General features: G+C 31.5%; 1 protein-coding gene across 4 annotated transcripts; it reads left to right on the top strand.

The window, feature by feature from the left end:
- Positions 1-533: 533 nt before the first annotated feature.
- LOC143085426 (uncharacterized) lies at positions 534-51,106 on the top strand. Of its 4 annotated transcripts, XM_076261759.1 has the most exons (16): positions 534-550; positions 2,037-2,086; positions 20,539-20,621; positions 22,011-22,394; positions 22,905-23,113; positions 24,722-24,829; positions 31,916-32,009; positions 33,031-33,080; positions 33,670-33,751; positions 34,489-34,574; positions 35,149-35,343; positions 35,669-35,764; positions 36,258-36,527; positions 37,655-37,740; positions 38,864-39,017; positions 50,674-51,106. In XM_076261759.1, the coding sequence occupies exons 3-16, from the start codon at positions 20,594-20,596 to the stop codon at positions 51,019-51,021; spliced, it is 2,190 nt and encodes a 729-aa protein (XP_076117874.1). In that variant the 5' UTR covers positions 534-550; positions 2,037-2,086; positions 20,539-20,593; the 3' UTR covers positions 51,022-51,106. The 4 variants fall into 4 exon arrangements, with proteins under 4 accessions (XP_076117874.1, XP_076117875.1, XP_076117873.1 ...); XM_076261760.1 differs by lacking the exons at positions 534-550; positions 2,037-2,086 and adding an exon at positions 8,817-8,836; XM_076261758.1 differs by lacking the exons at positions 534-550; positions 2,037-2,086 and adding an exon at positions 17,875-18,008.
- Positions 51,107-53,915: the final 2,809 nt, after the last annotated feature.

Below are 53,915 nucleotides of genomic sequence, written 5' to 3'. Positions count from 1 at the left end.
CTGTTGTATCAGCTGTAATGAAAAGCAGTAATAGTGTGTTTTCTACTATTTGTTTTTTCTATCTCTCGTTATCGTAACATGAATAAATCAACCATTATGGAGGAAAGACCTAGGAATCCCGGTGCTGGTGCCAAGTGCTCCGGTCGATGATTAAACCATTATTAATGTCCGTCTTCAGTTGTATCGCAATTAGAATACAATAGCCTGACAGTCATTTGACACTTACATTTAAGCTATTACAATGAATGACAAATAAGTCTTTTATACGATAATAGTTTAATGATCTTAATATTAACTAACATTAAAGTATAATCCCGATTAGATTATCAATATGGCGGGAATACACGGTTGTATCGTAGCTATAGTTAATTCGGATTTGATTGATTGCTTTGTATTTATCTTAGTTTTAAAGTGATTGGTCATGGCATAACATTAAATAATCTCACATGATTGTATGCGGCTGTAAACTCAAGCTGTTTTATCATTTTTACAAAATACATACAAATTATATCTTTTGGGGATAATATGAAAGAAAAAACATGATGGAGTTGTAAGTATTGGTTTTTTTTACATTTTAAATTATTATTGTTGATATTATCATTATAAATTTTAAAATAAGATGATCTTAAAAATGTTTTTTAATTTCTATCTTAACTTTGATTTTGTTTAGGCTAGATGTGTAATTTGTATAGTCGAGTTGATGCCATTGTGATTGCAAATGATCAGATTCAGATTCTTTATTTCTTATCACAATTATCGCAATAGAACTAATTAGTGGACAGGGGACGGGCAGTAGGATAGTGTATAGTATCTAACTCAAGGACTGGTGGAGATTTTTTTGCAATCTATAGATCTAAGATTGTCCGGAAAATATGTGTCCTTATTTTTGAAAATACTTAATCAACAATTTTACAAACGATTGTATGAAAGACGAATTCTATAACAAAAATAACAATCATTTTTTTATTCATACATGGACATGTAAAGTTAAATGCAACATTTTTATTGACAGTTAAGAAGAGTTAAATTGCACTGAATGAAAAAGGAACTATCATATAAAAAGAAGATGGGATATGATTGCCAATGAGACAACTCTCCACAAGAGGTAAAATGACAGAGAAATTAACAACTTTAGGTCACCGTACGGCCTCCAACAATGAACAAAGCTCATACCACATAGTTAGCTATAAAAATCCCCGAAATGACAAATGTAAAACCATTCAAACGAGAAATCTAACGGCCTGATTTATGTTTAAACAAGAATGTGTCAATAGTACACGGATGCCCCACTGGCACTTTCATTTTGCAGGTTCATAGGAAACAGGTGTACTAATTTTCAAGTTGATTAGACTTCAACTTCATGAAAAACTACCATGACCAAAAACTTTAACCTGAAGCAGGACAGACGGACGGACGGACGGACAAAAGAACGAACAGACCAATAAAAAACTATAGGACATAATTAGTCATTCAATTACCAGATTGTCAATAGTTTCAAAATTATTATTCTGTTTACATTATATAATGGTATTTTAGTATTTTCGTTTTCTTTTTTTGTTGGGGAGAAGATTTTCAGGAATGGATTGCCCCTTCGCTCTATAGTTACATTGTAGCTATGGAATCGAAATATCTTTATTTTAAACTAGATAAACTTAACGTCAAATGTAAAGCTGGAGTGATCCTTAGTTGATATTTAATGTTGATGTTTATGTGAAAAAAATAGTATTCCTTGACATTATTTCCATCATTATACTTCCACTTGCCAGTTATTCCGACAGTACACTTTAGTGCATTTAATTGTTTTCATTCAAACCTCGAATACAAATGCACGTTTTACGTTCATATGATAGTTCTGCACCCTGTTCCAATATTTAATTGTTTACTCAGTACTTGGCGGGTGTTCATTACAGTATAATTTGTAAATACTTGACGACCGTAAAAATGACAAAGATTTGCTTAATGTATAAATATGGATGATTTAATGAATATTTAAAATGAATTATAATTCTGTTTATTTTAGTATTGTTATTTTATAGCTAGTGATTACTATTCTTGTCAGTTTCAATAGGAATACAAACACGTGGCGGTGAGTTTATATATTTTTTTTCTTAAAATGTAAAGTCAAATTATGTGGTGGTGTAATATTTGTACATGTATATTGAAAGAGGTTCACCCATTTTTATTTTTATTTGATTGAATACGAAATTGAAATAAATTGATGGAACTGTATGATAATAGATTGTTCATATGTGACAACAGTGACAAGATAAAAGAGATAATTTCAATATAACTTTTAATAAGTTCCATATCAGGAAAGTCGCCTCCCAAAACATCAATATAATAATAATAATAACTTTTAATAATGGTACAGCTACATTTCCAGGTTTCTGTATTTTAAATTAAATAAATTCCATCGTTTTATATGTCAATTCACTTCTTTATGTACAGAATTGTCAGAACATCAGAGAACAAGTTTAATATTAGTAGATATACATGAAATTTACGTACGAAGTGCTTTTATGGATAAAATCCACTATAACTTCTTTCTCTCAACCCAATTCCATATTGAAAAAAACAAAGCACATCATTTGGGCTTTTAAGTCTTAATTCTAGATTCTTTTGTAAACGACGGTCCAAATGTACAGCTGGCAACAATCTCATGGCTTTCCAAAGTCATGTTTTTGGGCGGGCTATACGTATATAAGTCAGGAGACTGTAACTTATTGGTTATCGTTGCTGTATATCATATTTTATATCATTGTTTATTTTCACATAACTCAGGCATTAGTTTTCTGGTTTAAATTGTTTTACATTTGTTATTTTGAGGCCTTTTAAAGCTGACTATGCGGTATGTGTTTTGCTCATTGCTGAAGGTCATACGGTGACGTATAGTTGTTAACTTCATTTGGTCTCTGGTGCAGAGTTTTCTCATTGGCAATTATACCAGATCTTATTTTCACATTTGGTAATTTTGAAGTTCTATGTTGATTTCTTTTCTCAGAACAAACCACATACATGCATCACGATGACATTATTTTTAAACTTAAAACATAGAATAAAATGACTCTAAAAGTTAACTAATAGTCATGTTTTATGATTGGTCATAATGTTGATACAAACAACATTATAACATGACGTACAACTAATGAAGTAGAAATGTAAAATCAAGTCATCCTCAGCAACTAATAGGTTCTACTTTTTTCTGGTTGTATATATATACACCATAAAACTTTCACATCATTGAACGAACAAACCGAAAAAGAGCGATTTCCAATCCGCGGTCCCCCCATGAGGATCCCCCGATGAACATTTACTTTTTATTCTGGAAAACATTTAAAGTATATTGCTGGGTCTTCCAAGTGCTCCACGAAACCTCTTTCTAAATTATTAACATCTATTTTATCAGCAATCAAAGACGGGCTTCAAAGTTATTGTGAAACTGCCTATTCTAGAGGTGGCGTGAATCAGATGTGGATACTTAAAAATTCCAAAGATCTTTTAGAGTACATACAATCTAACTCTCTTTCATCTTGGAACAGTATTAAAACATTTGACTTTTCTACTCTTTACACAAGTATTCCACATTCCAAACTAAAAGACAAATTGAAAGAGTTGGTATTACCTTGCTTCATAAAAAAGAATGGCCAAATTAGATACAAGTATCTTGTCTTAGGGAAGGATAAATCAGACTTTGTAAAGAATCACTCTGATTCAAACAAAAAATTCTCTGAAACCGATATTATCAAGATGCTTGATTTCTTGATTGACAACATATTTGTAACGTTCGGAGGACGTGTTTTTCAACAGACTGTCGGCATCCCAATGGGAACAAACTGTGCCCCTCTACTTGCCGACTTGTTTCTTTATTATTATGAGGCTGACTTCATGCAGGAACTTCTTAGGAAGAAAGATAAGAAGTTAGCAATATCCTTTTACTCTACTTTCCGCTATATAGATGACGTTCTTTCACTAAACAATTCAAAATTTGGTGACTATGTGGAACGCATCTATCCCATCGAATTGGAGATAAAGGATACTACAGATACAGTTAAGTCGGCTTCATATCTTGACTTACATCTAGAAATTGACAATGAGGGTCGGTTGAAAACAAAACTTTACGACAAAAGAGATGATTTCAGCTTTCCAATTGTGAACTTTCCATTTCTAAGTAGCAACATTCCAGCAGCACCTGCATACGGGGTATATATCTCCCAATTGATACGATATTCCCGTGCTTGCATTTCCTATCATGATTTTCTTGATAGAGGGTTACTGCTCACACGGAAGCTATTAAACCAAGAGTTCCAAATGGTGAAGTTGAAATCATCCCTTCGTAAATTTTACGGACGCCATCACGAGTTGGTTGACCGTTATGGAATAACCGTTTCACAAATGATATCGGATATGTTCCTTACGTCGTAACTACAATCCCCTTCCCTTTCATGAATGTGACCTACCGACTTAGACTATTTACCGGATTTGTAATCACATAAGCAACACGACGGGTGCCACATGTGGAGCAGGATCTGCTTACCCTTCCGGAGCACCTGAGATCACCCCTAGTTTTTGGCGGGGTTCGTGTTGTTTATTCTTTAGTTTTCTATGTTGTGTCATGTGTACTATTGTTTTTCTGTTTGTCTTTTTCATTTTTAGCCATGGCGTTGTCAGTTTGTTTTAGATTTATGAGTTTGACTGTCCCTTTGGTATCTTTCGTCCCTCTTTTAAAGCTGTTTTGTCTGATCTAAATTTGAACGATAATAACCATTTTCCCCCTTTCCGTTTCGGTCGATGCCACTGCTGGTGGACTTTTCGTAACCGAGGGTATCACCAGCCCAGTAGTCAGCACTTCGGTGTTGACATGAATATCCTTAAATTCTAATTCGTAAACTCAAACGAATGTAAAATATTTATCAAATAACCACAAACTCTCACATGGGAGACGCCACTTGCAGAGACAAGTGCACATTTTCGAACCATAATATATGGTCATTTTCATATATTTCCTGTTTACAAAATTTAGAATTTTTCGAAAAACTTTGGGATTATCTATTTCCAGGCATAGATAACCTTAGCCGTATTTGGCACAACTTTTTGGAATTTTGGGTCCTCGAGGCTTTTAAACTTTGTGCTTGTTTGGCTTTATAACTATTTTGATTTGAGCGTCACTAATGAGTCTTATGTATATGTAGACGAAACGCGCGTCTGGCTTATTAAATTATAATCCTTGTACCTTTGATATCCATACTTGGTCTTACGTTTAAAAGACAATAGTGGGACAATGTTTGGTTCTTCTGTTTTGTTTTTCTACATGTATCATACATTATCAGTGGCCTATATCGACTATTTATAGACTTTTTATTTAATAATGGTTTACTTATCTATTTCAAATTTATGTATTTTGTTTTGATGTTATATTTGTTATTCTCATAGGATTTTGTCTAAATAAATGCTTAGTCCGTTTCTGTGTGTGTTACATTTTAATGTTGTGTCGTTGTTATCCTCTTATATTTAATGCGTTTCCCTCAGTTTTAGTTTGTTACACCGATTTCGTTTTTTGACTATGGATTTATGAGTTTGAACAGCGGTATACTACTGTTGCCTTTATTTTCTTAGTATCGAAATATTAAAGTATGGAATAAAGCATCAAACGAAAGATTTAATTCTAACAACTAATATAATTTATTTTTTATTAATTTCCATACATGGAATCACGGATTGAAACATTTATTATATGGAATTAATTTGGTTATTATAAGTAATAACACATATAAACAGTGCCACTTATATTGCAACGGATGCGCATTTGGTCAATTCATGTCTCTTCTGTGATAATCGATACCAAAATATTTTGATATCAAAAATCTTGAAAGACTAAATGTAAAACCAAATCCGGATAAGGAATTATAGTCTTGTAAAATCCTAATTACTTCCTGGGCTTTATTTTGGAATTCATTAGACCGAATTTCTACAATTCTCAATAACGAAATCACAACTAAATTATAACCACGGTATTCCATTCCAAACAATATTATAATGAATAAAACAAATTACTGATGTTGCATGTATTTGATTTATAATTTCAAATTTGATTCGACCGATGAAACGAATTTATTGAAATTTGTTTCACTACAAGTAAGTACAATTATGCAAGGATGTAATTTTTTTTAGAATCTATATCCTTGTTCATATCGAATAAATAAGATTTGTTAAAAGATAAAAAAAAAAAAAAGAAAAATCCTCTTTATTACATTGACCTGAGAAAAGGGTAAAAGGTCAAAACTGTTACGAAAAATCCTTAATATTATTGAAAATGCATATGACAGTTATAATGAGGCTTTATATGAATGATTTAAAGTATATAAATAATCATAAAAAATGTGATAGAGATAAGCTACGTTATTTTTTGAATTTATTTTAATCGGAAATATTCATTCGATCATTATATTCGTGATCACAGGGAGATAACCCTGAAAAATGAGATTTGAACTCTGATTACGTAGTCGCAGTCATAGTAAGTTCATCCATTGACTTGTATAGTAACACAAAGGATTACTATACAAATCCTTGGACCTTCTAAACAAATCAAATAGCTCTTTTTGATTCACAGTTACTTGTACCACCACCCAACATAAGATTGTTAGTGTAAATATAACATGAAAAAGGCTTCACTCTCTAAGAACACCTAGCACGAAGGGCAAGTCATCCTCCAAATTATTAAGTTGTTTGGACACAATTATTTGGCGATAACAAAGTGTTATTAAACGCCTCTTCTTTTCAACATGTAAAGGTGTTTAACTTGTTAATAATCAATTTTAGACAGTAATATCAAAGTAAACAAGATATTGTATTTCATATTGGTTTCTGTGTTGAAAGTGACAATGGTCTCCAGTGGTCCTTAAGTGATTGTAAACAAACAAACTTAGAACTCTAGTACGGGTAATTCTATTTAATTGAATTTTCGGTAGTATTATAATTTTGACGCTGTTGTACAATAATATCATTATACGTATTAAGCTTATTAGATTTATTTCAAGTGGCATGTTCTAAATTTAACCTCGGTTTTAATATCTGACATTGTCTTAAATATTTTCGAAAAGAATGGGGGAATTTCTTCAGAAAAGAAACCGTTCATTTATCTAACACGTTTTTTAGCACTGCTTTTCGCTATACTGTTATAGTAAATTAAACTTTAAAAAGGTGCGGTAAAATTTCCAATGACTTTAGTAAATTTTATTCATTGGTTAAATATCTGTACGTTGATTAAACCTAGTAGAATTACACCACAACCAACAAGCTAAAACGACACTATTTTTCCTATATGTATTTCCATTCATCAAATGTATGTATAGTCAGCGTTGTACATTGCCATTGTGTATAATTCGGAGTTTAGTATGACGTCAATTATCACTGTACTAGTATATATACATATTTTTAGGGGCCAGCTGAAGGACATCTACGGGTGCGGGAATTCTCGCTACATTGAAGACCCATTGGTGACATTCGGCTGTTGTCTGCTCTATGGTCGGGTTGTTGTCGCTTTGACACATTCCCCATTTCCTTTCTCAATTTTATTGAAGACAATCTTGACACATTTTTATCAAATTTTACATTTTTTTTAAATTGATCTGTCTTCTAACAAAATGAATTAATTGGAATCCGCCGATAAAAAATGACCGCCACGAGATAACACAATAGTGCTGTAGTGGCGTTAAACACCAGTCAATCAATCAATCAATCAAATCAACCTAAATTCAATCTTAAACAGGAATAAAGACATATGTCAAGTTATAAATGTCAAGTGACAGTAAATCGACAATACGATAAAATTTAATAACAAACGACACCGAGGGGACAGTTCACAGTTTGGATTACAGGGTAATGTAATCTATGATGTCTTATGTTTAACTGAAGTTCTATGTCAAATCTTGAAGGTCATATAGTCCTTTCTTATTGTGGATACTGTGTGGTCAACCATTGTTCAACATTGTGTTCCTTGGTATTCTTTTAGTCATGGAACCTGTCTAATTATTGTATGATTGGTTGTATTGTTTATGGTAAGTTATCTTGTCATTATTTTGTAAAAAAAAAAAAACACTATAAGAATAGAAATCTGAATCCACTGTCATCACAAATGAACCCTTATGAATTCCAACTGTGATGAAAAAGAAGCAAACCAAATTTGGTCGTTATTTCTCACAATTAAATTCTTTTACATTTGTCATTTCGAAGTCTTTTTATTTGACTATATGCGGTATGTGCTATGCTCATTGTTGAAGGCCGTAGGGTGACCTAGAGTTGTTAATTTCCGTTTCATTTGGTATCTTGTGAAGAGTTGTCATACCACATCTTCTTTATTTTTTTGCTAACTTTTACTGATTATTATCATCATTTATTCTATATTATATATTTTGCTGATTGATAAAATCTACATCAGGTACAGATAGATAAATCTAAGAATTATTATAAGTATTTTTATTAATACACAATGATACTTCTATAATAGAATCACGCTTAGTTGTGCGTGTAATCGTGGAAAGCTTATAGGATACCTAAATTCTTCATTTGACGACAAATTTCAGTCATTTATTTCAAATTTAAAATTTAAAAACGCATTAATAAATTCAACATGACAAGAAATCTATTAATAAATCGCACTTGACATTTTTCTCATAAAGGGATGATATGTTCTATAACAACACAGATCTTTATGATGTTCACTTAGAAAGTTTGTGGAGAGATTGACATATTTTTTATGTTAAGAACATTTATATACCAACATAATGCATTCAATACGTGAGTCCTGGATTAAAACAGATACACTATGCTAACTTATAAGGTATTGTAATTTTTATTTGATACGGTATTTCCTTTTGTAAGACATTTGAAAGCTTTGTTGATATTGGTTGCAGCATTAATTGCATTTATTCCACTTTTTAAGAATCTGCTTTCCTCTGTACACTCATGAATGATCTGTGGTTCGTTTGTTTTAAATATCGGAGGCTTTTTAAACTCTGAATGACTTTGCACATTTTTTTCTCTCGATAATATCGAAGGAAGTAAGAAATAGACAAAATAGTCAAAAGAAACCAAGCGGACATTCAAAGTAAAATATACTTAAAAATAATACTTCAACAATAATTATTTGTCTTATTAGATATAGGAAGATGTGGTATGAGTGCCAATGAGACAACTCTCCATCCAAATAAAAATTAATAAAAGTAAACCATTATATGTCTTTATCATATGTCTTTATTAGCCTCCCTAAGGAGAGATAGTGATACCAATACAATAGTATTGCATAAAACAATATGTACAAATTTGAATACAAAAAACAAAACGAAAAAAGTTTTTTTTTTTTTTTTTTTTTTTTTTTTTTTAAATAATAATTATAGTTGAAAGTACTTTCGACTTAATTCACATGTTAATTCGGATTGAGAAAAAACTTTGAACTTAAGGGGGTTCGCGGGTCTAAATCATTTATATAGGATTTCTCTATATTTTTCTATAAATGAACTTTATCTTATAGTTAATAGAAAAATAAAATAAAAAAATTGGGTCACCGTTCATTTGCGCTCACAATCTGCCTTCGAAAGAAGCATGCATATTTGTAAAAGTGTTTTTTTTCTGTTGAACTAATAGGAGAAATAAATGTAATATCGAAATAAAAAAAGAAATTTATTACAGAAATCGCTCAAATTTTACAATAATTTAGTTTAAGTTCAGCATTTATCGAAATTATATTAAAAAATATAGGTCACCGATGAGTTAAAAGAGATATTTCAATTTTAAAGCCAAAAAATGGCATTTTTCCACCAAAGGGAGATAATTTGGAACTTTTTCAATGATGTTTACATTTCAAAAGTGATCTGAAGCCAACACTGAACACGAACTAATTGCTTTGAATGTTTTTTGTACCATATGATAAAGTAACAACTACAAAAGGTAATAAATAAAATGTGTGATGAAAAACAAATGTTTAATTTTTTTCTGAAATTTTATACCCTCGAGCCTCCTTAATTCATATTGTCAATTAGGAATGAGAAAATGTTTTGCATAATCTGTAAACATATTTGACGCATAAAAATTGAAAACGTTTTTTCTGCATTTTTTGGTATCTACGAATGAATGAAACGGTGAATACAAGATTTATTTTTAACATATTCATCATTAAATTGGACAATTTGGGAAATCTACTCCGCTAAACAAATAAAATGTTTACCCCATTTCTACACCAACCGAACTGAAATGTAGTAAAAATATACCCCTGACTTAATATCACAACAGTCCAATTGAAATTATGTTTAAAAATATTGGCGGATGAAACAATGGATTCATGAGGCTTAAAAATAATCACTAGAAATTGGAATTAATTTGTATAGAATTTGAGTTAATAAATAGGAAATTCTTGGGCGATGAGTTTAATAATTGAAAAAAGCAATGAAAATATATCATCATGACGAAAACTCAGATCTGTTGGATAACATCTGTCTTGAATGGTCAGTGAACACTTCCAGGTTACAAGATGGTACTCAGAATAGAATCCTTTGCGGCTTCTGATTGGTTGATACAGGATTGGAATTACATTTAATCGAAAGCTTATCCAATTAGGTTTAAAAATTGCCGAAAATCATATTAGCATTTTACGAAGTATAGAAAATATCTTCGATTTCTGCACGTCGGACCCATTAAAAATATGCCTTTTTCATTATGCGAAAAAAAGTAGACGATCTTTTTCAACTGCATTTTAAGTCAATTTGAGCCGCATGACCCTATATATTTTTTTAGTTGTAATGCAACACTGGCATTTCTAGTAACATGAACTGCTACCCGTTTTTCCCTAATTTGTGTAGTCTTTGAGAAAAAAAATACGGAACACTAGTGGTACCCTATGGAAAATGCATTACGAATAATTGCGCTCTTGTAACCTCCAATGTTGCACTAGTTAGTCATATTGCATTAGTTAGATATAATGGAATATGATACGATAGCTATTTGAATACTTTATATAAGAATTTCTGTAAACCGGACAAGTATTTGAGCAACAAGGTGTATTATAACAGTTGGAAAAATGTGAATTGTACGGAATCATGACAGAAGCTAGTCATTTTCAAGATATAGAAACTAAAGCATCGAAATTATTTTTTTTGGGTATTCTACTTCTGGATGTTCTTTATTTTGAAAAAAGCTATTTATAGATCGGTGTCGTTTTGTCTTTCATTAATACACGCATCATTTGGTATCTAGTATAAATAAAGGCAACAGTAGTATACCGCTGTTCAAAACTCATAAATCTATGGACAAAAAACAAAATCGAGGTAACAAACTAAAATCGAGGGAAACGCATTAAATATAAGAGGAGAACAACGACATAAAAGTTTGTTTCATTAAGCCCTGGTCACAACGAACCCACGACACATCTATGCAGCTCCACGACATGAAATTTGGTCAAATCGTGGGTCATCTGTTATCGTCGTACGACAATCGCACGACAGTTGCACGATATTTTGAGCATCGTGGCGCTGTCGTGTGTCGTGTGACGAAAATTGGACATGCACCTTTTTTGCTCTACGATTTTTTGTGGTATCCCTGTCTTGTGGCTGTCTTGCCACAGTCGTGCGACTGTTGTACGATAAACACATTGTCGTGGGTACCAACATAAACCATTTTAATAAAACAATCGTCGCAGGACTGTCGCAAGACACTCGTGATACAGTCGCACGATTGTCTCACGAATACCAAATTCGTACGATGCTCGCACAGCATTGATTGTCTGTCGTTCGACAGTGGTATGTTCGTCGTGCAGCATATTTACGTTTATTTTGAAGAATACAATTCGGCGGGAATGAATGCTTGGAAAACAACCGTCTATTGTTTAAAGAGGATGGCTTTCCCGCCAGAACGATTATGTTCGGCCCTGTTGAATAGGCGACTTGCCAGACTCCAACAAGAGCAAAATATAGTCCTGTTAGCGTTGATTCGAGCCCGTGAACAGTAAGCATCAACAAATGGAAGTTTTAAACAACATTGACTGACTATACAGCCCTTGCAAGGTCAGCTTTCATTAGCAATCATACCACATTTCCTTTTTATTGTGTACAATTTCTTTGACATGTGAACATTGTAAATTCAAATTAACATTTTGACATTACTGAATAGGTTTTTTTTTCTAAGAGTTAAATTCAGTGACACGCTAAACATTCAAATATTAAAAATGTCAAAGCAGAAACATCAAGCATATATATAAAACATTACGATTTACTTGCATTATATGATAATAAACCATAACAAAATTCACATGAACTATTTTGTAAGCTGTTTATGATCCATAAACTTTAATATCTATCTTTATTATTAATATATTTTTTTTTAATTAAATCGAAATTTTCTCTTACTTAATTTAACTTTAAATTACTTTCATCATGTAACCGCTATAGATGGATGATTATATTTATAATTTCCCACACATGAAATTTCCAAAAAAATCTGGTAATGACCAAATGAGTACAGTTACACGTAATACATTATAGTAATTTACTAGATCATTTTTGTCGTAAAATATGAATTAGAATTTTTATAGTATTTAATGTAAAAATGATTGCCTATCGTCTTCTTAAAAGTAAAAAAAAATCCGTAGACAATAATTTCCATATTGCGTAATTTAAAATAGAAATAGTGTTTTATAATGGATACATCTGTTCTTGTATCGGAGTAAACTAAATTTCGGTTTACATGTTGAATAGGACACGATCACCTCTTTTCAAAGCACATGCAATACTTTAGGTACTTTGATACTACGATTCGTGTTCCCAAAAATGAGATACATGTATGTCGTGTCGTACTGCTGGTAATCTTACTTTTTCCTTAAACAATCTGGCTATACACATGTTCATAAAAAAATATTTGGCACTATTTGGTTTCGTAAAGTTTGTCGGCTTTTATGATATTTATGACAATAATTATTCTTAAATACATAGAAAAAAAGGGATTTTTTTTTAGAGCGACTGTTACCTTTTGTTAATTGGTTAATAAATCATTTTCAAATCCTATCGTTGGTATAAAACTGCAGTAATTATGACCTGCATTGGATGAAAAAAATCAGACTTTTATTTATGGGTGTATTCCTATCGCCAGACAGATGCAAGATATTAAACAGAAAGCAATGCCATAAGCTTACGTGATATTTCAGGTCACACTGTTTAGGGTGCAGGGTTCTGTTTTATGTTTTGTGTTCTATTTTGTATTGTTTGTATCCTTTTATCGAACTCCTCTTTATTGTGGAGTTTTATCCATCAGTGCTACGGAGGTAAAACAGTTTGTATCATTCATGATCGATAACTGATCGCTATACAAATATGTCAAATCTATGAAATATTTACAAAATATTTTCTACATACCACTATGATATTAACTTTAAATATAATTCAAGGAAGATTAATTTCAATGACATCGCATATTACTATACATTAATTTTAAATTCAAAATGTAATATATTTAATTTCTACTTTATAAAGCATCAAACTGTTTTACTTTTAAATATATTAAGAATTTCATTTAAAATGCCATACAATTACATCAGGTCTTAATTACTTTATGTAATCACTGTCTAGTCGATAATTTTCGTGGAGGTTGGGGAAATACCAAAAAAATATATTTTTGGCATTGTGATATGATAAAGGCTTTTACAACCCTATAAAACTACAAATAAAAAGAAACGTTAATATCTTATAATTACTAGACAAGAATATCTTATAATTACCAGACAAGACAAACACTTTATTAAAGTATCACCACTTGTTACATATAAATTATACACCATAGTAAAACCCAACTTTACAACCAGAGTCACTCTTTAAAGATCACTCTTTAAAGATCTTTAAAGAGTTATGAGAGACTATAAAACAATTATATCTATACTACTAGTTAAAGGAAGAGACCGATTTCATTTAGCCGCAACTCCTCTGAAACCATTCAAAGTCTGAAATATTTGTTATATGACGTAGTGTTTTGTACTTCCTTAATATGTCATTGAAACAATCTTTTTTTTCCACAAAATACGCCATTTTTGTTTTAGAAAATATCGAAATTCAGAGACCGTTTTTGATCTGAGTCTTATGTAAACGCTTTTCAGCGCAGATTCTCAGTCGACGTAATGCCCGCGAAATAAAACTCTTTGTCTCAACACTTGCCCAATTGTACCGCGCTTTTACGGGAATAATAAATTATCGCTTTAATAAAATTTCGTTGTAGATTTTTTGAAGTATTATAAACTATAATAATTATTATATCATTTATAAATAGAAAAATCATTTTGTCATTATCAGACTTGTGCCTATGATTCTCAGCAACAATAATAGCATATACTTATACATTAATTTAAAATCAAAATATAATAAATTTAATTTCTACTTTATAAAGAATCAAACTGTTCTACTTTTAAATATATTAAGAACTTTATTTAAAATCCAATACATCTACATCAGGTCTTAATTAAGTCTAGTCTTATTGGATGATTTTCGTGGAGGTTGGGTAAATACAAAAAATTATAATTTACAATGAAAATCAAAAATGTTTACAAAATGCGACAATTCTTAAAAGGCATTGTGATAAAGGTGATATATGGATGACACGTCGGAGATAATTGTGTATAAGATAATATCAGATTATTACATGGCGTTTTTCATATCGCATGTATTATCAACCCTAGGTTCAATATCAGCCAAGAGCCGCATGGCTCGAGAGATGCTATTGACCGAGGGCTGATAATACATGCGATATGAAAAATGACATGTTATGATTTTTTTATCATATGCTTCAATAATGGAGAAAAATAACAGATACATATATTGATCCTTTTACGTGGTTCCCAAATAGAAGTTCAAAGAGTGAAACGTTCACGGACGTCGGACCCCAAATTTAGTACATTCGATATGAAATCTTTCTATCATATCCATCAACAGAGAAGAAACATATTTTAATATGGACGAATCGACAAAAATATACATAATGAACACTGTTTTTTTAAATAACTTTCTAAATTATGTTTGAAACTTTTAAAAATGCATTTATTTAATAATTTGTTCGATAGATTTTTTTTCTTTTTTTTTTTATTATTATTTTACACAATATACTTTCCAGTATCCAAATAATTGTTTTGTACACTACTTTGTAATGTTTTTCATAGAAAACGTAGCATTGAGGTGTATTTTCCGGAATTTGCCGAGTATCACCGGAATGCCATGCGATAACGTTACGGAAAGGCATGTGATAACAATCGAAGCCCGTTACGCACCAATTCGAAAAAATATGGAATTAACGTTAATTTAATGCTATTATCATACAGTAAAAATCACATGTTATTTAGTCTAAGTATATGATAATCGCTTTTACAACCCTATAAAACTTCAAATAAAAAGAAACGTTAAAATCTTATAATTACAAGACAAGACAAACACTTTATTAAAATATCACCACTTGTTACATATAAAATATAAAACACAACTTTACAACAAGAGTCACTCTTTAAAGAGTTATGAGAGACAATAAAACAATTATATCTATACTACTTGTAAAAGGAAGAGACAGATTTCATTTCATTTGATAGTTTAATATTGTATAAGTATTTTTAGTATTGAGTTTATGCCATATTTGCTGTTTTTATTACGTTTTAGGACATTGTAACCTTTAGGACTATCCTAAGACACATATTTGTATGTCTTAACTTTAGGACCAAATTTAGGACATCTTATTTTAGGAGACTTTCGTTAACCTGACTTAGGACTAAGACGTGTCCTAAGACCATCCTAAGACATGTCCTAGTCCTAGGACAGCTTCGTTGACACGGCCCCTGATTTATTTCGATGGGCGCTACACCAAAATTGTATTTTACTTAAACGCTTGTTGTATTTACCATGTATATTTGAAATCAATTTAATTCTAAAACCATATAATTACGGTAATATCAAGCTTTTCGTTTACCGACCGTGCGAGGGATGTAAGTCCAGTAGAGTTTGTTTAACACTTCCATCCTTACCTTTTCGTTTCCATTTCTTGACATGGTTCATGATGTGACGCGTTGTCTTAGAACGCCTGTGCAGTCATGAATTCTACCTTTACTTGGGAAATAAAATATGGAGAAAGCCTTCCGAGTGTTGTCTGTCAATTAAATTTACGGATTCTCATGAAACGAACGGTTATGTAATTGTTCAGATATAGTAACGTTGCAATGACAATTATATATTTTATTCCTGAAGTGTTTGAAGAAATAATAATTTAGAATTAGGTTGTTTTCTATATTTACGAACTTTAATACAACAATAATATTTTGTCCGATTCGTAATGTACGATACATCTAGATATATGATAATAAAAAATATATCTTTGTCATTTTTCATCTAATATGGGTAAGAAATACTTTTTGAACTTACACCATTTTTAAACTTACACTTTTAAACTGTGTAAACTTATATTCAAATGAATGACAAAATTGTCTTTTATCTAATTTAAAGTCAATTACAGATAAACTTTAAATCTAAACCATTAAGATGAGATCTTTGGAAATTGACAAATTAAACTCTGAAATATATCCTAAATTTAGAAATACTGAAGTCATACTTAATAATCTTCTTTTGTTATCAAAAGAAAAAAGGCCAGTTAAAAAAGCATATTTCGAATTAATTACTACTTTGTGGAAAGTATTATTATGATGTAAACATTAATACATTGATTATTAAAGACATATCTTTAACTTCGTGCATCTTGCCAATGGCACTAATTGTCAAGGCGTGTCTCCATTCTTCATGTGGCATCGCGTTGTCAAATTTACACTATTTTTTTTTTTAGTATTGCCAAACATCGTCAAAAACATATTAACCGTGATTATTGTAAAGTGTGTACTTGTCAGAACTAAATACGAATCTAGCTTAACTGATATACTTGTTATGTAATCTACTAAGATATTATTAATTGAAATTATTAAAATGGGGGTGGGGCAGCAACAAAAGACCATGAGTGATTTTTTGTGGGCGAGTAAATACCATAAAAATTGTATTTTCTACATTTTAATCATTTCTTTTCGCCGTATGATTTTTTATTGGCCATTATTATCGTCTGTCTCATTTGTAACTACAACAAAAATAGTGACCCCTTCCGGATTTGCTTCCACCCTTTTCCCACCAGATTCTCTTCAATTTTTAACACGTTTCATAACGATCTTGGAACGATTTTTGAAAGTTTGTAGCAAAGCGTCAAAAAGAAAAAGAGTCATTTGTTCAAAACAAATCTGTGACCGATGTCGGAAGCTCAGATATCCGTTGTAATAAATTGTCTGAAAGTTTCAATAATAAATCCAGTAACTTGTATTGTGCCGACCGTGCGAGGGCTAAAAAGCCAGTCAATGTCGTTAAATACTTCCATCGTCGTTGTTGGAGGAGTTATGGAAACCAGATTTCACGGACGAAAAAAATATGCTCCTTAAAGTCTAAGGAACAGTAAGTTACCATTTGATATATAATTTATACGGGTAGTGCTTATTTTTAATAATATCAAATAACGTCAAGAGACATGTATACATGCAAACTAAAAGGTTTGTCCATTGGCCGACTTTGTGTAATTTTATGTAGGAAAAAGGCAGGGATAAAACTTTTGAATAAGCTTATACTGAAATATTTGTTTGATAGATGGCCAGATTGGACACCCGTATGATTAAATCAACTAAGTTAAAATCATAAATTGAATTTATACCTATTTAAGGAATCTGATTTTCAGTACACAGTGAAAATCAATTTAATTAATCATGGTAATTTAAAGATCGATCTTTACAAATACATTAAGTACGAATCCACCCACCCTTGACTTCTAATACACAAATATAACTTTTTATTTGTCAGAACTGGAAGGAAATTAACATGTCAATTTATCTGAGATAAATCAAAGAAAACATAGTTTTGATAGCATGTTTTATCGTTAAAATCGTTAAAATATTTACCACTGGGAGTAGCTTCTTAAAAAAAGTAAGTGTTTCATTTAAAATTAATAGATTCGTTACCTTTTTTTTAATTTAAAACATGGCTTTTATTATTTAAGTAACAAGAAATTTGATATTTCTTACTTTTTACCCAGTGAAAGTATACTATATATTTATAAAATGTAATGTAAATATTTTTTTTAACTCTATAAACACTTTATTTAATCGTGATTACGGGTTTTATCACCCTTCAACGAGTATGTAATTTATTGTGCATACATGTATAGAGTAAAATATAACTCTCGTACAAGTTTTATGGATTTTTCAAATTAAGATTGAATAAAATAGATGCGAAGATAAAAATGATTTTATAAAACGAAACTGAACTAATATTGAACTTGCTCTTAATATTTAAATGTTTCTACGTATTTGTCTATCCAAAAAATCATTGCCATTGTCAAACAACAACTACAAATGTCTATAAAATGTGTTAATTTCACAGTACAATAGAATTTTCCTGGTTCGATTTTGACATTCAATCTGGATCAACTATTTTGTTTCAAATGTCGGGAACTATTGTTTTAAAGCCATTTCAGTATGCTTGAGTTTTTTTAACAGGAGAGACGTGCAATAATTAACAGTATCATGTTTAAATAAATAATCGGACAATTTATCTAATATCTTACATGTTATAATAAACAGACTGTGATTGGTACATTTTCTTTTATTATTTGACTGACTTTACAGAGACTGTGAAATACCGTCTACGAGACAGCAACTCAATAATTTACGATTCAGACTTCTATATCTTGTAACTGTTCACCAGTAATGAACAAAATAATAGTATACAATGACGGGTATTTGAAAATATACACAATCGGGAATATCCATTTCCTGATATTATTTCTACTATTGTGAATAACTCGATTAAAACAGTTAAAACGTATATGCGAAAAAGTCACAACTATATTTATCAAAATGCTATTTTAACGAATTGATAAAACAATTATATAGAAAAAAATCTCTTGAAATACAATAATATTATACCTTCATTAAAAAAATTCATAAAGGTTACTGCAACGGAATAGTCAAATTAGGTATTCAGATGCTTTTCGGGTAATGATCCTTCCTGATCAAGCTTCTGGCTACTGTTTAAATTGATTTACAAAGCAGTATTTTATCTTTTTTGTTTCCTTGGTGTTTTTTTATTAATAAAACAAGATTTGGAAGCATAGCGCATCCAGCTAGATTGAATCTGCATCTAAGTTTAACGTCTTAGATTATCTCAATCTAGATAATTACCATTGTCCATAATCAATAAAGGAGGTCAACGAAAATGTTTCAACGTTGAAATGATAAATTGTGTTGTCATTTATTATTCTTTAATCAAAGTCAATTATATCTAAAGTATCTGTCATTAACATGATTATGTTTATTTATAACTGAATTTCAAAGGCCTTGACGAAAGTATAAAAAAATAAGAATCATATATATGATACTGGCAAAATCATGTGATACTGGCAAGATTATTTGTACTGGCAAGATCATGTGATACTGGCAAGATCGTGTGATACTGGCAAGATCACATGATACTGGCAAGATCGTGTGATACTGGCAAGATCGTGTGATACTGGCAAGATCATGTGATAATGGCAAGATCATGTGATACTGGCATATTATGTGATACTGGTAAGATTATGTGATACTGACAATATTATGTGATACTGGCAAGATCATGTGATACTGGCAAGATCATGTGATACTGGTAAGATAATGAGATACTGGAATATCATGTGATACTGGAATATCATGTGATATTGGAATATCATGTGATACTGGAATATCATGTGATACTGGAATATCATGTGATACTGGCAAGATCGTATGATTGGATAGATCACGTGTTTTACTACTGAGATAATGTATTTCAAATTTTTTCCCCCGTTTTTGGTGGGGTTCGTGTTTCACAGCCTTTACTCTATAATTTCTATGTTGTTTTTTTGTATATTATTGTGTCTTTTTTATCGTTTATCGTTTTTTTTTAGGCATTGTCTCTTGTTACAGTAATTCTCCTTTAGCTTGCAATCTTAAGGTGAAGTAATTAAAAAATTATGTTCTGGACAAAAATGCCGCTCTCTCAATGCGTTCTCGGTAATACAGGAACTTATATAATATAACATACACTAGGTCCCAGACATTACCCAATCGTCATAGTCTTCAATATGTCTCCTGGACACTGGAAATTCTAAACAATCTTATTTATGTGTTTTGCACCTAATTGTTTTTCCATTAGGTGTGTTAATTTTTAAATAGTTTAAGGATTATTCTTTCTAATATGTTGATTTATACGATTAAATATTGCATGTTGTTTAGTACAATGGACCAATGTAACGTAACTGTCGTGAAATGTAATTAATATGGTATCGTATATAGGTAGGTACTCGTAATCCAGAACAAAGCTGAAATCACTCCAACAATGCATGTATTTGTTTACAAACAATTATTGAGTCATAAATAAATAATCGTTTTCAATCACTCGTACTGTGTTAAATTAATTGATTTTTGTTACATTGTAGATTAACTTGTCTCTGTGAAAAACAATAAGAGCAATACACAGAACAATAAACAGAGATGGTGTTCGGTAGAAGAGAAGCCGCTGGTGAGACATATATTATACTTTAAATAAAAAAAGTTATAGATTAAAAATGTAAAAATAGTCATATTAAAGAATTTGCCAATATACATGATATTAATAAAGTTTAAGGTAAGTGAGGTACATAGACAGAAACTATTAAACACATTGACGCGAAGAGATGAGTTATTTAAATAATACACGGTCTTCAACAAAAGATAAGTAACCATTATCTATACAGTTTGATAATTTCAAAATCGCATGGACAGTTCACTTCTACAAGTAAACACCAATAAGGTTACATGCTCATTAGACATATTTGACCATTGGGTTTTTGTCTCGCCTTCGAGACACAGGCGTGCTGTTTCTGGCGTCGGCGGTTTACGTGTGACTAGACTATAGGTCATACATATGACTGAACATACATGTATCTCTGTGAGAAGATTGTATTGTGATATTCAATCCCGCAAATGCGAAACGTTTCTTTTAAGTCAACCATTGGATAATTGTATAACTTTTATTAACTAGTTAATTCCTAATGCAATTGTTAGTCATGATACTTTTTGAACTTTTCGATTTGTTTTTATATAAACCAAAGATATTCTGTTAACTGTTGATAATCTAGAGATGATCGTATTAGAATTATAACATACAATCATTGATCATCATTAACGTTATTCTTTAACATTACGTATTACCCTATCCTGTGTCATCTGTGGAAATCAAAGGGTATAATCCTTTAATCATAAACTTATCTAAGAGTCAATGTTTTTGATCATTTCAATGGGGAAACGCCAAGGAAAGACATTAGAAACGGGTAAGAAATTGGAATTATGTTTTAATGAAAACTAGAGAAGAAGAAAAAACAGATTAGACACGTCTGCATGCAACTTAGTTTCTGGATTAACCTTCACCAGGAATGATGATGAAAGTCAAAAGTTACCCGTATGTGGCAGTCAAATAAAATTACTTACAAGATTATTTATCTATCGAAAAAATCAAAGCATATCAAGCGGTTTTAATTGATACGTGCATAGATTAAAAAAAATATCAATTTCACTGAGTTTAAAAATTCATTTCACGCTATTGGGTCACAGATTTATCATGTGGTTTTCATATTTTATTTGTTTAAACAAGTTAACAGAGAAACTATAATTATTCAGAAAAAAAAACCCAATAGTTTTCGTGGATAAGAGGTGAAAGTTTTGATAGCTACCTGCTAAAACATTTGGTTATTCTACAAAAGGCACGCCATTTGGGTTAACGTTTTATAATTTGGTTTTCATATTGTATTTGTTTAAGCAAGTTGAGAGAGAGACTATAATTATTCAGAAAATATAAACAATAATTTTAGTGGTTATATTGTGTAAGGTGAAAGTTTGCATAGCTACCGCCATAACAAAATATTTATTCCAGAAAAAGCACGGAAAAGATGGGACAAACTGAGACGTTTTGTACAAACTGGTGCTTATCAAGACGATTGGAGTGCGCCACAATCGTTAATGACAGTTGCTAATGCTATTAAACGAATGAACTCTAGAGAAAAGACAATGTTATCTGTTGGATTCGAAACATCACGAAGTAATAAAGTTTTAGATACTCCACGGAGCTGTGAATCATCAGAAAATAAAATCATAGAACGTTTACAACAAGAATTAACAAAAAGGGACATAACTCTTTCATCCAAGTCAGTATCACGACCTGTTCTTATGTCTTCACATTTAAAGCACAGACCATTACATACTTCAGAATTACTACGCGAGACTACTGGTTCTGAGTTTGAGTATGACGAAGGCGAAGGTAAGTTTTGAAAATGAGTTAGATATTTCGACTGACTGTAACAATGCAAAAATCTGTTACATGTATTGTAAAACCGACCAATATTGGTAAACTTGAGTTAAAAGATATATTTTATACCATAAAATTAATATGCGTTTCATGCTAGAAAATTTTACTTGTTTGCTAAGTTTTTACCAATTTGTTTTATGCATATACACTTATTTATTCATGCAGCTGATTTATGTCTAGTGCCAAGAAAAAAAACGGAACCAATTAAATGAGAGGAAACGAATACAATCTAATATCCTTTCTTATCAAATATTTAATGATGTTATTACATGTTTGACAAACTGTATCCGTTAGCTGGTGTCATCATTCGTTACCCGACAATTTCATTTCAAATACCAACGAGTTCGTTTAAATTTTGATTAAACTTTTCTAATCGTTTCATTTCCCCATGTATGAATGATGATAACAAAAAAATAAATGAACGTGTGTTTAAACTTATGTCTATCATATAATATGTTTCAGAAATAAAGTTAGCAGATTTGAAGTCAGCGTCAGTGAAGAGAGAAAAAAGACGATTAGTCAAAACAGAAGACATTTATTATGCTGCCTGCTCTTTATGTAGGGTGTCGCCAGTATCAAACTTTCTAAAACAGTGTTCAACGTTCACAGCAGATCTGAAAAATAGTTTCCTGTCCGCTAGAGATGTTAAAGCACTATCTATATCATTAGTTGTAAGTAATTAAATAGCCTTTGTTGGGGTTCGTTTTACTCAGTTTTTAGTTTTCTATGATGTGTTTTGTAATCTGGTGTTTGTCTGCTTGTCTGTCTGTCTGTTTGTCTTTCTTTTTTTAGTTAAATGAAAATAATTAACAGTACTTTATTTTCATGAGCAAACCATTTCTAAGAGAAGGATTGTATATTCGATACATCCTGCTCAATCAAGGACTCCGCTTATTGGAAAGGTAGAACTTATGAAGTAGTGAAATCATGGTCAGATTTTATACATGTACCATGTTTGACAATGAAACTTACATAAGAAGTAGCTATATAAGTACAGTACAATGCACCTTGTAAATAGTTATCATAGGTACCAAGCTTATAATTTGATACGCCGTGTAAATAGTTATCATAGGTACCAGGCTTATAATTTGATACGCCAGACGCGCGTTTCGTCTACATAAGACTCAACAGTGACGCTCAGATCAAAAAATATATAAAACCAAACAGGTATAAAGTTGAAGAGCATTGATGACCAAAAATTCCAAAACGTTATGCCAAATACGACTAAGGTAATATATGCCTGGAATATAAACAGGAAATTTATAAAAATGACCATATCATTGACAAGTTTTGACTACTGGGCTGGTGATACCCTCGGGGTCAAAACGTCCACTAGCAGTGGCATCGACCAAGTGGTATGAATATTTATCAAAGGTAGCAGGCTTATAATTTAATACGCCAGACGCGTAACTTGAACCAATGACGATTACGTGAAATGCATTGTATTATTTTTTTCATATAAGATATATTGCAAAAATGAATAAATTTTTCATCACTGTATAGAACAATCATAAATCATGGATATCCTAGTATGTAAAAGAGAAGAAGCAGACAAATATACAAACAGTCCAATATGTGTTTTATTACATTGTAGCGAGATAACAGAATCTGTTCATTAGATTTGTCAGGAAATGAAATAGGTGCTATTGGTGTTATGTATGACGCTGAGATATGTGTTTTATTACATTGTAGCGAGATAACAGAATCTGTTCATTAGATTTGTCAGGAAATGAAATAGGTGCTATTGGTGTTATGTATGACGCTGAGATATGTGTTTTATTACATTGTAGCGAGATAACAGAATCTGTTCATTAGATGTGTCAGGAAATGAAATAAGTGCTATTGGTGTTATATATGTCGCTGATATATGTGTTTCATTACATTGTAGCGAGATAACAGAATCTGTTCGTTAGATGTGTCAGGAAATGAAATAAGTGCTATTGGTGTTATGTATGTCGCTGATATATGTGTTTTATTACATTGTAGCGAGATAACAGAATCTGTTCGTTAGATGTGTCAGGAAATGAAAATAGGTTCTATTGGTGTTATGTGTCGCTGAGATATGTGTTTTATTACATTGTAGCGAGATAACAGAATCTGTTCGTTAGATGTGTCAGGAAATGAAATAGGTGCTATTGGTGTTATGTATTGACGCTGAGATATGTGTTTTATTACATTGTAGCGAGATAACAGAATATGTTCGTTAGATGTGTCAGGAAATGAAAATAGGTTCTATTGGTGTTATGTGTCGCTGAGATATGTGTTTTATTACATTGTAGCGAGATAACAGAATCTGTTCGTTAGATGTGTCAGGAAATGAAATAGGTGCTATTGGTGTTATGTATGTCGCTGAGATGATGGTCGAGAATAGCACTATTGTAGAACTGGTGAGTTAACTTTTATATTTGAAATAAGTTGAGATGTACTGTTTAATAAAATAAAAAGCTGTCAATGAAGTTTGAAATAATATAACTTTTCAATAACGGTTGAATTTATTTGTGAAACCATGGAAGTATTAATTGATATAGTTTTCCTTCCTTGCTTTGTTCAGATACAAATAAAATATTGTTTATAATTTGGTACGTTAATTAGGTTTTTCTTATAGTGTAAATGAACTAAAATTGCCGTATTAAGAATATATAAATTGCACCATGTATGTTTTCTATATTGTATTAATTGCACCAATGAACATCATCAAATAGACCCACATTAACCTTTTTACACAGTGATGAATTCAGTGGAGGCGTAGAGTGCGCCCACTCTTTCCCGAAAAATATGGGTTTTTTTGGCAAAAAATTCTTCAGTCAAAGCATACTAGCACAATATATAAATAAGACCATGTGGTATTATAAAAAGTTCTCTTTCAATTTTAAGGAAATTTACAACTTTCTTGGGCCTTTCAAAACCCAGCCTTTATTTGTCAAATCTTAATGGTTTTCTAAGTGTAAGTTTGTTTTTGAAAAAAAATCCTCATCCATCTCATTCATGATATCAGCAGAATTCCACGCTAATCCTGTGAATCCCGGTCATATAGCCAGGTAACTAACATTGTGGTATATTTATTTTGAATTTGATGATTCTATGAACAGAAATAGAGTATAATGTTGCTGATTTTGAATAGTTGTCATTTAACGTATTCACTAAAAATACAATTATAATTGATTATTTGTTTATGTTAAATGGGCGTATGACATTTGCGCCGATTTTGAAAATTTTCATTCTTTCATTTGCGCCGATTTTATATTTGCTCCTGATTAGATTTACAGGTAAGTTAAAACTTCAAACTTGTACATGTACTGTGCTATACCATTGGTAAAATCTGGTTATAATTGTTTTTCATCCATGTTTAAGTTAATTTTGATTCATATTGTTCTGGAACTTCGTTGTAACTTGATGGTCATATTGCATTTTGAAACGGACCGAGAAGTAAATTCTTTAATCATCGAGGGCCATACATATCGGAAGGTCAGTGTTCTCAAACATAACTACATATCTTACTAATGTACCATAAAATCGTGTAAAGCCAGAGTTACCACGGATTCTATTGTCAAAACACAGATCGAGCATAACCATGTGGTAAATGTCCGAAAGACAGATGCTAAAGAACTACGGATACGGTCAACAAGGAAAAAAGTCTGGAGATGTATCTTGTAGGCCTTCTTCCACCTCCCAGTGGTGAGCAGGGGATAACAGTTATATACATGTTGTGATTGACAATTCATTACATTTGTACAAGTGGCAAATGGAAGAGGTCTATAATGATAAATGAAAATTAACATGACTTGGGTGGAGAGTTCTCTCATTTACACTCACATCTTCTTATATCTATTCACCTGCAATTTACCTGTAATAAAATCGGCGCAAATGAAAACAAAAATCGGCGCAAATGAAAGAAAAAATCGGCGCAAATGAAATGCAGATCGGCGCGAATGCAAAACGCCGTGTTAAATTACTTAAATTCGTTCCTAAATTTTACAAGTTTGTTTTAAAAGAAACAATACACATAACATAACTTTTGTATAGGCCTGTAAAATATACTCATAAATAATGAAATTCCCTTTGACCAAGAATATATTTACAAACGAAATTTTACCATAAACACATCAATTGTTTTATTGATGAAATATTTAAGCACAGTTATTTACAAAAAGGGGTAACGGTATGATAAAAGAAACGTTTTCGTTTTGCCATTTCAATGTGTTCAATTATGCCATATTTACACAACTCTCATCTTGAAAGCAAAAAACAACAACAAAAAACACAACATAATAAGCATTCTGTATGTGCTTGTCCTAAGTCAGGAGCCTGTAATCCAGTGGTTGTCCTAAGTCAGGAGCCTGTAATCCAGTTGTTGTCCTAAGTCAGGGGCCTGTAATCCAGTGGTTGTCCTAAGTCAGGAGCCTGTAATCCAGTGGTTGTCCTAAGTCAGGAGCCTGTAATCCAGTGGTTGTCTAAGTCAGGGGCCTGTAATCCAGTGGTTGTTCTAAGTCGGGAGCCTGTAATCCAGTGGTTGTCCTAAGTCAGGATCCTGTAATCCAGTGGTTGTCCTAAGTCAGGAGCCTGTAATCCAGTGGTTGTCTAAGTCAGGGGCATGTAATCCAGTGGTTGTTCTAAGTCGGGAGCCTGTAATCCAGTGGTTGTCCTAAGTCAGGATCCTGTAATCCAGTGGTTGTCCTAAGTCAGGAGCCTGTAATCCAGTGGTTGTCTAAGTCAGGGGCCTGTAATCCAGTGGTTGTTCTAAGTCGGGAGCCTGTAATCCAGTGGTTGTCCTAAGTCAGGATCCTGTAATCCAGTGGTTGTCCTAAGTCAGGATCCTGTAATCCAGTGGTTGTCCTAAGTCAGGAGCCTGTAATCCAGTGGTTGTCGTTTGTTGCTTTATGTCTTATTTTTTTTCGTTCATTATTTTGTATATGAATTAAACCGTTATTTTTCATGTTTGAATTGTTGTTTTCGTTTCGGAGACTTTTATAGCTGACTATGCGGTATAGGTTTATATAATTTCTGTGTCATTTCGTTCCTAGTGGAAAGTTGCCGCATTGGCAATCAATCCACATCATCTTATTTATTTATCGGGTTAGAACCATAGGAACGAACATTTATATTAAAATTTATTTTTCTTGAAAACAATTCTAAACATTATTTTTTTTTGAATCATTTTTTTTTTAAATAAAAATATGATGACACTGGATGTCTGTTAATCATACATTGACAAGTCAGTCGCATATTCAGGACATGTAATAGTGTTTGGGTAAGTTTCTAGTTCAAACACAAGAGGCGAGCACGCTAACACACCTGACAACCAGGCGTTTTTTTTATAAACACATTATATTGCGGCAAGTCAAACGTCTTGGTTGTTCACCTATGTACACCTGTAAAAAGGAAAAACAGACATTACCAACTGGTCCGAGATCACAATTGTCGTCCCTTGATTTTCGATAGTCCCTAGTGTTGTTATATAGTCCCTAGTGTTGACAGTGGGTTACTTGCCATTAATTTTTATACCCCTTCCAAATTTATTTCTCCATGTTTAATGCCTCAAATTGCAAGTAGGGAGGTGAAACTACACTGTAAAAAAATTTGGGTCCAGAATTTTAAAGGAAAGTAGTGATTTGGTCCAGCTGAAAAAGGTTGAAAATTAGCACTTCGGAAGCTGTCAAAAGATTTCAAGACGCCCTAAACATAAAATTGTCCATATTTTGAGTTAGAGACGATGATGTTTTCTATAATTTTGATATAATTTGTCCCAAAAGTAGTACAAAACACTGTAAAAGTTTCTTTGAGAAAGCGCAGGTGGGATTTTTTTTAATTTTCATTTATGTTCTAAAAGAAATGCACTACGAAATAATTGTGTTCTCGGACCAACTGCTTGATAATTAGGCAGTAACCATTTGATTTTCGGGGGGGGGGGGGGGGGGGGGCTATGGTTTTTTTTGGAAAAAAAAGTTTGTTTCCAGTTTTTGGAGAAAAAAATAATTTGTTTTTGATTCTGAGAAAAAAAAATTGTTTGTTTCACCCTCAGCTGCCACTTATATGTAATGCTAAAATTGAAAGAAAAAAATTGTTTTCGATTTGTCGCCAAAAAAATAGATTGTTTTTCGCCGCAGTCGAAAAAAAAAGTTTGTACAGAAAAAAAAACCATAGCCCCTCCCCCCCCCCCCCCCCCCCCCCCCAGAAAATCAAATGGTTGCTGCCTGATGTAAAAATAAATTAACTGCTACAATGTATAGTATGGGCATTTACACAATGTTGTTTGTGCATTTCCACAATGTTATTTGGGCAGTTCCCCAATAAGTGAATGACACAAACTAATTTTTCTCTTTTAGGAATGAACCTCTGTTACTGATGATTTATGAGGAAAATCCAAATTTGTAAATATAGTTGTTATTCAATTTTAAATATCTTTTATGAATAGCGTACTAATAAAGATGTAAAGTCATGATGAATATCTATTACATTCGCGCTGATAGTTTACCTGAAAAATCGAGATAGTCAATGATTAGTAATTAAAGAACTTTATTTTTTTATCGTCATCAATTGCAATATTTAGTAGTTAAAGAGTTTTCTTTTTTTTTTTATCGTCATCAATATTCATTTTCTACAGGTAATAATTTTCTCTTTAAATATAAAGATAAGGAGATGCGGTTTGATTGCCGATGACAGCTGTCCACTAGAGTTCTAATAAAATGGATGTAAGCAATTATATATAGGATGAGAAAACCCCATACCGTAAAGTCAGCTGTAAAAAATGAACATGAACGAATTAAAACAATTCAAATGGGAAAACTAATGGCCTTTAATATCTATAACAATATTATTACGAAAAACAAAAATGATAGACATGAACTGTTAACAACAACCAATGAATTACAGGCTCCAGACTTAGAACAGACACATGAAGAATGTGACGATTTTAAACATGTTTATGATCGTTTAACCCTCCCTATGACTTGTTATATTATTACAATGCTAGAGCGGACGCTTATACCTTCCAGATATCACCCTTACCAACTTCGTTTTTGTTTTAGTTATTTATGTTAAATGCTGATGTTTATATTTGTTTCTTTTGGTCAGAATGTTGTCTTTTTATCTTAGATTTGTTGTTTTGATCGACCTATTGGTATATTCTAATTTTCCCGATCGTGAGTCTTACTGTTTACAAATTATTTACTTGTATTTTCATATGTCAATTCTATGACAAGAAGGTGTACACATTGTTACATGGCATAATTTCCATATCAACCCTTGATATCACGCAAGACCTACATTTCGACAGATGAACGTCTGTTGAAAGCGTTCAAAGTGAGATATGGAGTAAGCTGAATGACAGCATGATATCTTATAAAAGATCCCTTTTTTATCCGTCCATGATAAACAAATTTTCAAATGAACTTTTGAATTCTTCATTATGAAATGTTGTGTTCGTGACATCTGCTAACACTGTGGTTGATTTGTTATTTGATTGATTGTTGCTTGCACCTACTGTCTAAAGGCAAGTATTTCAAATCAGTTGGCAAGATATGAGACTGGAGTGAAAGGCTGAAAATTTGAACACACATTTGATTTTGCCTAGCAATATACCACCTTCAGACCCTTAAATAATTTGTTGCAAATGTTATTGAACGTGAAAGGAACGTTTCGCTAATCCTACATTTTTTTGTGTGTTAACATGTAGTTCTGTCAGGCTTTATCACTATTTTTCTTTACATTGTAACCTTGATGCTGTTATGTAGACCAGCAAGTCTATATTTTTATATCAAATATACTGTTTCTTAAATGAGGTAATATACATTGATTAGTGAAATAATTAACACGGTGAACGGAAATAAAAATGGCATTCGATGATTAATTTTATTTGTAATCAATATATTCTTTAATAATCGCATGAATTAGGTGTTGTTTGTAAACCGATAAAAATCTTAGAACACTATTATTGATTTTTATACTTTTGTCTTTTAACAGCAGACACAACTAAAATTAAAGCTTTTGGAATCCGATTATAAACCTGCTTTGCAATGGGTTACCTATCGTTTTGCACTTCAGTTAAAGTTAAGTCATTAAAGTTAAGGCATATGCTACCTAAAATTGATAAAAACAGTTGAAAATGTTTTATATACTTATTTTTTGTTTTTCTGTAATTGTTTCACATTTCAAAGCGGTATAATATTGTCACTTTAATTATTCATTCCTTATTTTATTGATTTTGTATTTATATTGTATCATAGATCAAATTTATTCGATAAGTGTATGTCCACTTGTGTTAATATGTCGTTTAATTGAGTTTAGCCATTTCAATTGATATTTTATAGGGTGTCTTTCTATGTTCAGATAAGGGTGAATGTTTGGTACCGTTAAAACCTTTAAACCCCTCAATTGTTTGCACCTGTACTAAGTCAGAAAATTTGATATTCAGTAGTTGTCGTTTGCTGATGTGGTTCATAAGTGTGTCTCGTTTCTTGTTTTTATTTTATATAGATTAGACCGTTGGTTTTCCCGTTTGAATGGTTTTACACTAGTAATATTTGGGCACCCTTTATAGCTTGCTTTTCGGTGTGTGTCAAGGCTCCGTGTCGAAGACTGTACATAGACCTATAATGGTTTACTTTTATAAATTGTGACTTGAATTGATGGTTGTCTCATTGGCACTTATACCATATCTTTTTTTGTCTGTAAAATGGCTTTAGACCAACAGCGCTGGACTTTACATCTTCAGCGCCGATATTTATATCTACAGCACTACACTTACATAATTTTATCAAGTTCTGAACTTTGCATCTCTATTGCTCAAACGTTAGATCAACAGCTGGAATAGACATCTCCAGTGCTTGGCGTCAAATCAACAGTGATAGACTTGCCCTATATCAGCGTTTAAGTTTGAAAAACACAATTCTTTATTTGTATGAGATCAACAGGGTCATGTAGATATTGAGCAAAACATTTCGCGCAAATAAGGACTAGAAGCACATTAGCTATGCAGTTAACGAGTTTATGATTCCACCGAGACTTTTTTTTCTTAAAAGTCCCATCTTTTTTTGTTTGTTTTTGTATATGAAGTGCTTGTAAAGGTCTCTGTCGGTCATGAATAAATAAGTTTATTGTTTTTCGCGAAGAAATGTACTGTTTGAGAAAGAAAGACATCAGTTCTGTTTGACAAATGTAATTGTCTCCAACATTATTATTTTTAATTTAGGTTATTATGGTTTCAATTAACCTGCAAATTCTATTCGTACAAATATATTTTTGATCAATTTAATTTCCTGTTGTAAATTACAATTTACTGTTTTCATTAGGTTTGGTTTCTCGGATATCAATGTGGAGAAGATTCTATGCATGCAACATTAATTGTCCTCTAGAAAAACATTCGTGTTGAAAAGGACTTCTTTTGTTTTAACATATAATCATGTAGTTCGAAAATTTGATGTATAATTTAATTCATTTATACATCACCAATTAAATTGTTCTTTTTTTATTTTTAGAATTTGAGTGGTACTATACCAGGGAAAGACGGACTAGAGGCTTTAGCCGATTTAATTAAAAACAACAAAACTCTACGAGTATTACGTCTTGAAGGTAAATAATTGTGTCACTTTATTATCATTATATGAATGTTCAAGAACAGAAACAAGAGGCTATAAAGAGCCGATATCGCTTACTTTAAGCTTAGTCGATGTGCACATCCAACATTGTAGATGAGAATGGAGAATAGAATTCATGACAAAAACCTCTGTTTTTGTTAATCTTATAATTCTGATCATTTTGTTTGTTTAGTTTCTGTGTTTTGGTTTAGTATTTTGAGCCAAATGAGCTTCATGTAATCATGTATACGTAACTGCTACCCTGGACACTAATGAACAAGTGCTGTCGCAAATATGCTCAAAATTGGTTTGTGCCCTTTGAACTTAAGGACGCTTAACTATGGCAACAGAATACGCATGCTCGAAAATCCTTTCTGTGATTGGAAAAAATGCTGTCATGGTGGGTGATTTGGTTGTGTTTGAAAAAAACGTCTCGTTAATTATATCGTGATGGAAAGCAAGTGAAAAACTATAAATATTTGAACTAGATCTTACAAAGATTTATATTTTTATTAAAATAATTGTTTCTCCAATAGCTCTTTGCATCCGTGACAGCTGTTTATTCGGGACAATTATATAATTTTTAATGTAAACTTTGTTGTACGAACGTACATGACTTTTAGAACGCACCTACGCATGTGAGATTTCCGCGGGGTTTTGTTGAATGTTAACAGAAAGATACGAAGACCGAGAATACTGAACACAAACAGAGAAAACGTTATTTAAATGGTATCTGTGTGCTTCTGAAGGTTATCAAAATGATAGTTTTAAACATATACTCAAATTTAAATACGTCGGATATCTTTTTTAAAGATAGTTCTTGTTTTAACTAGCTCGAGCGGTGAAAATGTTGATTAAATTGAACAGTGTAACTTTAAAATGCATAACGACAAAAGGAGATGAACCACGATGAAATACTCCAAAAACAATACCCAAGTACAGATAAAATCATTAAAGACTTAATTTAAATGCTTTTAATTACCTTTATTAGCAAGTCATTCGTGAATTTATTTCAGATAATAAAATAGAACACACAGAGATGGAACACATCATAAGTATAATAGAAGTAAGTACGCATGAATAATTTATAATACATATCTTATAAGCTAACAACAAATAAATTTGAACATGAATCAAACTCCTTACTAGCATACAAGAAAAGCATACTGCTCATTAGTCGAGTTGTTGTCTCTTTGACACATTCCCCGTTTCCATTGTAAGTTATATACATTGACAACATTCAAAAAGATTAACACAGTTTTAGATGGATTATTTTGGCAGCGGGTATAACAAAGGAATTTTGACGCTTAGAAGCATGTTTTTCATTTAACACAGCACTGGGTTGATACTGCTGCTGGTGGACTGCCAGCCTACAACGAAATCATCAGTTCTTTAACTGTTTTAATACTTATACATCTGTAATTGGCTTTTAAATAATTGGTTGTAAATAGTTATCAAAGGTACCAGGATTATAATTTAGTACGTAGCGTTCCTTTATACAGACGGTGTTTCCAATTTTTACACAAAACTAGACGGCTGCAGACGAACTTATATTTACAAATAAAACAAAAAGCATTTTATTTTTATAAAAAAATGCTAATTTATTTGGTTTATTATTATATGTAGATTGCTCATTGGTTCATTGTTTAATTCAGAATGTACCTACATTAGAAGAAATACACCTCGGGCATAACTCGTTAGGATTTGAAGGAGGAAATATGTTGGCTAAATTAATTTGTAAGTATGAAAAACAGTAGAGTTTGGTATACGTCAATGAGACGGCAACGCAACGACAAAAGTAACATAAGAAAGATATATATAGGTCGATATAAACGGTAAAAAACACAGAGAGGTGTCTAAACAATTGGTTAAGCCCTACATCGCCCGAATTCTAAGAAAATGTTAGCCTGACATTGAAAGATAGTATCGAAAAAACGAAAATTAACATCAATTTAATTATACATGTACATAGATAAACAGTAATTTATAAATGATTATAAAGATGTTGGGCACAATGACTGGCATTAATGGAACAGCAAACAAACAACACCGGTATACTACTGTTGTCTTTTTCTTTTATAAGAAATATTAAAAGATATACCTTTTGTCTCTCTTTGTATGTGTTAATTCATAACTTTGTGTTTTATTCAATGGTACAGTAATCCTTTGCTTTGATAACTTCATTACAAATACAAATGTATGAATAAAATGAGGTGATATGTAACGAGACACCAATCTAATGACACAATGAACAACAAAGATTGTAGTTACATTCTGCAATCGGATGAATGATTAATATTACATCGAAGAAATATAAGTCAACATAATCATGTGTGAACGCAAAGGGCACCAAACACCCTTATTATACGTTCTCGTACATCGATCGACCATTCTTTGTTCAATTTCAACAAATGTAAGCTTTAATTATAATAATACTCAAATTATGTATTCAAAATCATTATATTTTGTTTCAGCTACAAACACAACGTTAAGAGTATTAGATTTACAGTGGAATCAGATTCGAAAAGACACAGCTAAATCAATATGCAAAGCTCTTGCGGTAGGTTGACATTTTCCTTTAATTGAATTATAGGTCATCTTATCAGCACCCCTTTGATGATAACTTATAGCCGTTCATACAATTATTGAATTATTTAAGCACTTCCATAATTAGAATATGAAAATTCTTTTTTTGAAGACTTTTCTGAAATATGCAACAAGTATGGGTACTTTTTTACCTTAAAATTTCAAAATCTCATCTGTATGATCAAAACAACTAATTTTGTATTGGTAATTTTCTTAGCTGGCTTTAATATCATACGTTTGGTAGATTCTGTTATGGAGCAACCAATGTGACAGCAATTCTACGACATAAATAACCAAAGATAACTAGAACATTTCTAGAATAAATTTTTTTGGTTTTACTCTTCGACTTTTTTTATGTTGTTACTTTTATAAATTTTTTCATTCTGCTCATAACAAAACGAAACACTTATGAATGATTTGAGATTTTCAAATTTAAGTTCATGCAATACTGAGATCGGTTTAGTTTTACTTGCCTTTTAATGTATTTGTTCATCAACCTTGGTACCTTTCCGTCTTATTACTGTATTGACATTTTTATACTCTCTCAGGACAACAACACGTTATGGGGTTTGAATTTGTCGTGGAATGGTTTAGGGAAAGAAGGATGCATAGAGCTAGCACAATCTCTAAAGAAAAATACAAACTTAGCGGACCTGAACGTTTCCAGTAACCGAATTGATATGACGTCTTTACGTTTTCTACTTCATGGATTAGTTCAAAATAAAGGAATCCGATATTTCCAGGTTTGTATGGCTATGTAATATATAATTTCTACAAATATGTGTAAAAATTCGAAAAATTCATTTGGAAAATAAGTAAAACGTCAAATGACAATGTATTGAACTAAAGGGTAATAAAAATCATTATATAAAAGCAAATAAGTTAATAGAGATTTCAAAGTTAATTTGAGTTACTCTCGTGCCTTTTGGTACGACAGATATTGCTCAGTGGTACATTAATACGAATCACTTTTACAAAATGGGCTATTCATTCGAATGTATTGCATGTGCAGCATTTTTGTTTTCTATTGATAATATCGATCATATTTTACATATTTAAACATTTCAGATGGGAAGAAATCCTATAACGACAGAAGGTGCTAAAGCTGTTATAAAAGCAATCCAGATGTCTAAACACTCACGACTAGAAAGTATTCAGTTGGAGGTATGTAGACCTATTGGTGACCTTCTGCTGTTGTCTGTTCTGTGGTCAGGTTGTTATCTCTTTGACACATTCCCCATTTCCATTCTCAATTTAATCTTTATTAATCTGTCAAAACAATATATGTATCTTTTAACATGCACCAGTTCAACTACTGTAAATTCAGAAATTTTTGCGAGCATTTATTTTTGCGATTTTGACATAACCAATCAAAATTCAAGATTAATTACATATATTGCTATTTAGAGAAAATCTCAAAATATATATGTATCCGATATCATAATTCGAATTGTTTGTATTACAGTACCCATCGGGTCGTAACAACCTCACAATGAAATCCAAATTTACCGTATTCAATAAAAAAAAATACACACACATATATATATATCAACTTTTTAATATGTACATATTCTGAATAAATAAAATGTAACTGTTAAAACAAAACATCTTTCAACTGCTTACCAAATTGTATAATTCTCCTTTTATATTTATAAAGGATATATCCATTGACGACCAGTTCCTGGAATTGATGAAGGAGCTTAAGGAATCAAAATCTATACGGGTAACTCACGGCGAAAGAATTGCTGGTGGTAATGCTGTAACAGAGAAGGATCATGATCCTCATGATTTGAACCGATTCGATCCAGTTATGGTGCTAGTGGAATACATGCGCATTGACAATTTAAGATTAATAGATTTTTTTCAATATCTGGATTCGAATAGTCGGGAAAAATTGAGTAAAAGCAATTTCCGGGATGGAGTAGCGGTATGTTGACTAGAATTTTGGACCTAATATCCTCGATTTTCTTAACTTTCTGGTTTTTGTTAGGTCATGCCTCAAGTCAGTCGTACTTCTTTGTTTTTCATTAAATGTTCTAAATATAGGAAACTATTCAACAAAAGAAAATGTTCGACATCAACATTTGATCATAATATTGAGAATGATATAATTCATTTTATTTGGAAAGGTATGCATTACATTTTATTGGGAATGATATATATACGTTACATATAAAAGGTAGTGCTTTTTACGTTGCATGTATTTTAGGAATGATATAAACGTAACATTTTATTTAACGAATGACTGTAATATGTTTTTTTGTCTATAAAGAAAAATAACATAAAAAATGTGAAGCACACTAATAACACGCGTAGCTGTTTTTTTAAAGTGTGTTTCATATTGTTGAGGTTGTATATTGACATTTACCTTACATAGTATTGAGAATGATATATATGTTGCAAATATTTTATTTAAGGAATGATAAACACTTTACATATTATTGGGAATTATAATATTTAAGTAACATTTAACTAGGAATGATGTACATGCTACACGTTGTTGGGAAGGATATTTATCGCTATTTTGTGCATTTTTCTTTTGATCTTTTTTTGTGATAATTTTCATATCATGCTTCTCGCTTGAGATGGAAAAATTATCGCTGGAAACTAAGGAGACCACGTGGCGTTGCTAACGAAATTGACTTGAAATTGACAACGTCGTCATAGGTAAAATAGCGATAAACAGATTATCATTGGTCATCTCAACTCGATTGCTTTTCTCACTTTCGCTGTACCAGCTCAAGCGAGAAAAGCAATCTCGTTGAGATGATCAACGATAATCTATAATTACATAACATATTATTGAGATTTTCTATACGTTACATAATAATGAGCTTGATATATACTCATATTTTATTAACAATGATGAACTTTAATTGTTATTGAGGAGAACATACCATTTCACATTATAGGGAAAATATACGTTACATATTTTTGAGAATTTTGTTTAAGTTACAATTTCTGCATTCATTATTAATTTTAACAGTTATGTGTAAGTAAAACATAGAACATTATTTGACCTACAATGTTTACTATTGATATTTTAATTTTTAGACTTTAGGGATCCCACTGACGGAACATCATTTGGATCTTGTTATGCAAAAGATAGATCTAAAGAAAGACGGATATGTTGATCTTGAGTAAGTAGTTTAGTAAAATTAGGATAACATTTTTTTTTCAAATTTAAAATAAGTTGTGTCGCCTACCAAATAAAGTAAACGCTCTCAGTCATCGTTTTTTATCTGATGGTAAAGTGAACTTTACTGAGATTGCAAAAAACGACAATTTATATACATGAAATAAATCGTTGGGTAAAACTGTATGTATGCATGGCTATGAAAGGAAAATTGTGGACAATTTCATCAGCCTTTTTTTTTCTCATTCATTTGTATTATCTACACTACTGATCTGAGATGCAGTTGAGATAGATAATATACAGACACGGCACACAATGTCCGATCAAAATAATTTAAAGGGGAGTTATCCTATATATGAAATACTGTCTTCAAAATTAATAATTTTCCCACAAGAAGTAATGACTGGAAAGCAAGCCAGATAAAATGTTTCTTTTAGATCTTCCGTAAGTATACATAGTACATGCATGAAATAAGAAAGCTATACATTATTAATCATGATCTTAAAAACTTTTTATGTAATTTTACTTTCTAGAAGCGTTCTATCTTTCTTTCCCCCCGACTCGTATATATTTATATTAGCGTTATACATCGTTAGCATCGTATTGTATGTATTGCATTCCATATTCTATAACATCCATGTTAATTAACTAAGTGGAATAAATGTATTTAAGATCAGTTAGATATAACCTTGGAAGTACAATATAACACTTCTATGATATAACATATCTTCTTTAGTATTTTGCATGATTGGTTGGTTTATTGACATACACCACTCATTCCTGTTTGTTTGTAGAAGTAGTATGAAAATACTTTTATTGGGGTCTTGATAGGTTTTATATACAAGAGAAAATGGGACACAAAAAAGAATAGAGAAAAAATGGTTTTAGAAAGAAAGAGTAGAAAGTAAAAATTTGTCTGCAATATAAAGAACAGAGAATATTGGACCAAACTTTTAAATATAGAGAAAATGACATAAGCAATTAGAAATTACTTAAATTCCAAGATCCAGACCCTATTATACTGGTATAATCACGAAGAATAAAGGAAGAGGAATAGAAAAAAAAACGCAAAAAAGTTGTATACGTTTTGCATATAAATAATTGCTATGATTTTGCTGACTTTTTAGGGAGTTCATGACGGTCCATAGAGAAGTGTCCAGACAAATTACGCAACGTACAACTAGAGCAAAATCGAAGAAAAAAGAAGATGAAGGCCTTGTAGGTCTAAGAAAAATTCTGCGAGAAATCATCGAAAAACGCAATAAAACAAACAAGGAAAAGGCGAGTACCAAGCTTGCCGATAAGGCTGCTGATAATGCATCACGTGATAAAGTTGTTTCAAAAAATAAAACGTTTGCTATATCAAAACCTAAATTTGCAGACATCACTGGTCGTAAGGGATGAGCACAAGAACTAATTTCACTGCTTCCTTTTCACTATTGCATGTGCTGTTTACATTTTGCTTTTCATTTAGTGCAATATAATAATGTTCGTTATAGTTCAAGATTCAGGGGTAGAAGAAGTCTTGTATACACAATGATTTATATTTTACTGTTATTATTTATTAACTGTTATGTTACTGTTCATTTAGATAAAAATAAAAGTGAAATATCTTATTTTGTCAAGAGAACTTTAGTGAATATAATATGCAAAGTAAGTGTATGGCTAAAGTGACTTTATTGTATTGGTATTGGAATGACTTAATTAACATACAAATATTTATACAGAGAAGCATGTTTAATATGTAGCACACATCTTTTATACATATGCATGTCAAGAAACAATCTATTCAATCTCACCAATTCTTCTGTATAATACACTCAAATACCATTTATCACTTAACTCTTCTTTAGATTGTGGTAACGGGATATGTTTCTCCTCTTTCACAATATGAGAACTACAATAAAGAACAACAGTTTTAGTAGCCTTATATATTTCACTTCGTTTTAGTTATACATGATTGTTTTGAAAAAACACAAAATATTAAGCGCACAGCATCTAAGATAAGTTAATTCATCTTAAAACTGTTGTATCTTAAATAGCTATCTGATGTACACACTTGTTTTCAAACATTATAAGCCTTTTCTGAAGTATGAATAACAATTTGCAAGAGCGTGCATGTAGACATACCAACTGGTATCTACAAACATATGTATATCAAAACATAAACTTAGCCCTATGGAACATAAAGGTACGTTTAGTACAGGTCTATACAACATATAAGTCGTTATTGCATTGGATAAATGTACAAGGGTAGTTCCATACAGTAAGTTTAGAGATTCACAATTATTAAGCTGAGAGAGATATAACAGGAAGACATATGCAGGTTACAGGCGTTGCTTTACACAAGTTTTTCATTACAAAATCGGATAGCTTTTATAAAAAAATAACCACTAAGCTTATTTATAGAATTACTATACACGATTCGTATCAACTTATTGCCATTCCCACAGAGTGGGTTTCCACCAAATTTACTGTAGTTTATAGTAATCTAATGTATCAAAACATGCTATTCCTGGATGTGCTGTCCATAACATTACAGTAGTTTACCCCAATCAAATTTTCTTCGAAAGGATCAAAAGTTAAAACCACTTAACTGAGTCCCGTAAATTTTTTTGGCGATATATTAAAAGCTAGAAGTTCAAATTTAATGTTGTCACCAGTTTGCGTCAAAATACTATACTCATTTGATTGGAATCTGTATTCCCAAAACACAGTGTTTATGCATAACAAGGATTGTAATTTGTTGTAATTGATTGTAATTGTAGGCCCAAGCAAAATTTGAAAAATGAAATCAACATTGGGTAATTAATGATTTATACATTTTATGCACACGCACATTTGTCACGGTTTTACATACGATTTAAGATATGTGTATCAGGCGTTGGTTTTGGCGCTGCTACCGATTTGATAATTATGAATTACACATTATGAAATGTTTATGTGCAAAGTGCACTAACCATAATAACCGATAAAGTAAGGAAATGTTAAATAAAAGTTTAATTTACTAAAAGAAATCTGTTTATAAGACCAGAGTATTGTTTTATTTTTAAATCAGTGCTAAAACATCTTCAGATTGTATGTTCCTTATTCATGTCCGGTTTTGCCATTTGCATGTCGTGATCCACTGACATGTCACTGCATGAACTACTTGAAATATTTGAAGAAAAAAAAATTTTTTGCATCCCAAAGTGCCAAAGATATGTATGTTCTCGTTATATGAATGCATGATTTAGTAGTTTGCAATAACTTTACGACCTATTTGTTTAAATATACGAGCATGTGTACCGATAAGGTACCACGAAGAACGACAAAATGTTTTGCAGTATTTTACGGATCAACAGTAGTAATATCAGTATATTTACAATTTACATTTTTGTTTCAAACTAATGAAATAAAACTAAATTTTCACATATTCTACCCCAGTAAGTTGAAAATGTCAATAGTTTGGATGTGAAAATCGTTGTCAAAACTAAGTTAGTTCAGTAAGATGCATGGTGTCATGTTTAATACAGCATGTCTTGCTAAAAGGAGATTTTTGATACAATACGAATTCAATGGTGTTTATGTGACGTTGGAGTGATACAAGTAATCCTCATGCTGCCAGCTCTTTCAATAGTTTCTGTTAAGTGTATTCGTAATTTAAATGCCAATTTAAAACTAATCGTTTAGTTCAGACACATGTCTACACAATCGAAAGCATTTTGTTGACTTTTAGATGTATTAACTTTTGTGGTGTTTGATTTAACTTTTAACACTTAACACAAACGAGTTTTTCACTGTTTTGAATTATCACGCTAAAACATAAACCCTTCGAATGAGCAAGAAATAAGAACTGACTGGTGTTCATTTACCATGAGAAATTGTAAGTACTACTTAATATTCAAACCTTTTGGATATGTGTTTTTACCAAAAACAATGTATGACGACACACTCCCTTTTGATATTTCAATTTAGGTAGATAAATTTGAAATTAAAATTAAAATTCTGCCATAAAGTATTTCTTTTTCAAAATTCGTCCCTTATTTCCAATTTTATCTCCTCAGTCCCGCCAATATCCGTTTACTGTATCAATTATTTCATTTAATGAACTACAGCGAGTTTTCTAGGATAATGTGGTGTTGTTTAGTTGCTCGTTTATTTTTTAAACCAAGTTGTCTTTACTTATTTAACGTATGATAATGATCGAATCATCAAAAAGTATCATCAAAAAGTATATACATTTTTGTAGTATTATATACACTGACAACAAACCCTTATTAAAATTGTGCATCTGTCATGAAATTCATTGAGCATTTTCTTTTTTTCCCACTACTACGGAACTTTCTTTCATTTAAACTTTCAACCAGATCTCTGAACCTGTAGGTTGCACACATAATTAAGTTGTGCGCCGGCTTTTTATGCCCCATCTACGATAGTAGAGGGTCATTATGTTTTCTGGTCTGTGCGTCCGTTCGTTCGTCCGTCCGTTTTAATGAGTGTCTTCCTCGAAGGCCAACATTTGATTCCTTGCATGCCAACACAAATATTTCAATAGATGTTTATATAATAACAATAGGCGTTTTTATGACTATTTAAATGTTTTTATAAATATTAAACTGTTAAACATAATTAGCTATTAACTTGATAAAATTGCAATATTTTATCACTTTTTGATAGACAACTAGTAGATTTTAGGGTTAAAATTATTATGTTTTTTAAAGAAATAAAGAAATTCAAACATTTCTAATTCATTCTATCTAAAACAAAAGATATTTTTGTAATGGAGATTTGTATAAACTGTCATTAAAGAAATATTAAATAAATTTTAGTTAAATACAAATGAATTATCTCAAACTACAAAAAAAAGATATAACAGATTAATGTTATTCCATATCTTCTTAAATATTTTATCAGTTAATATGAACTAATGAAAATTTTTGTATTAAACAATTAATTCAACTTTATGAAAGTATGAAAATATCATCCACAACTCTACAAAGTTTTAAGAAAATCCATATAATGATATATTAGGGTAACAAGAATTTCGATTTGTTGCGAACATAACAAACACCTTAGAATTCATTATGAATCACTTACAATAAAAAAAAAAGTGATATATTTAAATGAAGAAAAATATCCTGAACCACTTATCTAAATAAAACAGTAATCTAACACGATATACAAAATTTCAAGAAATTCCTTCGAGTCATATGCATGATATGGGAGCATATTACAGCACTCTCAACTATAGAAATATTGAAAAGAAATATCAAAGTCTAAAGAGTCTATTGTAGAATTTGTGCAAACTGGAATTCCTAACACTATGCACATGTTGACTTTGTGATGTAATACTTTTCAATTAATCATTTAAGAGAATACATATTTGTTCAAGCAGTAACAACAAACAAATTACTTTCAACAACTTGACAAACATGAACTAGATTTAGCTAAATTTACCTATCTTTTTAATTATTATGATTGTTTCGATAAGTATGCACTTTTGTTGGGATACATACTTACACCTATTTCTATTCCTCTAATGCCAACATAATTATAAGATAGTGCGAGTGGGGCATCCGTGTACTGGTGACACATTCTTGTTTTTTTTATTTTGAGAAAGTTTCAATCTTTTTTCAGACTTAATAATTTCAATAGGGGGTAAGAAGGAGTGTACCATTTTTGTTATTTACTCCCCTGGCAGTAATCAGCCAAGATACCTGATATTTCACGGATAGGATGCATATATGTTGAAGTTGTGCACCCTTTTATTATATGATTGTTTGATTAAATTCTCCTAATTTTCTAAACTTGGATACTTGATCATTTATAACAAAATTTAGAAAATAAACTGTCCTAGTTATAACTTCAATCCTCCCACAGGTTTCAACATCGATCCGTGCATGAACGTTCAAAGAAAGACTGCACACATATTGCAATTGCTTACCTGTCTTATATCAAAACTAACTACAGCTTTAAAATCCCTCAAATAGTATACAAAGGTCATACACATTTTGTGGTTGTGTATCGGCTATTTGGGAAATATTTGAGAATTAGTTCACATGTTTTCCTGACTTGAGAACTAAAATTTCTCGAAGAGTTACAATGTATTGTAGAACAGCGAAACTTTATTGCTGTGTAATCAAACGTGCCATCAATAAGTACACGGCATGTGTTATATCCTTAACCAGATTTTAAAAGCACTGTGAAATATAAATAAAAGCATGTAAACAATCTTTATATTCAAAAATATCAAATGAATAAAGGCGACAGTAGTTTATCGATGGTTAAATATACTAGTATCGTTAATTGATTATTAGAACATCAACAGTACCAATTTATCTGCATCAGATGCGCATTCCGGTAATTAATGACTTCTCATTGTTCGAGGCAAAACTATTTGAAAAGTCAAAACTTATCAAACTCCCAAATGGAATAAAACCGGTTGCAACGACAGTATAGGCTTATAATAGTTCGACTCAAAATTATGACCTCGAAAGTTATGGCACTAGTTGAAAGTTCAAAGAAAGATAACTTCGTGTTATATTTGTTACAACAACACAAGACTTAGGCCGTGTTCACATTGACCTAAATTCGGTGTTGTGTTAGTGCAACTCACACGTAAACTAAACACAATTGCGTTCCCATTGATAAAACTCAATGTTTACATGTAGTTTAAATCATGTTTTATCTACACACAGTCGATAGTCAATGTAGGCCTTGTGTAGGTTAAGTGTACACAGAACTAGGCATTTAGGACATTAGTTTTACCGTGTATATATTTAAGGAGGAAACTATTTTTGAGTAAAATTGATATTTTTGATAATTATTAGTATAGTTCTTTGAAGAACTTCTTTACAGAAATTGTTGTCTAAATTAAACAGATTTTTTTGTTTGTTAAAAAAGATTAACGTCCTTTATTAACCCCTGATCAAGACTCAACGCAGCATCATTGCCGAACCCTTAAGGCAGCAACCAATTGATTTTCCGGTGGGGGGGGGGGGGGGGCTATTGTAGTTGAGTATAAAACATAAAGGCAAGGGGGTGGGTTGGTGTGCTACAATTTTGTTTTGGAAACAAAAAATGTTTCCAGTTTTTGGCCCTGAAAAAAAATATGTTTGTTTCACCCTCAGATGCCCCTATGAGATGCTAAAATTGATTTCGACTTGTTACCAAAATTAGTCCTGAAAAAAATCAATAGCCCAAGCACCCATACCTCCCCCCCCCCCCCCACACACCCCGCTCCCCCTCTACCTCCCCCAAAAATGAAGAAAATAGTTGCTGCCTTATTTATTTGAAAAGGTGTTCCCGAATCGACTTGACGTACACAGAAATATTCGCCACTGGTCTTTACTCAAATAACGATTCACGCATAAATGCATGACTAAAAAAAGTGTGAGGTAAATGATATGTTTGTCTAGTATCTCAGATCCGTTAAATAACACATAAAATAAATTGAAAAAAACGTTACCCTATTCCTTTACCAAATACTCCTTGGAGAAGAAATACCATTTGAAACAAACAGAAAAGATAAAAATGTAGTGATCCCTAATATCTCAATCCTTTTTTTCGGCTGTAAACACGCTGCTGCAGCTAACGTTTTCTAATGCGTAATCGAGACATCTCTAGTATATTCAAACTACTGCAAATTATAATCAAAGTACTGAAGTACTGAACATCGGATGACCGCAGGTTCTTGTGGATGGTCAAAAGCACATGTCACAGAAGCAGATCACATCTCTATACCTGAAACTTGGGTTAATTTACAGAGATATTTTTTTCTGATACAAGTTCGTGCTTGGATGATGAATAAATGACAGGAAATTCAACCTCACCGTAATAACTTTTATATTGTATTGCAAGAAATCAGTATACCTTGGACTATTATACTTGTATAATAATAGTCGTAGAGAATACACTGGTTTGTTGTTATATATATTATTAATATTACGATTGCATGTATGTACCGATTATCAGGTTGTCTGCATGTTGATATCGTAAAATATCAGCTGCGAGACATAATATTAAGCTTTTTGTCGAGTAAGCGCAGCGAACGAGATAAAAAAGCCTTCATATTATGTCGAGCAGCTGATATTTTACAATATTAATACGCCGATAACCTGATAATCGATTTATCGGGCTGCATTTGCGTCTTTTGGAAGTATAGTCTTAGTTTCACCAGCAACCGGAAGTTGACTTGATAAGTTTCAACGTCGGTTCAAACATTATGACGTCGCTGATATGTCCGGGTCAAAGTTATTAAGGCCAGGTCAACGTATTTGACGTCACAAAGCCGTGCTAGGGAGTTTTATTAAGAGCTGAGCAGATTGATATAGACAGTTGGACGACCGATAAATATCATTTTCATCTATTTGTATATATGATAATTCTATTCTACTATTATTATAGTGCAGTGCAAGTGCATGGTGGACACTCTTCTGTAAAAAAATCAAAGCCTTAAAGGCTGTAAAAGCAATTGCTGCCATGTTAATGTTTTGGGACACTTTTATTTTTCATCTACATATATAAGAATTAAACCTGACAGGACATGGTTGTCTAGTGAAAAGCAAGAAGGTTTTGACTTTATATCAATAAAAGACTTAAGCAGGAAATCATTTTTAATATGTTTTATATATTTCACAAGGAGACAACAAGTTTACAAGGCTAAAGTTGGGTGTAACCCTTATCCCCTGGTAGTGTTTGTAACTGGGCAATAATTACTTTTATTTATTTAATTTTAACAATTTTCATAATTAATTTAAATTAACCATTCATTTAAAACATTTCACCTTTCGAGACGCTAATGTTGAAAAATTGGACAGAAATAAAATAACTTACAAGACATAAACATGTAAAAAATAAATATATATTTCAGCTTACTAAAAATATTTTCATAGTGTTACTTTGACACCATTTCTTAAAACTAAGTCCCACACATAATTGTTCATTTGATATGTGTCATCCTCATGCGGTTCGAGAAGTTTTCATGTCGCTAAATAGTCTTCTTGTCGCTTAATTTATTCTTCTTGTCCGTTCTTGACGCTTCTTGTCGCTAAAAGTTCTTCTTGTCGTTATTAGTGTGACCGCTATTTTTAGATTACAGGTGGTCATTTACACTACACGTATAACCTGTGTAGTGATTTTTATTTTACGATAAATTTATGAATGAACGATAATTTTATGAATGAACAAGAGCACCTGACCTCTTTCTGAAACACCAATTAAACATATAAAATCGTATTCATTAAGATATAATTCAGTCAAATTTTCACCACTAAATCAACAACTGAAATGATTCCATATTTTGTTGAAACATCGTACAACCGGAGAACAGAAATCGCAGGTATGAAAATGCACTTTTTTCACTGGTGTTGAAAACCCAACACTAATTTGACTAGAATTTATGAATGACGGAAATTTAAGCGATAACAATACATCGGAGTGACCTCAAGGTCATCCTCTGTAAAAATGGCTTTCATAGAGTAGCAACCACTTAACTTAAAAAAAAGGGGGAGGGTTATTTTTTTTATCTGAGTCAGATTTTTTTTCGCGCGTACGTTTTTATTCTTTTTTTTCGATGCTGGTGATCAAATACTTTTTTTTCAATATTTAACACTATAATGTATGGGGAAACTCTTGATTCAGAATTTTTTTTTTTATCATCTGTATGACCATTTTGTTTGTTTTTATCAAATTTGGGATCGGAATATTTCCATTCTCACCCCCCCCCCCCCCCCCCTTTTGAAGTCAAATGGTTGTTTCCTTACCGCTAGATAAATTGTCCAAAAATTTTGAATTCAGTTCTACGTAATGAACATTTAAATGACATATAGTTTACAAGTGGGAACGAATCTTATGTACAGGTAGCTAAACAAGGTGTATAGATGTGAACAAATGTAATGTGAAACCAGTGTACACTACACTAAACTAATTGTAAACATGTTTACTCTACACGGCGTTTGGTGTGAACACGGCCTTAGTATCATATGTAACGGATTTTAAGAAAAGGATAATAATAATTAATGTGTTATCTGAAGTATATTCCTTTACATAACAAGAATGTTTTCACTGAATCATTTCCATATACGTATTTAGTTATTTAGTTCCGCATTTGAAGATCAATAAAAGTATAAAGATATGTAATAACAGCAGTAACGATTTTCACACACGAAAATGTAGGATGTCAAAAACACCATGAAGTGAAACGGAGTATGTAGTCAGGAAGTTTAACATATTATAATTAAAAACTAGATTTTTAATGTCATGAGCCAAAACAATATGCTCCACATAATGTTATAGCCTACTTATATTAAGTATAAAGCGTTTCATCACAAACGCCTAACAATCTTATTATCTTTTTGTAATTAAAAACTAGTAAAAAGATCGAACTCCAGGTCAACACAAATTTCTATATAATACCAAATGTTTAGATTCAGTTCTTTGAGAAAGAATATCAGCTACAGTAGGGGAATTCACAACGTACATTTTTCAAGCTAAAGTTCATGCAAAATATACAGATTTTGCAAGGAATATAAATGGAAAGAAATGTGTGCTATGAAAGAGAAACTGAACAAGATAATAAAAACACTTTTTGAAGAGAATATTGTTCTTGTGTGGCTTAATTGTAATCTATTTCCATTTATGATCTATAAATCTCATCCTTGTGTCACATTGCTTATTCATGTAAACATGTAGACCAAACATTTGCAACTATTGACACTGAAAAATTAATATAAACGCCCGGTCGACATTATTTTTTACTTGATCGATAAGAACATACCTATAATTAAGATGACTTTGTTTTGTACCTATAACCACCGTAAGACAAACTTTCATATAAAAATCAACAACGGTAATGATATGTTTTCTTAATAGAATAATCCAGCCTCCTTTTTTGTAGATATTAAGCTAATATTTGGTTGATAACCGTATAATGATTAGTTACTGGGATTTTTTTGTTTCATTCTTATAATTGAAAATAATTGATGAGTAGTAAACATCGATATAAACGCAACACAAAAACGACACACACATATACCATATAAATACGTATAGATGTCAACACACGTTTAAGAATTGTTGGACCTCAATGCTCTTGAAATTCGTTCTTTATCTGGCCTTTTTTATTTTTTATTCGAGCATCAATGAATTAGACGAAACGCGCGTATGTTGCAAATACTAAACTTCTATCCTGGTATCTACGATAAGTTTTTTTGAAAAAATAGACAGATGCACGTGTCAATATTGTTTGCTTAAACCTCTTAAATTTAATGTGGTGTGCATTGATTTGCTTAGACTATCAAAAGTATTCCAGCAATGAAATATTTGTTTGAATGACAAAAAAGACAACATTAAGATATTACAGAAGACAACTTCTAATGAGGTTCCTGTCTTCGAACAGACAAAATTAATAATGTGTTGATGATAAACTAGTATTTTCAGATCTTAACATTTTTTCAGTCTGAATCATTGGGCTTACCAAAAGTGTTTAAGGGACATACTATGAATTTTAATAGTACATGAGTAGCAAATTATATGCTTTAAACGTTAATATGACTGGCAACAAAAACATAATACAAACAAAGCAATGATAAACTATATTATCAATAATAGAAAAAGATTGTTTTTTAACCTAACCCATTCGTCTCCGAGAGAATCACCAGCTTACTTCATTAGTTTTAAGTTGGCTGTTTATAAACTGTTGAATTGATCGATACCCTCAGGTCTAGTTTCCCCAAATGATAGGTTCCATAAGCCGTATATGTAACAATCTTTCGGAGTTATTGGCTTTTCATGCTTTTTAATTTCGTTTATCTTATTATTTGGCCTTACAACTACTTTGGTTCGAGCGCCACTGTTTACTTGTGTATACGAAATGGACAAACCGAGTTATAAGCCTGGTAATTTTGATGAATTTAAAGTTATTAGCTATGTAGAGTTTTGATTAGGTAACAATTGACATTAGATATCATTAACTGTTGCTGTTGTTATGAAGTGTATTGAAACTGTAATATAGATATAGACTGAAAGTGTCAATTTTTCTATTTATTTAAATGTGCGTTTTAATGTCGGCGCTTAAATCAAAGCAATATTTTGTAGATAAGTAAACGTCACAGCAAATATCTTCTGTTGGAACTATACATAAGTCGGTGCATGTATTTGTATGTCTAGTAATTGCTTGTATATTTATCCGTCATTCCGTATTTCTTTTTGCCTCTGTTAGACAACAATGCACACAAAACTGTCGTCAAGATTGTCATGGCTTCAATCAGAGATTGTTAGTTATTTTACAACACTCATATTACAAATGAATACAAATGTATGCCAAACTTAACTTGGCTTCTACACAAGGGAGTCTGATAATGTTAAATAGTACAGTTTAAGTAAATTGTACATCTGATGTGAAAGGCACTTCATTTTTGTCAAAATCTTAAATTTTACAATAGTCATCAAGTTTTTTTTTATTTCAATGTCTTCAATGAAGGGGAATGATTTAATATATTTGAGCATCACTGATAAGTCTTATGTAGACGAAACGCGCGTCTGGCGTACTAAATTATAATCTTGGTACCTTTGATAACTATTGGATACAGCTTGGTAATGTTGGATGATAGGGTGTTTGCAATTTCAACATCTGCATTACAGACGGTGCGATGCCTGTTTGCTTTTAGTTGGAAAATTTACTTATTTTCGTAGCTTTCGGAGCTTCTATAATTTTAATGAAAAATCAGTTATCACACATGTTATCGGAAGCATTTGCAGGCAAAAATACTGGCCCAGACATAGTATATATGTTCGGTTTACATATTTGTAGACTTTAAATACTATAATTGTTCATTGCATATTGTCTGTATTCAAGGAAGTTATAATTATGACATGTCTCTCCTTATATTACTGTCATAGTTGAATTCAAACATTCTAATTTAAAGATATATAATGAAGGAATTTCTTTTTTTAGGCGAAGAGAAAGCTTTCCCTTGCAGCTGCAAATAGAATGTTGAACAGTCCTCGACGATTTTCAGTCGCAGTAACTCAACGTATCGAGGCAGATTCGAGTAAGGTGAACTCAAGGCCAACATCGTCTGTTTCAACCAGGGTTCATACACCTATCAGAGAAACTTCGAGGGACATATCTACGCCGTTAAGGAGTGCAAATTCAAGACGACCAACAACTTCAAGAAGGGGTTCTAATTATAGACCCGTTTTAAATGTGACCAAGAGACCATCGTCATCACTAAACAAAAATGTAACATTTTCGGAACGACACACTTCAGCAAATATGCCTAAAGAAGTTCCTGTTGCATAGTGAAAAATAAAACGCACTACTGTAAATTGCATAATATATTGAATATCAAAGAAACTAATGTTTATAATAAAATGGTGTACATGTATGGCAAGCCAAAGTGGACAAAAAGAGCTATTTTCTAATATTAGAAAATCATTTTCTAATATTAAAAAATCATTTTCTAATATTAAAAAATCATTTTCTAATATTAAAAAATCATTTTCTAATATTAAAAAATCATTTTCTAATATTAAAAAAGAAAAAGTCTATTTATTAATATTAAAAAATGATTTTCTAATATTAAAAAAGGATTTCTTAATATTAAAAAATGAATTTCTAATATTAAAAAATCATTTATTAATATTAGAAAATCATTTTTTAATATTAGAAATTCATTTTCTAATATTAGAAATTCATTTTCTAATATTAGAAATTCATTTTCTAATATTAGAAATTCATTTTCTAATATTAGAAAATCAAAAGTAATTTCTTATATTAGAAATTCATTTTCTAATATTAATAAATGATTTTTTAATATTAGAAATTCATTTTTTAATATTAGAAATTCATTTTTTAATATTAGGAAATCATTTTTTAATATTAGAAAATCATTTTTTAATATTAAGAAATCATTTTCTAATATTAGAAAATCATTTTCTAATATTAGAAAATCCTTTTTTAATATTAAAAATTAAAATCTTCATCATCAAAACGTTTTGACTTGTTTGTTTTATATTCAATAACCCCACACTGTTTACAAACGGAATTAAGAAAATAATGTCCGAATGAACTGAAACAGATTTTGCTAAATGATACAAATTACAATAAATTTAAAAACCAAATATCATTGATCATTAGCTGTAAATCTATAATGGCGGATACAGAATTTTTCATAAAAGAGGGGCGCTGACTGACCTAAGGGGGACCCACGCCAGTCATGCTTCAGTGATTTCCTATATAAGCAACCAAATTTTTCCCACAAAAAGGGGGGCTCGGGCCCCCAAAGGCCCCCTGGATCTGCCTATGATCTTAAACTGATCTAATCACAAACTTATATAAATATGTATATGTTAACTTATACAATAGCATAACAAATACCATTGAACTACAAATGTACCACTAATGGTGTTGGGCGCAGGACATTTAAGCGAAATTTTTTAAACTACAGAACATTTTAGTGTCAACATTAGTGCCTATTTTTGAGCAGAATTAATTCGTTCACAAGTTTCATTAGCCCATTTTAGCGAAAACTGACCTGGTTGAATAATAATCGCCTCAATATAACCATAAATAATAATTTATACTGGTTTAATGACCTTTAATGTTATAAGCTGTTTATATGTTCATCATGGAAACACATAAGAGATGTGTCAAATTCGCTGATTATCTGACCGGATACTATGTAGCTGAAGATCCTATGTTCCCACTGAAGCTTTGGGTAGAAATTTCGTGCAATTCTTAGCAAACAATTAAAGGAACAGAGTCGTTCCATGCCATGTATAATAAGCAATTTTATAGTTCAGTGTCACCCAGCTATTCGCGCTTTCTTGATAATGATCAAATTGCAAACAACAACATATATAAATGTACAAATGATATTAAAGACGAATTTGCACCACAATCTAGACAAGATAAAGAGAAAGAATTGACCGTTCCTAATGCAATTATATGTACAGTACTGTACAGGAGGTATATCCAGAGCCCTTTAAAATTACGTTCTCTAAGACACAAATTCTAGACTAGAACTTACTTTTAACAATTGATTCAACCATTTAGACTTTTTGTGCTGTATTTTATCTGGGATATATATTCGACTAGAACGGACTTTATCAGTGCTGTATTTTTTTAATGAACATGGTATGTTTTATATTGTGCTGTCTTGAGTTTATTAAACCTTTTTTTTTAATTTTATGCCCCATTTAAGAACAGTCTGTGCGTCCGTTAGTCCCGCTTCAGGTTAAAGTTTTTGGTCGAGGTAGTTCTTGACGAAGTTGAAGTCCAATCCACTTGAAACTTAGGAAACATGTTCCCTATGATATGATCTTTCTACTTTTAATTTGAAATTTTATCCCATTTTCACTGTCCACTGAACAAAGAAAATGATAGTGCAGATGTGGCATCTGTGTACTGGGGACACATTCTTGTTTAAATATTATTTGTTAGAATGGGTTAAAAATGTTTCTCTAAAATGGGCATTGATAAATTTAATTTTCTCTTGAATGGGTTAAAAATCTGGCCCTAAATTGTGTTTTATTTTGGCGCTAAAATGTCATTTTTTCTCTCGCTAAAATGTCCTCTGCCGAATGGTTCCCCCTAATCTGAACTAATCACAAGCTTATACATGTAAAATAAGCAAAAGTTTCAAAGTCAGTAGACATGACTGAGGGGATAGGGCCAAATCATCTCCATTTTTTTAAGGACATTTTAAACCAAAAAAATGTATGCAATGGATGTATTAAAGTCTTCGAACTATTGGCTGAAAGGAAAGGAAACAACAAATTCATAATACAGTTACGCTAGTAGGAATCTGACCTAACTAGTATTGTAGGCAGATTACCGTAGATGACCTTAAGTGACAGGGCTTTGAGAGGACAGAGAGGAACTTTTTTATACGACCGCAAAATTTGAAAAAATTTTCGTCGTATATTGCTATCACGTTGGCGTCGGCGTCGTCGTCGTCGTCGTCGTCGTCGTCCGGCGTCCGAATACTTTTAGTTTTCGCACTCTAACTTTAGTAAAAGTGAATGGAAATCTATGAAATTTAAACACAAGGTTTATGACCATAAAAGGAAGGTTGGTATTGATTTTGGGAGTTTTGGTCCCAACAAAATAAGGGGCCCAAAGGGTCCAAAATTAAACTTTGTTTGATTTCATCAAAATTGAATAATTGGGGTTCTTTGATATGCCGAATCTAA

This window comes from Mytilus galloprovincialis, chromosome 8, assembly GCF_965363235.1.
Source record: "Mytilus galloprovincialis chromosome 8, xbMytGall1.hap1.1, whole genome shotgun sequence".
NCBI lineage: Eukaryota > Metazoa > Mollusca > Bivalvia > Mytilida > Mytilidae > Mytilus > Mytilus galloprovincialis.
The sequence above is the reverse complement of the archived record's forward strand: the minus strand, read 5'-3'. Positions and strand labels throughout refer to the sequence as shown.

Excerpts from the sequence above, each read along its gene's own strand:
- LOC143085426 (XM_076261759.1), top strand. The coding sequence starts at position 20,594 with ATGGTGTTCGGTAGAAGAGAAGCCGCTG. Across the intron at positions 35,344-35,668 it reads AAGGAATCCGATATTTCCAG|ATGGGAAGAAATCCTATAAC; the intron begins GTTTGTATGGCT and ends TAAACATTTCAG. Across the intron at positions 36,528-37,654 it reads ATTTCCGGGATGGAGTAGCG|ACTTTAGGGATCCCACTGAC; the intron begins GTATGTTGACTA and ends TTTAATTTTTAG.